Source organism: Pleurodeles waltl, chromosome 2_1, assembly GCF_031143425.1.
Source record: "Pleurodeles waltl isolate 20211129_DDA chromosome 2_1, aPleWal1.hap1.20221129, whole genome shotgun sequence".
NCBI classification, from domain to species: domain Eukaryota; kingdom Metazoa; phylum Chordata; class Amphibia; order Caudata; family Salamandridae; genus Pleurodeles; species Pleurodeles waltl.
Genome location: NC_090438.1, coordinates 423,580,847 through 423,652,935, shown reverse-complemented (window position 1 = coordinate 423,652,935; position 72,089 = coordinate 423,580,847).

Sequence of the window (72,089 nt, the reverse complement as noted above, 5' to 3'; positions counted from 1 at the left end):
TTCCCAATGGGGTTGCAAGTTGTTACCTACCTCATGAATATTGCGGAGGTAGGTACTTTGGGACCACATTGGAAATAGCAGACAGTGTGGTTGACACTGTTCAACATTTGGTTTTGCGACTTTCAATTTGAGATTCACAATTGAATCACAAATTGCGACTCACAAAACATACAGTTGTACATCTGGCCCTAAGTTCCAATGTAAACCCTCTGACCAGGTTGAACCTGCTCAATTGGTGTCAGCCTGAAATTACACCTGGGTCCTTGTCTACCATGACCATTGACTACCTTTGGCGAGTTACACTTTATGGCGCTATTTTTACTCAAAATGTTAATAATACAAATCTCATATTCTCCTTTTTGGATGCATTTAGTTATGGTATTGTTTTGTTCATTAAGTTACTCTCTATGTGTATAAATTGAAATGGGATTTTTATTGTGTTGTGATTTTGAATTTTTAACTGTTTTGGTACTTCTAACTGCCTTGCACATGTTCTTATGATAAGCCTGCATGTTCTGTGCCATAGCTACTAGGAATAAATCTTAGGATAAAATTACTGAAAACCTTACTGGACCTAACAAGATGGTGGGCTACTATTGATCCCAATTAATAATTTACTTTTTCACGTTGTAGAAACAGATGTATAACCAGTTATACCTAAATGAGAGGTAAAGATAAACAAATAAAAATACAAATAGTCACAATACGAATTCACAATGAAGTCATGATGCAAGAATGCCAAGTGTGACAGGAGCAATTGAGTAGCACATTTAGAGTAATATTTAGTGCAAGAACCCAAAACATTATCAAAACAAATTTCAGTCTGTTTGAGTAAAATGATGATGTTTAGCCCCAGAAATGTCCACAAGGTTCTACAGACGCAACACTTAAATTTGGAATTGAAACTTAATTGAACAAAGAAAAAAATATTTATGGATTGTATATTGCTATTTGTAATGTTTTCAGAGCACACGGTGAATAACCCCAAGATGAACATGTAATATATCCAACACACCCACCACTATGAGCAAAGTTGTTTTTGTGAGTCAATAAGGGATCTCCAACTTCGTTTGTTTTTATTCCCATGTATCAAAAAGGCTGATGCTTTATAAAGGCTCCCATTATCTGGGTGTCACTAGGGCAAAAGTTAAACTTGGCAAAGAATATATTTTGAGATTTTCTCAAATTGACTTTGAGTTAATTGGTCAAGTAGTAGACTGCCAAAGGATTACAAGCATGCTTTTTGTGCTGATATCATCAAGTAGGAAAATATTATTTGTTCAGTCTAAAGCTATGATGTATTGATGGCCTTCCTAAGTAGCGATATATACACTACTGTTAAGGGTGCATAGAGGTAATTTATGAGATGTTACACAAATATGGAGAGGAGACCCTTCCCTGATGCACATCTGATTGTCAATACATTGTAGCACATTTCATCTGATTATTTCACTAATGTTTGCATGTTTATAAGTACAATTCTGTTATTAAGTAAACAAGGCTGGTATGCGCACCTATAACCTGCTTGTTCAGCCACAGATGGTATCTATTTATGCCATAGCATGCATTTCTACTTTAGTACAGGTTCCCTACCACTTGTAGTTTGTGGACCCTAGGCCCTCATGCTACTAAAAATGACAACACTGACATATGGTTGTAGTTACTGGAACTGGCTCAGGGCATGTGCGCCCTGCCCCTTTTATTAGCAGTGTCACCTGACTGGTGACACCAGTGATGGATGAGTGTGGGGTGAGTGTGGAAGCCAGCCCTCAAAGAGTGGCTGGTGGAAACAAGTCATTGTAGAAACACAGGAATGAGTACAGTCTGACTTACAAGACCTCAATATTTCTTACATTATGGATAAAAGAATGACTCTTGCTGAAACATGTTTAGGTTCCAGGTATGAGGTCATAGACTTTGTACCTAGTGACCAAAAAACAATAAATAGTAAGATAATGACAAATAGCTCTGCAAGTGTGCTAATTGGTGAAGTATATTGGTAGATGTGAGGATTAGACTCTGATCCAACTACAGGATTGGGAAACATGATTGTCCCTTTCAAGATTAAGAGGAACTGATGTGATCGAGGTTAATAAACCAGTTATTGAAGATAAGTGTTTGAAAATACAATTTGCTAAACCAGCAGCCAATTTCACACCACTTTTGCACAAGTTCACAGTAGATTTAGAAAAGGGCCAACAGGCGAGAACCAGAGACACTGAATATTATCACACTACCTGGTTTCCCAATGGGGCTTGTTTCACACTGCAGGGGCATTGTGATTTTTAAAGAAGAGGAGACTTTTAGTATGGATATTATGTAGACTTGGATTCAAGATGGCCACCAACACTGGCAAGTCATGTAAAAGTCCTATCACTCCATGCAACCAGTAATCCTTCTTGCAAATAGTCAGGTCTTTAACAGAATGCATCCTTTCAAGACTCACAGCTTCTGTTCTGAGGACCCACACTCTCTGTGTATGTCTGGCACTCTTTACTATGACTTACTCTGAGTGGATCTGCAGAATCAATGTGTCCCTTATATGTTGGAGAGGCCCTGAGATTTGCAAGTACTTGTGGAAGGCCCTCACATGTTGCCCGATTAGAAGCTACATCACTCTCCACATTTTGGTCATGAATCCCAGATGTCTGTCTATGGATGAATGCCTATTCTCAAAAACATGTCAACAGTCAGAACAGAAACCTTACCCATTACACATCTGCAGTGCATCTATCCACCTGATGCCACATTAAGGTCATAGAAATCCACACTGTGGCTCTAAGCTTTAGGCCTAGCTGTCATGTCCCTCATTGGTACTGCAGTTGTACATGCCAAATGACATGCTATGATAGGTGAGGGTGTGTCAGCCAATAAATAATGGTGACACACTCCTGTATGTGGCACAACATGAAATGTAGCCCCACTGTAAACAGTTTGCCATGCGCATATGTGTGAGGGAATACAGACATCATCCCATCAACATAGGTAGACCATGCATGAAACTGCAGCTCACAAATGTTTAATACAGAGAAAGGGACACATGCTGACATGTAGACACAAGGAATGTTGGCAGCAGTGATGGCACATAAATCATGTCAACGGACATTCTCCACTAACCAAGGAAATGTAATGGTTTGTAGCTTGATCCAAAGAACAATGCAAGCCCTGTCACATGTATATTGGACATCTACACATTACAGTCTGCAGTGATGCACCAGCACCTACCATACCCTGAAGACAACTAGCCTCTGGGTGGCAGATGCCTACATACACATTTACCCAGACACATGGCAGATGGCAGTTATCCATCACCTAATTACCTTTAGCCTGGAACATTTAGGAGTAGAGGTCTGTTGCATAGAAATTACACCCACTTCAACAACAAACAGTACTTAATTGATTAACGTACATAGCCGTATGTCATCCATGCAGAGAAAGTGGTTTGTGGATTCCACCCAGTTGTGTCATAGGTCTCTGGGGCAATAGGCAAGGCACATCAGTATACAACACATGACATGGCTACACAAACAATCACTCATCTACGGTGTTGCACATGGCTCATCCCTAATTTTCAGGGGGAGCTGTCAGAACCTGGCTCAATCACTTGGCAATGGGACAGGCAGGAACATGCCCTGAACTCACCTCCTTGTGGCTGCTGTGCTGCCCTCAAACTCACATCAAGCTCCAGATAGGCCGCTGCCAGAATATGGGCCATTAGGGGGGGCGCATGGTCTGATGGGCACCCTGCCCACATTGGGAGGACAGCCCAAGCTTGGCCTCAATGATCTTCCAGGCCCAGTGTCTCAGGTCCTCCCACCTTTTTCTGCAGTGGGCGCTCCACCGGCTGTGGACCCCCACGGTCTGCACCTTCTTGGTGATGGCTCTCAACATTCCCTTCTTTTGATGGGCATTGACCTGCAAGGATGCGAAAGACAAATCAATAGATCATGTTCACAAGTCACCCTGCTCAGTCCCTAGAATGATTAAGCAAGCTTACTGACATCATGTGGGCCATGCTTTAGCAACCTGACTGAGATATGAGTTGATATGAGACACATCACACCTCTCTGGCTTCTGAAGGGTAAACTCCTTAGGCGTGAATGGGCCAAAACATCCACACTAAGTGAGAATGACTCTGCATAAGTCCCTACAGGCTACTGGTAGAGTACAAACTCAAACGCCACACATGGTTAACAATGAAGTGATTGGCATGGTGGGTGCCAAAAGTGTCTATCCTGTCTATGTGTGGACAATTGGCAGACTCATGCCCCTGAAGGGGGTGGGGTTCTGTATTATGTACCTGTATCGCAGAACACACTTTTAGACATATGTGTCCATTCTACAGAGATGGCATGCAACAAACAAAGGCATCCCTTGTCCAGTTTCTGCTTTGTGACCAAGCTACTAATCACATATCATGGCTTTCCAGGAATCAACAGACTGTGCTGTGGGAATGTTATTTATGCAATAAGCCACCGATAGGCTATGAGAAGACCTATGTGAAGGTGACATCAGGGTTGTGGAAGTAAAGGACCTGTCATGAGTCAAAGATACACATTGACATTGATGCTAAGTGCACATGTGTACTATATCAGTAACTTACCTTTGGACCCATTCCTCATCTAATCAAAAGAATGAGACATTATGGGCATGGTATTACACCAGAGCCTCATATTGCCCACATGATAGGATTTGCTGTGGTACATGGACTGGCCACATTGCCACACTTGTATAGCCACAGTGACTCCACCCCAGCCTAGACTAGGACTCATACTGAGAGATACACGTGACAGGCCTGGTCTCTGCAGGCTGAGCAGAAAGAACCTACATGGCACTACATTCCCATCACTTCCATGCATGACAGTACATAATGTAGCCAACAACAAATTGACATGTGGTGTGTGTGGCAGCCTGATGGGCAGAGAGAGTCATGAAAAGCCTTCCTAACAATAGTGTAGCAAGGGCAGACCTGTGAAGAAATATCTGTGGCACCGTAAGCATTGCTCACATTGCTCATGCTGCCATGCTGATACATGTTGTCTGACACATACAACATTAATGAGAAAAGAGATGTACGTGGAAGGCAGTAATGTTTCCTCACGTAGGTATGCACCCCTTACCCAAGGAGGATGTAGGAACACAAAAAACCCACACAACACAATGTGAATAAACTCAACGTATGGCACTGGCCACTAAAACCTGCACAATGACCCTCCCATTGATTTTACACAAAATGCACCTACAGGCACATGAGTAGTCAAACTGGCACACATGGCCACAATCTAGCCTGTGAGGAGGGAAAGGATGGTGAAGTACAGAGAAAACTGTGAACATGAGGTACTTACCTGCTCCTCTGGTGCACCACAGAGCTGTCTATACAGGGGTAGGACCTCGTCCAGTAGCCTCTCCAGCTCCTCTGAAGAGAAGGCAGGGGCCCTATCACTTGCTGGATGCAGCATGATTGCTCCCAGATGTGGTACACAGCAGCTCGGTAGTGGAGGTCTTGCTGGCAGTAGGGTCAGGAGTTAAGTGAGTGATTCTGTGGAACATGGCAGTCACATCCGTCATGTACACAGTCGTTACCACCGGAGGACACAGCCATTGACCCACAACTGCTGCTGGCAACAAGGTTAACTTATGGCTGTGTCCACTGTAGTTGCAACTACCTACTGCCATGACGACTTCCACCTGCAGTCGTAGGCAGTTCCTAATGTCCAGTGCAGTAGAACAGGCAGCTGCCATTTTAGAGGCCTGAAATATGGTATTCGTCTACAATAACTGCGTCATACCTCCTAATATGCTTATCCTGTATTGTCATGTAGGTCCTACTACTCAAACAACATTGTAGTATGTAGTATGTTGCAGGGCACAGATTGCATTTTACTGTGGGGCTGAGTTCAAGCCCATTGAAGGTCATTTCTGCGGTTCGGATATCCAGTCACATTTCAAGGGAAATTTGTGATGCACATATTTGAGTTTGGTCCAGAGACATCTTGCGGACACCTGTGGCATACAAAGGGGGTCATAAGTGACCTTTGTTTATTAGCAGCTGTGATGTGTACTGATTGCCATGTCTATTCCTTCTGAAATGATTTATCACATGTTAACATTGACATGCATCATTTATTTAGCTGGGGACACAATGACTAATGTTAGAACTCATTTCTAGTCATATATAAATACCCAGGAAGAGGGAGGATGCATCAACCACCTGTCTATCGTCCACTGCCAGACCTTCAGACCACGAAAGAAAGACACATCATACTCCTCTATTGTCTGAATCGGCAAACAATAGTGGACCTATGTTGTCAGTTGGAGCCAGATCTGATGCCAGCTATTAGTTATCCAACCAGCATACCACCTATTGTACAAGTCATGTCAGTATTGCACTTCCTAGCCACAGGGTCCTTCCAACATACAGTTTCCCTGTCAGCTGGCATTTCCCAAACTATGTTAAGTCTGGGTTTGAAGGATGTCCTCTCAGCAATGTTGAAACACTTGGACAGCTTCATCTAGTTTCCCAGACATGAGGATTTACACCATGTGAAGGCTGACTTTTATGGTTTTGCACACCTGCCACGTGTGGTGGGAGCTATTGATGGCACAAATGTTGGCTTGGTCCTACTGCATGCCAAAGGACAAGAATACCTCAAGAGAAAGAACTTCAGTTCCATCCATGTGCAAGTTGTATGTTTGGCACATCTGTACATTTCGAAGGTTTCTGCCTGTTATCTAGGTTCAGTCCATGATTCCTTCATTATGCAGAACAACACTACCCCTAAGATTATATCTCAACTGTACCCACAGAGGGCCTGGCTCGTTGGTAAGTCACATCTGTACTGTTTGTGTATTAGCAATGTCTTGTCCTACAATTCTGATAAGAGGGACTCATTGGTGCACATATGTCCCATTCCTTTACAGGAGACTGAATATCCAAACTGTCCTTGGTTGTTGATGCCAAAAAGGAATCCAACTACACCAGAGAAAGTCCACTTCAATGAGGCCCATGTAAAAACATGGGTAATAGTGGATCGACAGGTGGAGCCCTCCTCCACTCACTCGGAAAAGTGTGTCAGATCACTGTGGCATGTTGCATGCTCCACAACATTGCCGTGTCAAGAAATATCCCACCAATCACAGAGGAGGGGCAGCTTGTAGTGTCACTGTATGGGACTCCTGAAACACCAACTGAGAGTTTTGATGGTGAAGAGGAAGGAGTTGACTTGCAGGAAGATCTCATCAAATGCTACTTTTCAAGTGTAAATACGTCGTGATGTAATGACTGTGACTGTACGAAGAACAATATTTGTTAGAATGTTTGGAGCAGAGTGTTATGACAAAAACTGGGGAGATAATACTATGCAATAATCAGCCAAAGGGCACGTGAAGTAATAGGAATTCTTTCAAGCCTATACTCCTTGTTTTGTCTTTGTACAATTACCTTCATTATGACATCCTCATGTGGGCATTTCAGAATTGTGATATTGGCAGGTGTCTGATGCTGTTGCAACATAGGAAGTTGACACGGATTGTTACAAGTAATATAGGTCACAGATTTGGGGCATATGAGACCTACTCTAAGGCAGCTTTAACAGTGTATGGTTGGAAGGTCAGAAGTGAATATTGTACTTGTTTATTGTGCTGTGTTGGGCTGATTGCATCATGTGTGTGATAATGTGGGCGTGAAATAGATGTTGTCATCAAGTGCAAGCATGGCATTCACCTTTCACATAGGCAAAACACTATTCTTGTCTGACCTACATGTAGCTGTAGATGTGTTTCATAATTGCAGACTGCAGTGCCTGTGCCACAACAATGAAATATGTTTATGTCATACCACCAGATGCAAATTTATTGAATCATGACGACCCTTTGATCAGGGACTGTTGTACTGCCCTCTGTCTGTACCCTGGTTTATGTGATGTTGGATTATTTTGGTTTGGTATATGATAAGGTTCAAGAAGGTGACACCATTCACTTTTCTGTTAGACATTGTTCTACAGGATTCCTTCCGTGATCCGGGGGGATGTACCTTGGTATATGCACCTTGACACAATATGAGTCAGCCATCCTTAGCTCTGACAGTCTAGACATATGGACAGTCTATGTGCTTTACAATGAAAGAAAATGTTTGGTTTGACCAGACACTTGTAACAATGTGTTTGTATGTTGTTAGTAATCCTTAGCAGGGCACTGTACCTGTAACATATCCCTCCTTGCATTAGTATCTTGTGTCTCCCTCATTTACTTCACATGGTCTTACATCTCTAAATAGCAAAATGTGGAACAGAAACATGCAGACAATGACTGTGTGATAGATCGATAGATTTATTGAAAATATGTGCTTTAAAATTGAATTAAAATTGAATTGGGGCATGGTTGAAAGGAACACTGAAGGGTTCAGACATGGTAGATAAAATTATTGGAATTAGATGCCACACAATTGTAAGTCCAAAGTCCAGTGTATTCCTCATATAAGAAATGGAAGGTGGTTGAAGAACAGTCAAATAGAGTGAATATGTGGCACACGAAGGAGGTTCTTTAGGAAGAGGTCATTAGTTTGTGTGGTGGGGGGGTCTGCTGCTACTGAAGTAGAGGTGTCCACGGTGGGTTCTTCCCCTGACAGAGCCTCCCTTCCAGTGGTTGACACTGATGAAGGTCCTGCTGTTGCTGCACCAAAGGAAGGGGTAGATTGTTGTTGATGTTCCCTGATCAAGGTACTGTTAATGTCCCTCAACTCACCTATTAGGGAGGCCATGTTGGTATTGTGGGCCTCCCACTGTTCACGCATATCCCAATGGATAACCTTCTGCCTGGTCTCCTGGGGTTATTGAAGTACCAAGCCCATCACGCGTGGGACTCCTGATAGACCCCCAAGATGTGACTGATGGGTTCTTGGCCAGGAGTAGCTCCAGTGGCCTCACCCTGCTGGCTCACAGCATCCCTCCCATGCACCCTAACGTACCAGGCCTGTGCCCTTGCTTCTACTAGTTTCATGTGTGGTGCTGTGACTCAGGATCCTGGACACAGGGCACAAGATGGTAGACAGTGTCCTAGGGACACAGGTTAAGGGCCGAATTGCTGCCTGTGATATCGAGGAAACCAGGTTGGGAGGTGATGATGTGGCCACAGTGAAACTCACTGTTGGGGGTCTGACCAGGTAGTCCATATGGGCCTAAGCTATTCTCCACATACAGACATCCAGGGGTATCTTCTTCGCTGATGGCTTCATCCATGGGGGTAGTGGCAGTCTCCAGTGGCCTATGTGTGCACAATGGCAGCTCGACCTGCTGATGTGAAATATTCGTTACTGGTTGTATTGTGACATCTACCTCCCACAGTCTACAGTAACATTTTGCAAAGCCCTTGTACTTAGTTGATTTGCAGGTTATTCTATTGTGACAGATACCCATACTATTAGTTGTATTGACCTGACATTTGTGAAGCATGCCAATTCAATTAAAGTCAAGCAGCTGCTGAACTGTGCAGGTCATTAGCATTTGGGAGGACACTGTACCTGTAACATATCCCACCTTGCATTAGTATCTTGTGTCTCCCTCCTTTGCTTCATGTGGTCTTACATCACTACATAGCAAAATGTGGAACAGAAGCAAGCAGACAATTACTTTGTGATAGATAGATAGATTTTTTGAAAATCTGTGCTTTAAAATTGAATTGGGGCATGGTTGAAAGGAAGGTTTCTGTCATGGTGGATGAAATCATTGGAATTAGATGCCACACAATTGTATGTCCAAAATCCAGTATATTCCTCCCATAGGAAATGGAAGGTGGTTGAAGAACATTCAGCAGGGTGATTAGGTGGCACACAAATGAGGTTATTTTGGAAGAGGTAATTTGCTTGCGTGGTGGTAAGGGGTGCCTGCTGCTACAGAGGTAGGGGTATCTGGGGCAGGTTCTTCCCCTGACAGGGCCTCCTTTCCAGTGGCCCGAACCAATGGAGGGACTGCAGTTGCTGCACCAAAGGAAGGGGAAGATTGTTGATGTTCTCTGATCAGGGTACTGTTAATGTCCCTCAACTCCACTGTCAAGGAGGCCATGTTGCTATTGTGGGCTTCCCACTGTTCACGCATATCTCAGTGGATGACCTTCTGCCTGATCTCCTGGAGTTATGCAAGTACCAGGCCCATCACGCCTTGGGACTCCTGATAGATCCTCAAGATGTGGCTGATGGGGTTCTGGCCAGGAGTATCCCCAGTGGCCTCACCCAGCTGGTCCACAGCATCCCTCCCATGCACCCTACCCTCATGGGACTGTGCTGCTGCTTCTACTGGTTCCAGGACCATCATTGTCCAAGTGTGGTGCTGCAACTCAGGATACTGGACTGGGGGGGCACAAGAAGGTAGACAATGAGGCTCATTATGAACACGGCGGGAAACCCCGCATCCCCCATGAGCCCCCTTGAGACCCTGCTGGCTGAATTACAAACATTCTGCTGGGCCGGGACATTGTCGACGGCTCCAAATCGGGCAGTGACATGCGCAACAGGGCACTGCACAGGTGCCCTGCACTGCCCATGCCAAGTTCATATGTATGTGGGGACCGACCCATTAGGCAAGGGTCGCTTCTTTGGGGGCAAATTTACTTTTAGGCCATTTCTGTCCCCCTTGGGGGCAGATCTGCCTATTTTCATTAGGCCAATCTGCCCCCAAGGTGGACAGAAACCACTAGACACCAGGGAGTTTTTTTATTTTTATTTATGTTTATACATAAGGGGAGTGGCCCCTTGGGCAAGGGCCGCTCCCTGGGGGGGGGGGGGAGGAAATATCTTTAGGCCTTTTCTGCCCCCGGGGGCAGATCGGCCTATTATAATTAGGCCAATCTGCCCCCAGGGGGCAGAAACCCCTAGACACCAGGGATATCTATTTGTTTATGTATACTTTTTTTTAATATATATATATGGGGAGTGACCCCTTAGGCAAGGGTCTCTTCCCTGGGGGCAAATTATATTTAGGCTATTTCAGCCCCCCTTGGGGACAGCTCGGCCTATTTTTATTAGGCCAAGGGGGGCAGAAACCACTAGAAACTAGGGTTTTTCTTTGATCAGTTTCATGTGAGGGGAGCGACCCCTTAAGCAAGGGTTGTTCCCCGGGGGTAGGCAAATTTGTTTTAGGCCATTACTTCCCCTCATGGGGGCAGATTGGCCTATTTTTACTAAACCACTAGGCATGAGGGATTTTTTTTTGCACCAATTTCACGCAAGGGGAGCGACTCCCTATGCAAGGGTTGCTACCCTGGAGGGGTCAAATTCATTTTAGGCCATTTGTCCTTCCCTTGGGGGCAGATCGGCCTATTTCTATTTCTGAGAGACCCTAAATAGCCCTTAGAGGAGGATTGACTACCTAACCTGGTGCCACTGGCCACTCAGAGGTCTCCATTGTGCCCTCACACCTCTGCATTCAAGATGACAGAGGTCAGGGATACACTGGAGGAGCTCTGGGCACCACCCCTGGGGTGGTGATGGACAGGGGAGTGGTCACTCTCCTTTCCTTTGTCCAGTTTCGCGCCAGAGGTGAGGCAGGGGGATCCCTGAACCAGTATAAACTGGCTTATGCAAGGAGGGCACCATCTGTGCCCTTCAGAGCATTTCCAGAGGCTGGGGGAGGTTACTCCTCTCAGGCCCTTCACACCTATTTCCAAAGGGAGAGGGTGTAACACCCTCTCTCAGAGGAAATCCTTTGTTCTGCCTTCCTGGGACTGGGCTGCCCAGACACCAGGAGGGCAGAAACCTGTCTGAGGGTTGGCAGCAGCGGTAGCTGCAGAGAAAACCCCAGAGAGCTAGTTTGGCAGTACCCGGGGATGCATATGATTGCCACCCCAATACCAGATTTTGCTTGGGGGGACAATTCCACGATCTTAGACATGATACATGCCAATTTTCAGAGTTACCATTGTGAAGCTACACATAGGTATTGACCTATATATAGTTCACACATGTAATGGTGTCCCCACACTCACAAAGTCCGGGGAAATTGCCCTGAACAATGTGGGGGCACCTTGGCTAGTGCCAGGGTGCCCTCACACTTAGTAACTTTGCACTGAACCTTCACTAAGTGAGGGTTAGACATATAGGTGAGTTACAAGTTACTTAAGTGCAGTGTAAAATGGCAGTGAAATAACATGGATGTTATTTCACTCAGGCTGCAGTGGCAGTCCTGTGTAAGAATTGTCTAAGCTCCCTATAGGTGGCAAAAGAAATGCTGCAGCCCATAGGGATCTCCTGGAACCCCAATGCCCTGGGTACCTAGGTACCATATACTAGGGAATTATAAGGGTGTTCCAGTGTGCCAATCAGAATTGGTGAACATAGCCTGCAGAGAGAGCATAAACACTGAGGTTCTGGTTAGCAGAGCCTCAGTGATACAGTTAGGCACCACACAGGGAACACATATAGGCCACAAATTATGAGCACTGGGGTCCTGGCTAGCAGGATCCCAGTGACACAGGCAAAAACAAACTGATACACAAGTAAAAATGGGGGTAACATGCCAGGCAAGATGGTACTTTCCTACATTTTGGTTTTACATTTGGGCCATGAGAGCTTGGCTAACTCTCATAATTGTACCACTTGGAATGGTGAGGGCTGCACATTTTGGACTTTGGAAAGCTGCCATGTAGAAAAATCCACAAGACCTAGACACATCTGAAAACTAAACATCTTGGTGATTCCACGGTGATGTGCTTCACATGCACCTGCACCATTTTCTTACCCAAAATGCCCTGCAAACCTCCAACTTTGCTGGAAATTACAAATTTTTCCCACATTTTTGTGATGGAACCTTCTGTAATCTGCCGGAATCCTCAAAATTACTACCACCCAGCATTGTCTCATCTATACCGATAAAAATTCTGCTGCACTTGTCAGCCTAAAAACGTTTTTTTTTCAAACTGCCCTTTTGGACCCAGTTTGCTATACCCTCAATTTCAGCATGTTTTTTACTCTTTCCTGTCGCCGGCACTTGGCCCACCTACACAAGTGAGGTATCATTTTTACCAGGAGACTGAGAGGAACATTGGGTGGTAGGAAATACATCCTGGTGCAGTGATCCCACACAGAAATGTGGGAAAATTTAGATTTTTTAGCTAAATTTGAGGTTTGCTGAGGATTCTGGGTAAGAAAACATTGGGGGATCCACACAAGTCACACCTACCTGGACTCACTCGGGTGTCTAGTATTCAGAAATGTCTGGGGTTTGTAGGTTTTCCTAGATGTCTTCTGAGCCCAGGACCAAAAACACAGGTGCCCCCGGCAAAAACATGTTGTTTTGTATTTGATAATTTTGATGTGCCCAGGTAGTGTTTTGGGGCAGTTCCTTTCACGGGCACTAGGCCTACCCACAGAAGTGAGGTACCATTTTTATGGGGAGACTTGGGAACGCTGGGTGGAGGGAGGTTTGTGGCTCCTCTCAGATTCCAGAACTTTCTGTCACTGAAATGTGAGGAAAAAGTGTTTTTTGACCAGATTTTGAGGTTTGCAAAGGATTAACGGAACCTGGTGAGAGTCCCCCAAGTCACCCCCATCTTGAATTCCCCTAGGTATCTAGTTTAAAAAAATGTGCAGGTTTGGTAGGTTTCCTTAGGTGCCGGCTGAGATAGAGGCCAAAATCCACAGCGAGGCACTTTCTGAAAAACAGCTCTGTTTTCTTTGTGAAAATGTGATGTGTCCATGTTGTGTTTTGGGGCATATCCCGTTGCAGTGCTAAGCCTACCCACACAAGTGAGGTACTATTTTCATCGGGAGACCTGGGGAAATGCTGGGTGGAAGGAAATTTGTGGCTCCTCCAGGAGTCCAGAACTTTATCTCACCAAAATATGAGGATAAAGTGTTTTTTTTTGGCTAAATTTTGAGGTTTGCAAAGGATTCTAGGTAACCGAACCTGGGAAAAGGGAGGTCGTGATTATCTCCTTGATTCCTTGACTTCACAACTTGAGTGTTCTCTGAGTAAGAATCATGCCTCTAAAAAATATTTGTGTGTGTTGTCGCGAGCCTCAAGTGAACACTCTTCCTTCTGAGTGAAGAAACAAAGTCAGTTTGCCTGGGAATGCCCCATGCTAATGAGGTTCACGAGAAGGATGGAGTGGACAAACGAATAACATACGAGAATATTTGCCCTTGCTGCTGCTCTCTAGATATTGGGCAGTAAACTGTAATTTGTTATGTAGTACTGTGACAAACTACACAAAATCGAGTAATCTAGCTCATCATCATCATCATTTTATTTGGCCAAATACTTGTGGCCATAAAAGGACAGAATAAAAATGCAATACAAAGAACTAATAAATAGCAATCTTTCTTATAACACATCATAATAAAGTTTAAAAAAATCACTTCATACAATTAAGAAGCATATTCTTTCTCTATCTTTAAAGTAGAAACAATGTAGCTAAGAGCAGCTATGCAGATGTCAGGTTTAGCCATGCCTTGCAAATAAACCAGCCCTTCCTTATACAATGTAAAGTGCTTGTGTAGAAGGATCAGGTAGAGAAAAGTATTGCTTAAAGTGTGGTTTAGTACACAAAAGAACATAAAGGCCTCATTAGGACCCTGGGGGATGACAGTATTTTGGAGAAAAGTACTGCCAACAGGCTGGCGGTACCCCTCCCCAAAATATGGCATTGGAGGTACCACTCCGTCCGCCAGGGCGGTAACAGCCCACAGGTTAGAGATTTTAAGTCTCCAGCCAGGCTGGTGTCACTGTCCCACCCGTGGGATTATGACACCGCCCACTGCCATGGTTTTTGTGGCTTCCTTATCATCACGAAAACCATGACGGTAGGCACTATCAGTGACAGGGAATCCCTTCCCTAATAGGGGTCTTCCCTGCCCCCCTCCCACTCACACTCGCCTTCCCCCACCCTCCCACTCCAGACCCCCTCCGACAGACATGCACATTCACACACCATCATACACACGCATACACACACTCATACCCACATTCACCCACGCATGCATACATCCATTCCCACACACATCCACACACACTTACATACATACAAGCACCCACACATTCACACAACACAACATGCACACACGCATTCCACATGCAACACACCTGCATGCACGCACACACAAACATACACCCACACCCCCCCACACACACACAACACCTGGGGAAGAACCCAACTTACCTGATTGCAGGGGGTCCTCCAGCAGGAGACGGGACAGGGCACTGCTGCCAGCATCAGCGTCTGCCATCAGAACACCACCAAGCCGTATCATGTGTCATGATACGGTCTGCGGCAGTCTATTAGCGTGACGCTGCTGTTGGAAGCAGCGCCACCTTACCGCTGTCTGCCGCCATGGTCGCAGCTGGAATTCTGCCATCCTTCTGGCGGAATTCCAACTACAGTCATAATATGCCGACAGTAGGTAGCCGCGGAGATGGTATTTTGGCGGCCATTACCGCAGCGCTAGTCGGTCAATACCGCCAATGTCATAATGAGGGCCAAAGTGCACAGTGGATTGGGTTGCAGCAGCATCAGAGAAGCACCATGGGAGCGAGGCACCAAGTGCCTCCTGCAGGAAAGGCCACTAAAAAGTGTACCACGTTTAATCCAAACCTAACCGTTAGACCTGGCACTCTGAGGTGGTGCTTTCCACAAACATTTTTGCTTGTTCTAATAGGTTTTGCTGATTTCCCCCTTAGGGGACTCTTTCCAACTGTAAGTACTGTGTGGAAGTGCGTGCGTGCCTTCCCACCTATGTTGGTCAGTGGTGCTGGCCTAGTTGTGCGCACTGTGCCCTATGGTGCTTTTAACATATATCCCATCTGACTTAGCAGGCCTGTGTGCACACTTGCACCTATGGTGCTTTTAAACATGTGTCCAGCCTACCAATTCAAGATTGTATGTGCACAAGGGCACATATGCTCAGAGAGTGAAGAATACCTATGTGTGTTTTCACTGAAAAGAAGAGTTGCTCTGCCAAAGGTTAACATGAGGGAAATGCAATTACACCTAGATGCAACAGTGGTTTGCAGCAGAGCAGTCTCATATCATTTACTATCATTGGATTTGTCTTGACAAACACTTTTGTTTTGTAAAGGTGGTTTTGTGAATAATCATAGAGAAATGCCAGTTCTAGAAAGGGGACATTTCTCTGCCCTAAAAACGCTTTGTGTGTCTTGTAATTTGACTCAAGTCCACACTGGGCTATGGAAGAGCAGATCTATGCATTCCCCATCGACAGCTATAAAACTTGGGCACACAATTGGAACGAAGACCTCTGCCAAACAATATGAGGCTGCTCTGCTGCAATCCACTGTTGCAGCTAGCAGTAATTGTACCACTTCCCCGGTGCAGTGTGACCCCATGCTCCTGCCCCATATGTACCAATTGAGGGGCACATACTCTTATAAAGCTGTCATTTCCTTGGGATATGGGGGAATCCCCTGCCTACTCCTCAAAGCTGTTCCCATTGTTCAAAGTTAGGCCCAATACATATGTTGGGGTAACAATTAATAGAACCAGGCAGCAGGAAACTCATAGAAAGGCCTCAGAAATTTTAGGCAAAAAAATGCCAATTTTCTAAAAATGGCATTTTCAAAATTATATTCTAAACTCCGACTTTACCATTAAGGAAGATTTTAATTCACAAATCATTTGAGTGTAAACATTATTTCTCTATGTGCTCCCAATGTGAAGTTTGCACTTATTGAGTGCAATAAGTCAACCCAGTGTTAGCCTATGAGAGAGAGAGAGAAGCTATTACAACAGTAAAAAACAAGGATACGAGTTTTTTCAATGACAGGACATGTAAAACTTAAACACATATGTCCTACTTTTCAATTACAATGTACCCTACCCTATGACCCTTAATGTCCTACCTTTGGATTGCTTATAAGTACTTAAAAGGATGGTTTAGGCCTGGCAAAATGCATGTTTGAAAAAAGGTTACTTTAGTAGGTGGCACAGTTGGTGCTGCAGCCCACTAGCACTAGTATTTAACTAACAGGCTTTTAGTACAAGTAGTACCATTTACTAGGGACTTCAAATTTAATGTGCCAATTCGGTGTAGGCCAATTTTACCATTTTTTCAGGAAAGCACAAAAGCATATCATCAATGGTTAAAAGACAAATCTTGCACAGAGTCCAAAAAATTACTCAGTAAAAGAGAAAAGTGAAAGGCAAAAAAATTGGTTTGGCCCAGCATAAAAAGGGCCAGGCCCTTTAATACCAAAGAAAAACGTGGTTTACAAGAGGAAAACAGGTAGCCCAAGAAAGATTAGAGAACATGTCTGATATGTCTCAGGAATTTCAAATCTCACAACTGGGTCTTCTTTTTTAAATGGAAAGAGCCCTTGCTAATGATGGAATATTTTCTTTGTTTACCATGTCTGCTTGCACGTTTTCCCCAAGAGAGAGTAGGGGTTTAAGTTATTCCACATGCCTGTCAGTCGGGAACATACAATGAAACTTGATTTTATAGGTTGTGAACACGACAGCCTGCTTGATATAACCAGTGTACATGCCCTTTCTAAAAGTGAAACCCTGCCAATGCTCACGGTAACACATTGAGCAATTTGTGAATGTTTTACACTACCAGGTTCCAAAGTCTTCTATTTGAAGAAATACATTTCACATCCTGTTTCTCAGAAACAGAAGTGGTTTCCTAGAACCATTGTTAATTGACTTATGTTACTTATTTGGCTTTGAAACTTTTGAGGCAAGGAATAATGGCCCTCATTACAACCCTGGCGGTCGGTGTTAAAGTGGCGGTAATACTGCCAACAGGCTGGTGGTAATTACCGCCAAATTATGACCATGTCGGTGTTATCTCCCACAGACAGCCAATGTACCACACCGACTGCCAGGGCGGAAACAACAGCCACCATGGCGGTAGCCGCCTACAGCCAGTCAATGTTCCGCCCACCATATTAAGACACACGATTCTGCCGTCTTTTCAGGGGGCGGTAGGAACAACATCAAAAGCCTGGCAGGAACACTGCACAGAAGTGAACGGACTCACCATTGGAGACACAGGGAACAACCAAGCCACCATGGAGCCCGAGCTGCATGTCTTCCCCATGATTTTCTACGTGCTGCTCCACCACGAATATCAACACCGGCAAAGATGACGATGGTGAGTACAGCCACCTAGCACAAAAGAGAGGGAGGGAGGCAAAAGAGAGTGAAACACACACACAACACCCCCCCCCCAAACACCATACACACATTCAGCTGCATTACCTAAACATTTGTACCCCGTACCTTGGATGAATAATGCAAGGAACAAACAACTTTGAGAAAGTGAAGGTAATGAGAGAAACACATCAAGATAAATAAGTGAGGCAAGACAAGAGATATATACATACTACACAAAAAGGGGCATAGCCCAGTACACAATGTGCGTAGTCCACATGGGCACAGGCCAAAGTCCAAGGCCAAACATGGCACCTGCCTCAACACGGAGAGAACACTGCAGGGTCATCTGTTGGTAAATAGGCAGGCACCTCAGGGGGCCGGCGGGCTGGGAGGGCACCTCAGCCGGGAGATGGAAAAACACCACTGGCTCTGGAGGAGGCAAAATGCCCTGAGCTTTGTCCTGGGGAGTGCAAGGCCACAGTCTCTCGAGTGGGTGCCTTCCCCACTTTCTGGAGGGGGAAACATGCCCTGTGCTTGGTCCTGGGGAGTGCAAGGCCACAGTCTCTTGAGATGGTGTCTACCCCACTGGTTCTGGAGGGGGCAACATGCCCTGTGCTTGGTCAAGGAGAGTGCAAGGCCAAAGTCTATAGAGTGAGTGTCTTGCCTACTGGTTCTGGAGGGTGCAACTTGTCCTGTGCTTGGTCCTGGGGAGTGCAAGGCCACAGTCTCTCAAGTGGGTGACTTTCCCACTTGCCCAGAGGGGCAACATGCCCTGTGCTTGGTCCTGGGGAGTGCAAGGGCACAGACTCTCGAGTGGGTGACTTGCCCACTCGTTCAGGAGGGGGCATCGTGCCCTGTGCTCTTGATCCTGACTAGTTTGAGGTAGGTGGGTGTCTTACCCACTGGTTCTGGAGGGGGCATTTTGCCCTGTGGTCGTGATCCTGGTGAGTGTGGGGTAGGTGGGTGTCTTACCCACTGGTTCAGGAGGGGGCATCGTGCCCTTTGCTCTTGATCCTGGGGAGTCTGGGGTAGGTGGGTGTCTTACCCACTGGTTCTGGAAGGAGCATCGTGCCCTGTGCTCTTGATCCTGCAGAGTGCAAGGTCACAGTCTCTCAGGTGAGTGTCATAGCCACTGGATTTGCAGGGGGCAGGCTCCACAGCAGCCCATGGAGGTAGGATTACATACCATACCATACCATTCACCGGCAGTTACGGCTGCTCAGTGGTGGTGCTACTTCTGGTCAGGGGAGGCTCCTGTCCTTCCCCTGCAACCTCGGACGGCTGGTCACTAGAGGTGGTGGTGGTGGTGCTGCTGGTGGGGGGAGGCTCCTGCCCATCCCCTGCAACCTCAGACGGCTGCACAGCCATGGTTGGTGGTGGGGGCTCCATCACAGTTCCTGCCCCAGGCTCCTTGCTCTTCCTGCCTGCTGGTGCAGGCTCCTTTCCCTTCTTGGCAGCAGCTTGGGAAGGCTCATTTCCCTTCCTGGCAGCAGATTGAGCAGGCTCCTTTCCCTTCTTGGCAGCAGCTTGGGCAGGCTACTTCACCCTCAGGATATGTGCCCTAAATCTGTTTCCACCACGAGTGGGTTTGGTGACGACTGGGCCCGTGGACTGGGTGGCTGAGGTGTTTGGCTAGGTTCTTCTCCAGATGTGCAGGACGGGGGGACGGGGTAGAGAAGAGGTCAGTGGTGGATAGGAACAGTTTTTTAGGGACAGTCGGGTGGGAAGAGGGAGAAAATTTGGGAGTAGAGGAAGAGGGAGTGGTTGTTGGAGGTGTCAGTCTGCTGATTTTGGGTGCAGGCGCATGGGCTGGATGCTGTTGTGAGATGGATGACTGTTGGGTGTCTGAGTGCTTGCGTTTGTGTACCTTAGGAGGGGAGACAGACACAGTGAGAGAGGACACAGGGGTTGTGTGCATGGCTGTTGTGGAGGTGTTTGCCAGAGAGATGTGGGTTCTGCTTGGTGTGGTGGTGATGCTGGTAGTGGGTGATGATGTAGTGCATGCAGTTGTGAGTGTGGATGGAACTGAGAGGGAGGTGGTGGAGGAGACAATGGAAATAGTGGATATTGGTATGTCTGCATCTGGATGGTGTTTGTGTGAGTGCCTGTGGGATGACGTGTGGTGCTTGGGTTTGCCTGTACCACAGTGTTGTCTTGTGTGCATGCTCATCTGCCTGTGTGCTTGGGAGGGGTTGGTGTTGATGAGAATGGGACTGGGAAGTGGAAGTTGGAGGGGGAGGTAAGAAACAGGGACAATGGCTGCCATCAGAGAGGAGGCCAGAGCCTGGGTTGATCTCTGTTGGGCCGCCAATCCAGTGTGAATGCCCTCCAGGAATGTGTAAGTCTGTTGCATTTCTGCTGCCAGCCCCTGGATGGCATTCACAATGGTTGACTGCCCTACAAAGATGGATCTCAGGTCAATAGCCTCCTCACTCAGGGCAGCACGGCTCACTGTGGCAGGGCCTGAGGTGCCTGGGGCAAAGAAACTGCCCACCCTCCTGGGTGAGCGGGCACGGGCAACTCGATGAGCGGCTGCTGGGAGGGTGGTGCTGGTACGTGGGGTGGCGGCTATACCTGTAGTTCAGGTGGTCACAGAGGTGTCCACCACCAGCAGCGAGCTTCCATCGGAGGAGGTATCTGTGTCTGAACTGTCCCCTCCAGTCTCTGCCATGGTGCTCCTCTCACCCTCCGTCCCACTGGTGCCCTCAGCATCGGTGGAATCTACCTCCAAGGTCCTGTGGGATACAGCTCCCTCCATTGCCAGTGCCTCTGCACCTCCGCCAGATAATGATACTGCATATAAGGACAGGATGGCAAAACATTAAGGGAGGGAAGAGACAAGGCATACACTTGGTCAATGGCTGCACCAACACCACCGTTGGTGTACACAGCACACTCACACACAGGGAACAGGCCTACGCAATATGCCATAGTACTACCAAAGAAAAAGTTAGCATCAAAGGCATGGGGAGGGGCACACACAGCCAAATGTAGCACACCTGGGACCCATGCAGCCCTGACCAGTAGTGGATGCTTACAAGAATTACCCCCTCAGAACCCTAGCAACCAGGGGACCTAAGCTGCAATGTCAGGCCTGGTCTACGGGCACCCACTGACACACATCCCCCACCTGGATTCCACCCTACCATGCAGAAGTTGTAATGATTAGCACTTTACTCACTTTACTTTATGAGCGCTCACCTGCAGAGGAAATACACACAGGAAAATAGTATTAGTCAAACAGTCCTGCCTGTCACACTTATGGCCCACCATACCCCTTCACATTGCCATTTTCACACACATTGCCCAGCTCACAACCAATACACCGTCCAGAGGACATCCACCCACCCCCTCACCTGAGGCCTTCACACACAACTCCATGCATTCATGCCATTTGCATCGTGCCCACAGTGTCTTGGTCTGGAGGCCCATACAGCAGTCCGTACTGGGGTAGGACCCAATCCACCAGTTTCTCCAACTCCGCCGAAAGTGAAGGCAGGGGCCCTTTCCTCAGTCACAAGGGCCATGGTAGGTTCCAGACACAGGTCACATCAGCACATGCAGTGCAGTTCCTATCCTGTGGATGATCAGGTAGCAAGTGAGGAATATGATAGAAAATGGTGGTCAAATCTGTGACGGTACATACCATCACCGCTGGCGTAGATCCCCATTGTCCAATGTACCCCATCATGATCAATGTTACCCAAAGAGGAGTTGCACAGCGGTTCCCGACCGACTCCTGCAACGGCGCACAACGTCAGCTGAATTACCTCAGTTCCACCTGTCCCTCCAACAGGACAGCGGGAAGCCATTTCAGGGTGGGTGGGGGGCAGGCCCTGGATATTTTGCTGAGTCACTGTTGAAAATTGAACATACTATACAAATCACACTTACCCATTACAAGTTAACAGCATGCAAAGTTCTGTTGTAGCCCCATTGTTCAGTTTGTGACCGGTTCTTCACTCTTTTGCACCATAGATTGCTACAGCTGCGGATGAATAGGAGCTGGAGAGATACCCCCGTATACAGACCTCTGGTGGACTTGGCAACAATGGAGGGGAGGCACATCATCCTCACCTATAAACTTGACAGGGCCACAATCACAGAGCTGTGTGCCTAATTGGATCCTGACCTGATATCTGCTATCCGTCACCCTACTGGGATCCTCCCTCTTGTGCAAGTTCTATCAGTGCTCCATTTCCTGGCAACTTGTTCTTTCCAAGTGACAGTGGGCTTGGCAGCAGGAGTGTCACAGCCAATGTTCTCAACAGTGCTGACCAGAGTGTTGTCTGCCCTGATTAAACACGTGTGCAGCTACATTGTTTTCCCCCAGGTTGAAGATCTGGCCACAGTGAAGGCCGAGTTCTATGCAATGGGACATATACCCAACATAATTGGGGCGATTGATGGAACACATATAGCATTTGTCTCCCCCCCATCAGAATGAACAGGTATTCAGAAATTGGAAGAGTTTCCACTCTTTAAATGTACAGATGGTGCACTTGGAGGACCAGTACATCTCCAACGTGGATGCAAAGTATCCTGGGTCGGTGCATGATGCCTTTGTCCTGAGGAATAGTAGCATCCCAAATGTGATAGGCCAACCACAGAGGCACAGGGTGTGGCTAATAGGTGAACCCTGGTCCCCACTCAGTATATGTTGGTATATGGGTATGGTGTGGGCCATATAGGATAGTGTGTGGCTAAATGTTGTCCCTCAGTACTGCAGGTGACTCTGGTTACCCAAACCTCTCATGGCTGTGACCCCTGTGAGGATGTCAGGACAAGGGCAGAAGAACGTTATAATGAGGCACATGGGTGAACCAGAAGGATAATAGAAAGGACCATTGGTCTCCTGGTTCAGGTTCAGGTGCCTCCAGCTATCAGGTGTATCCCTGTGCTACTCACCCAAGAAGGTCTGCCAGATAATAGTGGCATGCTGCGTGTTGCACAAACTTTGCCTGAGATGCCATGTGCCTTTTCTGCAGGAGGAGGAGGCTGGAGATGCCTGTGTGGCAGCAGTGGACCCTGTGGACAGTGAGGATGAGGAAGCAGAGGATGAGGACAACAGAACATCAGTCATCAGACAGTACTTCCAATGACACACATGTAAGACAGTGTTACTTCACATTTCAGTGAAATATTTTTGAATTTCTGTGGCACTGGCATGCTGTTATTTTCCACTTCTATGCCCACTTACTGTACCCTTTGGAAATTCATTTTACAGCTGTTGGTGACCTAACATATGCTCCTGGTGTGATCACTGCAGCCAGCTACAGGTCATACGCCTATGCTCATTGCATGTACAGTTGAATTGCAATGCCTGTACCTGTGGAAATTAATACATACTTTAAAATTTTGACATGATCTAAAAAATACTTTTTCCCAAGTGTGTTTATTGAAGTGCTAAAATATGGAGGGGCAAGTGAAATGGGATGGGGTGATGCTGGAGGAAAGTCCAGTGTATAGTTCCTGTCCATTTGTAGCACAGGTGCATTGTCAAAGGGGACATAGGAAGGGGAGCAATGGCAGTTCAAGGTGGACAGGGTGACAGAGTGGGACACAAGGGTGATAATCACAAGAGTCTCATTTCCTGGTGGGGATCTTGGTAAATGTCTCTGGCTTCTGTCTGGGTCGCAGGGAATGTTTTCGGGGTGGTTCACCTTCTGCAGGGGGAGGGGTGCTGGTGGCCTGTTGGTCCTGTGGTGGGGCCTCCTGGCTACTAGCGGCAGCTGAGGTGGAAGGCTGTTCAGATATCTGGCTAGTGGCTAGGGCCCGCTGGTGTGAGACTGCCTCCCTCATAATGTTGCCCATGTCTGCCAGCACCCCTGCAATGGAGATCAGGGTGTTGTTAATGGCCTGCAAGTCAGCCCTGATCCCCTGGTACTGTCCCTCCTACAGCTGCATGTTCTCCTGCACACTGTCCAGGATCTGGCCCATCGTTTCCTGGTGATGTTGATATGCTCCCAGGATCTCTGGGGCCTGTCCTCCCCCTGGTGCACAGCATTCCTCCGAGTGTCCCTGTTGGCCTGTGCCTCTGTCCCCTAAACCATGTGCCCACCGCCACTGACCCCAGATCCCTGACTGTCTTGGGTATGAGGTGTGGCCTGGGGTCCCTGTAGCGGTGCACACAATGTTGATTGACGTGTCCTGGGACAGAGGTGTGGGTATGCTGGGTGGGTGCTGTGGTGGTGTTTCCTTATGTGGGAGGCTCTGTGGTGGTGTGTGACTGGGCCTGGGTAACCAGCTGTCCAGAGGTCCCTGATGGGCCAGGTTGTTCATCCAGATCCTCAATCCCAGAGTTGCTGTCATTACTGTGGGCCTCTTCTGTAGGGGGACTGGATATTGCTGGCACCTTCTCTCCGCTGACATTGCTGGGGTGCCTGCGGGGATGTAACTGCTGTGTTATTGTGTCTGTGTCTGACATATTGTGCATCCGTGGCTTGCCCTCTTTGGTTGTATTTACCCTGGCAGCTTTCACTTGTGTAAGTTGCTGTATGGTGGGTTAGCTCATTCTCTCTAGTGTGCATGCTTTAGTGACAGGTGTCCATGCAGGTCGGTCTGGGAGTGGTGTCCATGCATTGGTATGGCATGCATGGCTTGGCATTGGGATAAGTGAGATGTGATGGTAGGGTGTGTGGGAAGTGGTGGAGTGATGGGAGTGAGGGTGAGCTATTTGATGGCATGCAGGTAGGGGGGTGATAGTAGTAGAGAGTTGACTTACCAGAGTCCAGTCCTCCTCCTACTCTGGCCAGGCCCTCAGGATGCATGAATGCCAAGACTTGCTCCTCCCATGCTGTTAGTTGTAGGTGAGATGGTGAGGGGTCCACCACCAGTCCTCTGTACAGTGAGTTGGTGTCTTGATGCAATGGAATGTACCTTCCCCGTAGGTTGTTCCACCTCTCCCTGATGTCATCCCTAGTTCTTGGGTGCTGTCCCATGGCATTGACCCTTTCCACGATTCTCCGCCTTAGCACCATCTTCCTAGCTATCGATATCTGCTACACCTGTGCTCCAAATAGCTGTGGCTCTACCCTGATGATTTCCTCCACCATGACCCTTAGCTCCTCCTCTGTGAATCAGGGGTGCCTTTGTGGTGCTATGGTTGTTGTGTGAGGTGTGTAGGTGAGGGTATGTAGGGTGATGTGTTGGGGTGTGTGATGTGGGGTGCGTGAGTGGTGTATAGGTGTAAGTAGTGTGTGGCTCTGGTTTTGTCTGTGGTCTTGGTGTCTGTCTCGTGCCAATGGTTTGTAGTCGTAAAGGGTTGTGGGTAATGCGAGTGTGTGTTTTATAGTGGTGTGGGTGTGTGGGTGTGGTGTGTGTATGGGTGTCAGGTGTGTGTTGTTTGAATTGTCTAATGTGGTGTTGTTTTGTATGTGTGTGTGTATCTTGAGATCAGTGGTAAGTACCGTTAATGGTTTACCACCACTGAATGTCCGCCATAGTGATTTGTGGGTCATAATTTGGTTGGCATTGCTATGTTGGTGTAATGGTGTGGGTTTAGATACAGCCACTTTATCACTGACCTTTGGTGTGGTGGATTTGTGTCTGTGGCTGAATATTGATGGATTGGTGTATGTGTGTCATAATATGATGAACGGATATCCACAGCGGCGGCAGTAAATTGACGGCAGTCAGCATGGCGGTAAGTGGGATTTACTGTCAATGTCATAATGAGGGCCATTGTGTGCTAATCCAAGGGTCTAAATTAGGTGTACACTTCAGATACACTTCCTCACACCCGTTTTACACTCCTAACTGACTAGTCTATCTCACTTCACATTTTGCTTGGAAGTGGGTTGGAGTGTGCTTTCTGGGAGTTTGTTTTGTGAAGAATAGTTTGGAAATGGTGATTAAGATATTAGCCTGAGAATAGCTATGCAAGCATAGAACAGTTGAATGGACAAGTGTGCCTCCGATCCAGATGAAGTGTTGACAAGCATAGTTTGCTAATGAGAGAACAAACAAAAAGGGAGTGATTGTGGGTGGTGACGAGATCAAAATCTTACACCAATATTTTAAGACACCTCAAAATTCTGAAACCTTGAAAGGTACCTCCTTTGGTTCTCCCACTAGAAATAATTGTGGAAAAAGGCATCCTCCCCAACAACATTTTAGCAGAGTAGTGAAACAGAACAAGTAACTGGGAGAACTCAATAATTGAGTTCTTGATCAGGAGAAAAACTGTTTTATCAAATAAATCTCTAAATCAAGCGAGATAGAGTAATGCTGTAAATGCTCGAATACAGAGGTATACAAAATAGTCAAATTCAGAAATCATTCTCAGTCCCAAATGAAAAGCAACTCTAGAAAAATTCAGACAGTGCCCCTATTAGGCTCAAGGAAAGCTCAAACGTTTCTGGCTCACTGTCAAAATCTGGGGGTTCTGCTATACAATTCTTGCCACATGTAGGAAATTGGGTTACTGGTTGAAGGGGGTGGAACCCTACTCAAGCAGAATCCACAATTTCTGTCAGGATGAAGTCACAAACCCCTGGTTAATCTGTGATCAACCCTCTGGTACCCTGGAACAAAAGCAGCCAGGCTTAATCCCTTTGCTGCCAGGCCTTTTCCCCTCATGTTCCAGGCCTTTTTTTTACTATTTGGGGCAGTTCGCACTTAGGCCCTCATAACCTTTTGTCTACATAAACTACCCACGCCAAATTTGCGTAATTTTTTTCCAACATCCTAGGGATTCTAGAGGTACCCAGACTTTGTGGGTTCCCTTGAAGGAGACTAAGAAATTAGCCAAAATACAGTGAAAATTTAGTTTTTTCAAAGAAATGTGAAAAAGGGCACCTGAAGGCTTGTGGTTTTTCCCCTGAAAATGGCATCAACAAAGGGTTTGCGGTGCTAAAATCACCACCTTCCAGCTTTCAGGAAAATGCAAGCTTTAATCAGAAAACCCAAATTTTCAACACAATTTTGGCATTTACTGGGACATACCCCATTTTCACTCTTGTTTGTGCTTTCATCCTCCTTCCAGTTAGTGACAGAAATGGATGTGAAACCAGTGCTGGATCCCAGAAAGCTAAACATTTCTGTAAAAGTAGAGAACATTCTGAATTTAGCAAGGGGTAATTTGTGTTGATCCTACTAGGTTTTCCTACAGAAAATAACAGCTGAAATAAAAAAAAATTGAAATTGAGGTGAAAAAAAACAACCTTTTGCTCAACATTTTACTCTGTAACTTTTTCCTGCAATGTTAGATTTTTTAAAGCAATATATCATTACATCTGCTGGTTGTGGGGACATATAGGGCTTGTAGGTTCATCAAGAACCCTAGCTACCCGGAGCCAATAAACGAGCTTCCCCTTGCAATGGGTTTTCATTCAATACCGGGTATACAGCAATTCATTTGCTGAAATATAAAGATTGAAAAATAGGTATCTAGAAGAAAAACTTTGTATTTCCAAAATAGGCACAACATAAGGTGTTGAGAAGCAGTGGTTATTTGCACATCTCTTAATTCTGTGGTAACCATACTAGCATGTGAATTACAGGGCATTTCTCAAATAGACGTCTTTTTTACACAATGTCTTACATTTGGATGGAAAAAATGTAGAGAAAGACAAGGGGCAATAACACTTGTTTTGCTGTTCTGTGTTCCCCCAAGTCTCCCGATAAAAATGGTACCTCACTAACGTGGGTAGGCCTAATGCTCGCGTAGAGGAAACACAACATGGACACATCACATTTTTACATTGAAATCTGGCCTGTTTTTTACAAAGTGCCTAGCTGTAGATTTTGGCTTTTAACTTAGCCGGCACCTAGGAAAAACTACCAAACCTTCACATCTTTGAAAACTAGCACCTAGGGGAATCCAAGATGATGTGACTTGTGGGGCTCTCACCAGGTTCTGTTACCCAGAATCCTTTGCAAACCTCAAGATTGTACCAAAAAAACACTTTTTCCTAACATTTTGGTGACAGAAAGTTCTGGATTCTGAGAGGAGCCACAAATTTCCTTCCACCCAGCATTCCATCAAGTCTCCCGATAAAAATGGTACCTCACTTGTGTGGGTAGGCCATACGGCCCACAACAGGAAATGCCCCAAAACACCACATGGACACATCACATTTTCCCAAAGAACACAGATCTGTTTTTTGGCAAGTGCCTAACTGTGGATTGTGGCCTCTAGCTCAGCTGGCACCTAAGGAAACCTACCAAACCTGCACATTTTGGAAAACTAGACACCTAGGGGAATCCAAGATGGGTTGACCTGTGGGACTCTCACCAGGTTCTGTCACCCAAAATCCTTTGCAAACCTCAAAATTTGGCAACAAATGTTTTTCCTCACATTTTGGTGACAGAAAGTTCTGGAATCTGAGAGGAGCTACAAATGTCCTTCCACCCAGTGTTCCCCAAGTCTCCTGATAAAATTGGTACCTCACTTGTGTGGATGGGCCTAGCGCCCGCAAAAGAAAATGCCCCTAAACACAACATGGATACATCACATTTTGCCTAAGAAAACAGAGCTGTTTTTTGGAAAGTGCCTAGCTGTGGATTTTGGCCTCTAGCTCAGCAAGCATCAAAGGAAACCTACAAAACCTCAACAGTTTTAAAAACTAGACACCTAGTGGAATCCAGGATGGGGTGACTTGTAGGGTTCTGACTAGGTTCTGTTACCCAGAATCCTTTGCAAACCTCAAAATGTGGCTAAAAACACCTTTTTCTCACATTTCGGTGATACAAAGTTCTGGAATCTGAAAGGAGTCACAAATGTCTTTCCAAACAGCATTCCCCCAAGTCTTACGATAAAAATGGGACCCCACCTGTGTGGGTAAGCCTAGTGCCCCCGAAAGGAAATGCCTAAAAACACTATCTGGACACATCAAAATTATCAAATAAAAAACTACCTGTTTTTGTGGAGGTGCCACCTGCGTTATTGATCCTGTGCTCAGCAGCCATCTAGGGAAACCTGCTAAACCCAGGCATTTCTTAAAAGTAGACACTGGAGTGAGTCCAGGGAGGTGTGACTTGCATGGATCCCCCAATGTTTTCTTACCCAGAATCCTCAGCAAACCTCCGATTTAGCTAAAAAATCATATTTTCCTACATTTTTGCATGGGATCACAGCACCGGGACAAATTTCCTACCACCCAATGTTCCCCTCATTCTCCTGGTAAAAATGATACCTCACTTGTGTAGGTGGGCCAAGTGCCTGTGACAGGGAAGAGCCAAACATGTTGAAATTGAGGGGGAACCAAAGAGGCAGTTTGAAAAAAAAATTTTTTAGGCTGATAGGTGCAGCAGAATTTGTATCGCTACAGATGAGACAATGCTGGGTGGTAGGAATTTTGTGGATTCCTGCAGATTCCGGAAGGTTCCATTACAAAAATGTGGGGAAAATGTGTGATTTCTAGCAAAGTTGGAGGTTTGCAGGTCATTGCGGGTAAGAAAATGGTGTGGGGTGATCCACTCACACCACCCTGGAATCACCCAGATATTTAGTTTTCAGATGTGTCTAGGTCTTGTGGATCTTTCTACCTGGCAGCGTCCCAAAGTTCAAAAAGTGCAGCTCTCACCATTCCAAGTGGGATGATTTTGAGAGTTAGCCAAGCTGTCATGGCCCAAATGTAAAACCAAAACTCCAAATAATCAAATGTCCTCTTGGTTGCCATGGGATAAGATGTTTTAGTGTGCGTCAGAGAGCTGAAAGACTGTTACCCCCTTCAGTTGGGGTCGGACATAACCAGGCCCATACTGGTTGGGAGCCACCACTCCACTATTTTATATATTTTTTTTAATTCCCTGGCATCTAGTATGCTTTTTGCCCACCGGGGGGGCAGATATGGCTAACAGTAATGTGCCCCCCATGGGGAGTGGCCCTTATCCAAGGGGCTGCCCTCCAAAACAAAACACACACATACACACACACCAATTCCTGGTGCCTAAGTGGTTTCTGCTCCCCCGGGGGCAGATCGGCCTAATAGAAATAGGGGAGCAGAATTGGCCTAAAATAAATTTGCCACCCCAGGGGAGCAACCCTTGCCTAAGGGGTCGCTCCACTTGTGTGAAATTGGCGCAAAAATAAATCCCTGGTGCCTAGTGGTTTAAATGGCCTAAAATAAATTTGCCCCCCAGGGGACCAACTTTTGCCTAAGGGGGTCGCCCACCTTGTGTGAAGCTGACACAAAAAAACAAAATCCCTGGTGTCTAGTGGTTTCTGCCCACCTTGGTGACAGATTGGCCTACCAAAAATAAGCAGATATGCCCCCAAGGGGGGCAGAAATGGCCTAAAGACAATTGGTCCCCCCCCCTGGGGAGTGACCCTTGCCTATGGGGTTGCTCCCCACATAAAAAAAAAAAAAATTTAACAAAACAAATTCCCTAGTGTCTAGGGTTTTCTGCCCCCAAGTGGGGAAGAAAAGGCCTACAATAAATTTGTTCCACCCCAGGGTAGCAACCCTTGCCTAAGGGGTCGCTCCCCCCTTGTAAAACGGACAGAAAAATGCCTGGTGTCTACTGGTTTCTGCCCCCCTTGGAGGCAGATCGGCCTAATTATAATAGGCTGATCTGCCCCGAGGGGAGGCAGAAAAGGCCTAAAAATATTTTGCCCCCCTGAGGAGCAGCCCTTGCCCAAGGGGCCACTCCCCTCATGTATAAACAATAAAAAACAAAACTCCCTGCCGTCTAGTGGTTTCTGCCCCCCTTGGGGCAGATTGGCCTAAAAGAAGGGGGGCAGAAATGGCCTAAAAGTAAATTTGACCCAATTGAAGTCCTTGCCTAAGGGGTCGCTCCCCACATATATAAAACAAAAAAATGAAAAATAATATCCCTGGTGTCTAGCGGTTTCTGCCCCCCTGGGTGCAGAAATGGCCTAAAAGTAAATTGCCCCCCCTGGGGAGCGGGCTTTGCCCAAGGGGCAGTTCCCCTTATGACATACACAAAAACAAATTACCTGGGGTCTAGTGGTTTCTGCCCCCTTGGGGCAGATTGGCCTAATAAAAAAGGCTGATGGGGACAAAAACTGCCTAAAAGTAAATTTGCCCCCCAGGGAGCGACCATTGCCTAAGGGGTCGCTCCCCACATATATAAAACAAAAAAAATTATCCCTGGTGTCTAGCGGTTTCTGCCCCCCCTGGGGGCAGATCAGCCTAATTATAATAGGCTGATCTGTCCCTGGGGGGGCAGAAATGGCCTAAAAATAAATTTCCCCCCTGGGGAGCAGCCCTTACCCAAGGGACCGTTCCCCTTATGACATACACACAAAAACAATTCCCTAGTGACTTGTGGTATTTCTGCTGCCAGATCGCACCGCGAAAGGTCATCAGAAATGCAGAGAGAAACATGCAAGGAGAGGAATGGTCTTTTTTCTCCTTTGATGCCTCTCTTGCCGCCTCCAGGTGATAAGAGGAGAAATGCTTTTACATTTCTCCTCCGTGGGGGCAGCCTCTGATGAGGTCATCGCGCGATTGTGTGCTGATGGCATCAGACGCCACGGGGCAATTCCCCTTCCATCCCTGCCCAGGGGAGGGGGGTGCCAGGCCCCTGGGGGAGTGCTAGCGCTTCCCCCATGGGCACCTGTCTGGACATAACGGTTACGTCCTGGGCACCCGAGCGGTGCTGCCCAGGATCTAACCATTCCGTCCAGGGCACCCGGGTGTTAACTTAGAGGCAGGATGCAAAGTGTTTATTCAGCAGACAAACAGTATTAAAGTAAAAACACAACACAAGAAAAATTCCAAACCAATTTAGATACATAGAGTAAAATGTAAGAAATGATTTGAGAACAAAATGAAGAAAATCCAATCAGTAAAACTAGAGATATGACATTTCAAGGGTTTGTATGAAAATAGTGGGGGGCAGAAATGGCCTAAATACAATTACAGGACATGTAAAACTAAAAAGTACATGTTCACTTTTTAAATACACTGCCCACTGGGCTGTTTAGGGACTCCCCTAAGAGCGACTTAGATGTACTGAAAAGAATAAGGTTAAAGTCTTGCAAAAAGGTTTAGTTTGCCAGGTCAAAATAGCAGTTTAAAACAACTGCTTACACAGGCCTCAATGGGACATGTTTGACTCGCTACTTAAGTGGGTGGTATAATTAGCACTACAGGCACTTAGGGGCAGATTTCTGAAAAGTGGAGCTGCACATAGTGCAGCACCACTTTTTCTGCACCACTTAGCACCCCCTTAATGCCACTATGGTAGCGCCATATTTAAAATGTAGCGCACCATGGCAGTAGTTAGGGTGACTAGCATCATAATTTTTTACTCTAGTCCGGCGCTTTGCAGGATTAGCATAAAGAATTATGATGTTAATCCTACAAAGCACCCAGAGGCCCACTGTTTTCAATGGGAGCCTCTCATTAACACCTGCACATAGCAGGCATTAAAAAATGCTGATAAAAATGGCGCAAAGGAATCTCACAGATTCTGCCTGGTGCAGGCATAATGTGGCGTGGAAAGTGTTACAAAATGGTGCAACGTTTTTCCCCTTCCAATGCCACATTACCGTAAACAAATGACACTAATGTGGTGTTGGAAAGGCCCAAAACCAGCATAAGTCTGTCCCTTATTACATGTAGTAGCAATTTACTAGGGACTAAAAAGCAAATTAAATGTGTCAATTGGGTACAAGCCAGGAGAGAGCACAGTGGTAAAGTGCACAGATCCTAAAAGCCAACAAAAAACAGTTCAGAAAACAGGAGGGTGAAGGCAAAACGTTTGGGAATGTCCCTGCAGAAAGGGAAAAGTCCAACACATAGCAAATTAGCTAAACCAGCAGTGGTAGAAATTAGGTATTTAGTTGGCAGAGGTATACACCCTGTCCAAGTAGGGACCAGAATCCTAGTCAGGGTAAGTCATATACAAAGCCTAAAATAACCTGTGCTCACCCTCTGGTAGCTTGCCACAGAATAGTTTGGCTTAACTTTAGAGGCAATGTGTAAAGTGTTTGTGCAATACTTAATTACCGTAACACAGTGAAAGACATCACAAATTGACTCCTCACAAGTTAAGAAAAAGAGATTATTATTCTGAGTAAATCAAGGCCAAAATGGCAAAAATGCAATCAGTAGAATTCAAGATATGATTTTTTTAAAGATTAGACTAAAAATAGTGCTTTACAATCACTGGCGGTCAAAAGGTTACTTGAGGTCATAAGGGACTGTGTAAATCCATAGAGCAGGCCAACCACAAGAGGTGTAGGCCAGCTACAAAACCCATGCAAGGTCCGCTGAAACAGTACCTTGATTGAAGCAAGCATCGACATCGAGGAGCAAATTCAAAGGCGATGCATTGATATTTTTCACTTAGTCGGGTCGCTGTGTCGGGCTCTGCTGAGTTGAATGCACGGCGTCATCATCGAGCTGCACAGTGTCATCGTCGGGCCACTCAGGCTGTTAATCCACTGTTGTTAAGCAGAGTTTGCGTTGGCGTTGAAAGGCAATGCATCAGTTCTGACCAGCACAGGGGTGACAGTGAGTCCAGAGACACCAAAGTCCAAATATCTATCTTTCAACAATTGGAAGTTAAACTAAAGGATGCTTCAAGGTAACCCCAATAATAACCAATGGGAGAGATAGGCCATGCAGTAGCGAACACCAAATTTAGCAGTTTTTCACTACGAAGACATATTAAACTTAAAAGTAGATGTCCAACTTTTCAAATACACTGCACCCTGCCTTTGGGGCTAACCAGGGCCTACCTTAGTGGTGACTTATATGTAATAAAAAGGAAGGCTTGGGTCTGGCAAATGGGTGCACTTGCCAGGTAAAAATGACAGTTTAACACTGCACACACAGGCTCTGCAGTGACAGGCCTGAGACATGTTTAAAAGACTACTGTAGTGGGTGGCAAATCAATGCTGTAGGCCTACTAGTAGCATTTAATTTAAAGGCCCTGGGTACATATAGCACACTTTACTGGGGACTTATAGGTAAATCAAATAAGGCAATTGTGGATAAAATAATCTCACCATGTTTATAGTAAGGAGCACCTGCACTTTAGCAAAGGTCAGCAGTGGTAAAGTGCACAAAATCTTAAAGCCAACAAAAAAATAAAATCAGAAAAACAGGAGGTCGGAATTCAAAACGCCAAGGATGCAAGGAATAACAAGCAGATTCATTATGGCATGATCGTAACACCTCTTTAGCAAATCAGAAGTGTAAACATCATTACCTTAACACATAATCACTATTCCGTTTTAAGAAAGCACCCTGCATCTTCTGTGCTTCTGTCATTGTGGGAAGTTGCAAAAAAATACAAAAAATGTCAACAATATCATGTCACAGAAAAGGACACATCTACGCAGTGGAACTATAGTAGAAAGACCTTGGATGTTGCAACATGTGAGGTACGCTAGAAAATTAATTGAAAGCTTTATATATGTAACTGTAGGAATAAACATTACATCAGCTAGCTTTGCTCTGTGGAGCATGCAAGCAGAGAAGCTGTACAGGTGGGCATGAGGGGAGAGGGTGAACACAGGAGTGAATAACTGATTCAGCATTATTTGTATCCAAGTTGGAGTTTTTAAATAAATGTGGCACAACTAAATTATGTTAATAAGCGCACTTTTATTTCTTATATTAAACTTGTTTCAACTATAATAATGTTAATTTATTGATTGTGTATTTAATCCAACATAAAATGTATTCTTATTAACTATTATTTATTGCACAGAATGTGTAAACCCTTCGATGCTCATGACGGAAAAGTTCCGTCATGAGCAATGGTGGTTTTGTGCTGAGGACAGAACCTCTGCTGTTTACAGAAGAGGGATTTCTGTTTTGCTAAAAAAAAGCATCAGGAGCTGGGAAAGAGCTATCTCCGCTCCCAATGCTGTTTTTAGTTTTCAGTGAAATGACGATCAGCATGCACAGTGCTTTGTTGTCATTTTACTGAAAGCGAAAGAGAAATGAGTTGAATTGCTTATTTAACTTTCACTGCCTAAGTGCTCAATGGGCTATCTCAGCCCCCTGATCACCTAGGCAGACTGGATCCCTGCTTAGCATTAATTCAGCAGGATCCTCTTCACTAAGCAACATGGAGGTTGGAAAAGGCCCCTTGGGCAAGGTCTTTTGCTCCTCCATATTATTTTGGCCAGTTCAGTCTTTTTGCCCCCCTCCTCCCGGGGGTAGAAATCCCACTAGGCATCAGGATTTTTTTTTCAAACTTTGGGATACGGGCTGACCAAAATGGGCTTGCCAATGCACCCACCCATCCCAAACATGTAAACAGTCTTTCTTCGAACCAGAGATTTTCTTTTTTCAAACCTATGGATGGGGGCTGTCCAAAATGGGCATGCCAGTGCCTCTATGTACCCCAAACAAATGTAAATATTTTTTCTGCTCCCACTGGGGGGGCAGATGTGGGCAATAGCCCTGACCTGCAACCCTGGGGGACAGAAAGCCCACTATGCACCAGAGATTCTTTTTTTTCAAACTTTGGGGTAGAGGCTGCCCAAAATGGGCTTGCCAATGCCCCCACCCACCCCAAACATGTAAACAGACTTGCTTAGCACCAGATTTCTTTTTTCAAATCTACGGATGGGGGCTGCCCAAAATGGGCATTTCAATGTCCCCAGTCACCCCAAATAAATATAAATAATCTTTCTGACCCCACTGGGGGGCAGATGGGGCAATAACCCCCAATTTGCCCCCGGGAGGGACAGAAAGCCCACTAGGCACCAAGGATTTGTTTTTCATATGTAGGGATGGGAACTGCCTGAAATGGGCATGCCAGTGCCCCACCTGCCCCCAAACACAAATGTAAAGTCTTTGGGGGCAGATGGGGCAAAAGCCCTTGATCTGCCCTCCTCCCCCAGGGAGGCAGAAAGCCAATATGCACCAGGGATTTTTCATACCTAGGGGGCGGGGGCTGACAGAAATGGGCAGTGCCCCACCCACCCCCAAACACAAATGTAAAACTTTGGGGACAAATGGGAGCACAAACCCTTGATTTGCCCCCAAGGATTTGTTTTCATACCTATGAGTGGGGGCTACCCAAAATGGGCATGCCAATGCCCCACCCAAAACATAAATAGACACAGTCTTTCTGTCACCCCCTGGGGGTCAGATAGGTATTATTACCCCTTGGGGCAGAAAACCCATCAGAAACCATGGAAGTTTTTTTTTTTTTAAGAGAGGTGGGGGCATGGCCATGCCCCCACCCCAAACAGATTGAGACAAAGTATTTCTATTCCCTGGGGGCAAATGGGGATAATTACTCCTGATCTACCTCCAGGAAGTCAAGACAGCCCACTAGACACCAAGGATTTTTTTTTTTTTTTTAAACAGAGGTGGTGGGGACTCCCCTCCACCATGGGCATGGTTGTGCCCCCACCCCAACTGAAGCAGGCAACATTCTTTCTGCTTCCCCTGCAGATTAAAGCATTTCAGCCCAATGTCAATCAAAAGAGCATGTGTCCTTTTTGTGTGCTGATTTTACATATGGGCCAGGAAAGCTTGGCTAGCTCCCAAATTCATCCACATTACAAAAGTGAATGGCTGCACTTTTTGGGCTTGTGCAGGATGCCATCATATAACATGTACCAGATCTAGACACTTCTGAAAACTAGACATCTGGGGCAATCCAGGGTGGTGTGCTTCACATACACCCTACACCATTTTCTTAACCACAATGCCCTGCAGACCTTCATCTTTGCCTGAAGTCACACATTTTCCTGCCATCTCTGTGATCGAAACTTCCAGAGTACACAGAAATCCATAAAATTCATACAACCCAGCATTGCCTCACCTGTCCTGCTAAAATCTCTGCCCTACTTGTGTGGTGGGCCTAGCACCAGTAACAGGAATGGATGCAACCTCAGTCAACAGGAGTCTCCAAGCAAGGGCCCCCATTGTCCTTGGTTTGATCCATTCCTGCCACATTAGGAGGCCCAGCCACACTAGTGGGCAGCAGGTTAGGCAATATTGGATAGTATGAAAGTTGTGGATTCCTACTGCTTCTGTAAGTTTCCATGTCAGAAATGTAAGGAAAATATGTGATGTCATGCAAAGTTTGAGGTTTGCAGGGCATTGTGAGTAAAAAAAAACCTAATGGGATCAACACGTCATGCCATCCTGGATTTTCCTCTGTGTCTGTTTTTCAAAAGTATACAGATTGGCTAGGTTTACCAAGGTGCTGGCTGAGGTAGGGCACAAAATCTAGAGCTACCCACATCTGAAAAAGAGGGTCAATTTTCGGTTAAAAAATGTGCTGCATCCATACTGCTTTTTGGGGCATTTCCTGTCACCGGCACTAGGTCTACTCACACAAGTGAGGTACCATTTTTATCAGAAGACTTGGGGAAATGCAGGATGGAAGGATGTTTCCCAGAGCTTCCAGAACTTTCCATCACAGGAATATGAGGAAACAGTGTTTTTAGTCAATGTTTAAGGTTTGCAGGGGATTCTCGTAAAGACATGGTGATAGCCACGTAAGTCAGCTTACCCTGGATACACCTAGGTGTCTAGTTTAAAAAAATGTACAGGTTGGCTAGGTTTCTTGAGGTGCCAGCTGAGCTACGGTCCAAAATCTAGAGCTACTCACATCAGAAAAAAGGGTCAGTTTTGTTTGTAAAATGTGCTTTGTCCATGTTGCATTTTTGGCCATTTCCTACTGCAGGCACTAGGTCTACCCACACAAGTGAGGTACCATTTTTATCAAGAGACTTTTGGGAGGATAGAATGGTGAAACATTTGTTATCACCAATTGGGTTATGCTGCATTTGTGCCTTTCAAATGTAAGTCAGTGCATAAATTCAGAGATGTAGAAATGACCACTGCTCCTAAACTTTGGGGCAGACTTAAGGCACTCAGAGCAGCGCCAATTTCCATGTGTTCCTTAGCGCCGCCCACCATGTGTGTTCTGTATTTAAAATACAGTGCACCATGGCACAGGGTAGGGAGCAATAGCATCCTTCTTTATGCTATTGATGTACTCTGCAGGGGTAGCGCCAACATTTTGGCACTACTCATGCAGAGTACATAGGGGCCCATTATCAATAATGGTATGCCCCCTTTTAACGCCTGCTCTGAGTAGGCATTAAAAGTGCTGAAAAAAATGGTGTAAGGAAATCTCTTAGATATCTTTGCGCCATTTTTCAGCTCCCCTAACAGGTGAACGCCCCCTCTTGCATTCATTGTGCCTGGCACAGGCATGATGTTGTGTAAGGCTTTACAAAGTGGCACAATGCATGCATTGCGCCACTTTGTAAATATGGTGTGAGGAAAATGGCAATTTAGCTTCACCTTAGCACCATAAAATGACGCTATGGCGGCACTGAAGTGGCATTAGGGGCTATGAAATACGCCTTTTTATATCTTGTGCCCATTTCAGAAATACACAAGTTTCCTTGATACCGATTCTTCACTCTGCCTACTTCACTATAAGAATTTGTCTATACTCAGTACTAAATAAAACCCTTTGTGTTGTCGAACTCAGTTGCTTGCTCTGGGTACCTGGGGTTCTTGAAGAACTTACAAACCCTATATATACCCACAACTGGAAGGGGCTGGTGGACATAAGGGTATATTGCTTTTGTACATTGTGACAAAAAGTTACAGATGAAAATGTTGTCACAAATCCCCATTATATCCTACTCATTTGCAGGTTTTCTGTACTTCAGCAATTGTTTTTCTTGGGGAAACCTGTAGGGATCTACACAAATGACCCATTGCTAAGTTTGGATTTTTTTCCTACTTTTCAGAAATGTACAACTTTTTTGGATCATCCATCAGTTTCGGACTGACTTTCGCCACAAACTGGAAGTAGGTTGCGAGCACAAAAAATAGAGCAAATAGGCTACTTCTTAGAAAAATGCTAAAACTGTGGTACAAAATTAGATTTTTTGATTCATATCTGCATGTTCCCGAAAGCTGTGACTTTAGTAAAGCAAACTATTTGTAGATACCACTTTTTGGGAACACACTAGACACTTTTATCTGGAGCACTTTTTCCCCATTTTTCTCACAAAACTCAAACAATTTGCTATATTTTGCCTTTTTTCTCGGTCCTCTCTAGGGGAATCCACAAACCCTAGACGCCTTTAGAATCCTCAGGATGTTGGAAAAAAGGGACGCACATTTGGCATGGATAGCTTATGTGTGCAAAATGTTTTGGAGGTCTAAGTGTGAACTACCCCAAATAGTCAAAAAATAGCTCACCAATGGATGAGAAAATTCCTAGCAGAGAAAGGGACACTATAGCAACGTTCAATTTACCAATCTCGCAGGTGATGGAAGACTGAGGTTGGCTTATCAAGATTGTTATTATATGGTGTTATTACAAAATTGCAGGAGAGTTTTGCTTTTTTCATTTATTTTGGAAGGGGTACAATTTACCTTTCATTGGTCCACTAAGTGCTTTTACATTAGAAAGCTACATTTCTACAAGTTATTTGGGTGCAGACTGCACCCGACTGCTGGGTTTGTTCATTCTAATGACAACAAAGTTTTGGCGATTACCAAATTTTAACATGGGCCACTCTGATATCAAAAAGGTTACGTTGACTGTAATTTGAAGGATAGAATGGAACATTTCATCATTTCATAAATGTTTTTTCATTTGCTGTATTGAAAGTAGCCACAAAGCTGGTGATTGAAGGTATTCTTACTGCTGAATGTCGTGGGGATGTCCTACCTCTTTATTCACAGACTTTTTGCAGTATCTGATAGTAACATTTTCCAGATAAAAGCTTCCAGTTTTATTAACTGTCGTCTTTTTGGTGCCGGCTAGAATTGTGACTTTCTCTTCTGTAGTAATATTCATCACTGATTAATTTGCTTGTTTCAGTGCTTAAAGCTAACACCAGGCATGTCAGTACCATGAACAACAGACGAAAAATTACATGAATTAAATAGAAGAGCACACATGAATCTGTATATTAAATCTTGCCATAGTTAGAATGACGTGCTTATATCAATAATAATTATGCCTACGGAGAAAATATAATTAGAACAGAAAAACTCAAAGCTCTTAACAAGCTCTGAAAAACTATACTGTTTTGATGTTTGTCTTTCTTTGTCATAATCAGTTGCTCCTCAGAAACATCATAAACGGTAGTTTAATGAAGATTCTTCATAAAACGCCGTTGTTTTAATCACAAACAATTATGTTGCTATCCAATTGACGCAGTAACCTGTTTGGGATTTAAATAATTGAAGAGTGTTGCCAATTCCCCTATTTATGCATATATGTATTGTCATTGATAAGGCCCCTACCAGGAAGGTGTGTGGATGATGATTTCGGGCACTGCACGTATAAAAACTTCATAGCGTACATTTTAACCCACGACTGAGATTTACAAACATTTAGCGTCCGGATTGTGACACTTTATAAATGCAGGCCCAATGCAAAATGTATTTCTCGACTAAGCCACACAAAGCTTAATTTATGTGACTTTGTGTGGCTTAGGAAAAAATAAATAAAAAAGTAATGCATCATAGCTCAGTTCTATCTTGCGCTACCTACCTTGCGGGAGGCGGCATTAAATGGGTGGAGTCTGTGCATCCCCATGCATCCTGCCATGAATTTAGAAGCAAACTCAGACTTACTAAAGTCAGTTAACCTGAGTTTGGACCAAAATGGTGTGCCTACCTGAGAGAGGGGTTACAAGAAGAAATATCTTTGTCTGGTTCCTCTTTTTTATGTGTGCTTCATTCTGTTAGGATTATGAATCAAATGATTGTTTTTGTGCAGGAAGGTCCCCCTTCTGGCACAAAAATAATCTTGCCTGTAACAAAGTCCCCCTTATTTCATGACACAAAGGTGCCTGTGTTGAAGCTAGGCAGCCACAAGTGCGCCAGAGCTAGAAGAGAGCTGAACTGCACCATATCTTTGAAAATATGATGCTGCTCAGCTTTTTCCTGCAATATAGTGCAGCAACTTGCCTTGGAGCCTTGTGTTGCATGAAATGTTAGTAACTGCACCCCCAAATTTACAAGATCTGTGCTACTAAAATGCAAATAATGCACTTTGGGCATTGGAGGCATATCATGCACCTTGCAGTTAGCTACAACTTTATAAGAATGGATCTGTATCGTAAATAAGGCAACATCAGGAGGTTGGACTAATTACAATAATGGCAATATTCCTATTTATCTTATCTTATTTTTTCTTTATCATGTTATTTATGACTATTAAAGACAATCTTTATATTGTGATCATGATCTCATAGACTGACAGGGACTGCTAGTGACATCGACCACAAATGTCGGATTAGTTAGCCAATGGAAAGGGTCAAGAGCTGTTTGGATATCTTTGATCTGGATTTCTAGTCTGGGAAAGGGTCCACCCTTGAACATGGTAAAAAGTTTAACCTTCTTTACTGACAAAGGCCTTAGTCTTACAAAAAAGTTTAATGTTTTAGTTTAATTCCTCTTCGTTTTAGAGACTTAGACCATCTTTATCAGTGGCTGGTAAACTGCAATATGTCCGGCAACCAAAGTTACTGGGACAACTGGACTTAAAATTATTTTTTACAAGTCTTAAAAGTCGCAAACTTTCGTGAAAATAATGCAGAAACACCAATTTTCTGTGTGTTAATCTGCAAAAACTTGTAATTCCAGTTATTTCAATGCCCCTAAAATTATCCAACTCTGGTTAACCATAATTCCAAGGTGGGAAAGCAACGAAATATTGGCTTCTAGTTAGCCAGTGTACTCACTTAAAGACTCTATGTGTCACCCATAAAGTCTTTTTTGAGTCTGAAATTTTTTGACTGCTGCTGAGCTGACCTGTGACCTGCTGGGTCACTAGGAGGAACTACCACTGACTGCATCTACCTTGTGCCGGCCTGTTGTGGGGTCTTTCCGTCCTGTGCTCCACTTGTGTCCCAAGGGGATGGGTTCGGTGGCCCCTGCCTCCTGCAGCTATTTGCTTGCCAGTGTAAGGACAGCGCTGTGTTTTGCAGCTCCTGTGCTGGAGCCTAAGCACTTTTCTTCATTCACCTAGCGCCTTGAGAGCGCTCCTCCTTTTATTTTCTCAGTGCCTTGAGAGCACTCTTCCTTTTATTAGTTTAGCGCCTTGTGAGCGCTTTTCTAATATTGCCGAATAAGATCACTGACGCAGCCCGGGCAGACTGCCAGGATCAAGTGCACTGGGATAACAGAAGCGAACGCGCTCCTAGAAGTGCCCCTGGTGAAGTGCACTGAGAAGAGCGCCCCCGGGGCACAGGCGGGCATCCACTTTGGTGCTTTCACCTCTGTGGACCAGGAGGGGCTGGAAGGAGGCTTGCACATCGCATTGGGTGCGGGTGCATCGTCAGGGCGGGGTGGAACCCTCATCAAAAGCCATTCCTGTTGTTAGGCTCGTGGGTGGGCGGAAACCCTCGTCGGACGTCCCCCAATCAAGCTGGGCCCCCTTATCATGCTTTGTGGATGGCGGGATGGGTGGAAGTCTCATCGGAGGCCCACCACTCCACCGGGTCCCCTACCTCAGTGAAGAACACAGAGTGCCCATTGAGGCACTCGTGCCTTTGCTGGCGGGCAGGGGAGCTTCCCTCTCGCCCATCTGAGGGTCAAAGAGAAGAGGTGGCTCTGGAGTGAGCAGTGGAGACACCCATTTCCCACATACTGGTAATCCCTAGATGAGAGCAACGGAACCCCTGGTAAATAGAGTGGAATGTACATCCCATAGTTCTGTTTCTGCCATGCCAGGGACAGAGGTCTTCATGGAGCTGGATTTTACTGCCTATGGTGTGGGTGAGAGCACATCCATAATGATGTTCTGGCATTTTATTGTGAGGTATCTACTAGGATATGTGTATTACTGGTAATGTGCTATCCTATGATCTGCGCAGCTAGGGTGATGTGTTTTTTATGACTGCCATGTATTCTCTGATGTTCTTGTTATGGGCATTTATGACTATATGTTTTTCAGGACATGCGCATTCATGCTGCTTAGGTTGCAGATTAACCAGTAACCTATGTGTTGTTTGTGACTACTGTTGGCTTTCGCAGAGTAATAGTACTGTGCAATGTTCTGACAACTGCTTGGACAGCAGGGTATTACTGAAATGTTGTGTTTGTTCTAATAGTGTTGCGTACAAAACAGTTTATTTTAATATAACTTGGTGTTGTGTTTCCTTTGTGGTGGGGATAGTGCATCACATGTGTTGTGTGTGTTGTTCAAATGTTTTACACATTGCCTGTGACAGAGGCCTGACTGTTTGTGCCAGGCTACCAAGGGGGTCAGCAGGGGTTCTTTTGGGTATTTAACTCCCTCACCCTGACTAGAGTGGACGGGTTCTGCCTGGCTTAGGTGCATACCCTAGCCAGCCAGAAACCCCATTTCTAACGTTGGTTGTCAGCGGTGAGGATAGGACTTTTGGACCATCACATGTTTTGTTTCTCCTAACCTTCTCTCATAGATTATTTTTCCTGTTTTCAGTTCTTACGTTTGGGTATTTTGGTTGTCAGACTTCTCTTTGTGTACCATATCAAAATAGGGCCAACCTTTAACCTACAGGACCTGCTATTTTACATGCATGAGGAATTAAAGGGGTTCTGTAGAGAGAGAGGGAACTGCCAGAGAGCGGGGACCTCAGAAGATCTCCGAATTTCTTTGAATGGTTTGTGACACCTGCCCAAGGGATAAGTGTTCTTAGGGGGTACTCAGAGGATCCTCAGTGTAGTGAGGGTCCCCAATGGGAGGGCTCCCAGACTTCATCCCCAGTGAGTGGTGAAGGGACTGACCAAGAGGGTGAGAATTGTATTTCTATATATTTATAAAGCGCATTCCGGTTGTAGCATTGAAGGACTGAACAGAGAGAGAGAGAGAGAGACGCAAGTTGTTAGACTTGACAGCCTTAGGGTGGTCACCCCTAACGTTGTGCCTGCCTCCCTCCACTTTTTAGATACTGTTTTTGCTGGTTTTAAGACTCTGCGCACTTTACCACTGACAACCAGTGCTAAAGTGCATATGCTCTCTCCCTTTAAACATGGTAACATTGGATCCTACCAAATAGGATTATTTAATTTATTTATAAGTCCCTAGTAAAGTGCACTATGTGTGCCAGGGCCTATAGATTAAATGCTACTAGTGGGCCTGCAGCACTGGTTGTGCCACTCACCTAAGTAGCTCCTTAACCTTGTCTCAGGCCTGCCATTGCAACACCTGCGTGTGCTGTTTCACTGCCAATTCGACTTGGCATTTAAAAGTACTTGCTAAGCCTAAAACTCCCCTTTTTCTACATATACGTCACCCCTAAGGTGTGCCCTAGGTAAACCATAGGGCAGGGTGCTGTAGAGGCAAAAGACAGGACATGTACCTTTGTGGTTTACATGTCCTGGTAGTGTAAAACTCCTAAATTGGTTTTTACACTGCTGGGAGGCCTGCTCCCTTCATAGGCTAACATTGGGGCTACCCTCATATATTGTTTGAGTGGTAGCTGCTGATCTGAAGGGAGTAGAAAGGTCATATTTAGTATGGCCAGAATGGTGATACAAAATCCTGCTAACTGGTGAAGTTGGATTTAATATTACTATTTTAGAAATGCCACTTTTAGAAAGTGAGCATTTCTGTGCACTTAAAACCTTCTGTGGCTTACAATCCAAGTCTGGCTGGGTTTGGTTGACAGCTCCCTTCTGCATTCACTCAGACACACCCCAAACATAGAATACTCAGCCTCACTTGCATACATCTGTATTTTGAATGGGTCTTCCTGGGCTGGGAGGGTGGAGGGCCTGACGCTTGCATGTCAAAAGACAGTAGCCTTCCCACACATAAAGGACTGCCACGCCCCCTACCGCGACCCTGGCAGAGAGGATTGAACTGAAAGGAGACCTTGTGCACTTCTCAGCCACTCTTTGAGGTCTCCCCCACTGCAAAGGCACATTTGGGTATTTGAACAGGGCATCTGCCTCTCCCAACTCAGACACTTCCTGGAGAAGAGAACCTGAACCAGAACTTGAATCCTGCCAAGAAGAACTGCTTGGCTGCCCAAAGGACTCACCTGTCTGCTTTCTGTGAAGGACTGCTGCCTTGCTGCTCTCTGGCTGTGGTGAGAAGTGCTCTCTAAGGGCTTGGATAGAGCTTGCCTCCTGTTCTCTGAAGTCTCAGGACCAAATCCAAAAAGACTTAGGGGGTCATTCCAACCCTGGCGGTCGGTGTTAAAGCGGCGGCCAACCAGCCAACAGGCAGGCGGTCAAAAAAATGGAATTCTGACCCTGGCGGAAACCGCCAACACAGACCGCCACTTTAACACTCCGACCGCCACGGCGGGACAAACAAACAGCGCGGCGGTCACCGCCAACAGACAGGCGGGAGACAATGTACTGCCCACCCTATCACAACTCACCAATCCGCCACCTTTTCTGGGGTGGGAGCCCCGCCGATAAAAACACGGCGGAAACAGACTACGAACGGGAAAACGCTCACCTCTACACACTCCACGAGGAATCTGGACAGCATGGAACCAGAACTACACATCCTACCAGCTATTGTCTACCTGCTCCTCTACCAGGAGCACGAACGCCGGCGCAGAAGACAACGGTGAGTACTGCACCTACGACACAGGGGAGGGGGGAGGAGAAAAGATTACGGGGCCACACATACGCGACACACCCACCCTCACCCACAACTACCTACACATCAATGCAGAGCAACAACTCAGAGTGACACCCCCCCAAACCCCCCAGAAGAATGCCAAGACAAAATAAAATGATCATGAAATTCAAATATATTGTAAGGCTAAGTAAAAAATTATTTCCAACATCTATAACTATATACACATATGTAAATTGTCCTGTCCAAATTGGGTTTCAGTCATTGTACGTGGGCCAATGGGCCTCAACACATGGGCAAAGCCCACACAGGAGACCCGAATCCATTGGAGAGAACACTGCAGGGGCATCAGATAGAAAAACTACAGGCACCTCAGGGGGAAGGGGAGGCACCTCAGCCACATGAGTCCACGACGCCAGATCCACGAGGGGCCTCCATGGCCACTGTCCCATCCTGGGGAGTGCAAAGCCACAGTCTCACAAGTCTCTACAGTGGGTGGCTTGCCCACTGTTACATCCTGGGGAGTGCAAAGCCACAGTCTCACAAGTCTCTACAGTGGGTGGGTTGCCCACTGTGCAATCCTGGGGAGTGCAAAGCCACAGTCTCTCAAGTCTCTACAGTGGGTGGCTTGCCCACTGTACCATCCTGGGGAGTGCAAAGCCACAGTCTCTCAAGTGGATTACAGACTCCACTGGTACTGGAGGAGGCATGGTGCCCAGAGTGCATCGTGCAGCCCTGCCCGACACAGATCCGGGCCTGCCCCTTCTGCCAATGGGCCAGCGGTGCTTGACTTGAAGGGCCCAGCGGAGCGGTGCAGAGATGAAGGGCCCAGCGGAGCGGTGCTTGAGACGGCGGTGCCCAGCGGAGCGGTGCTTGAGACGGCGGTGCCCAGCGGAGCGGTGCTTGAGATGAAGGGCCCAGCGGAGCGGTGCTTGAGATGGCGGTGCCCAGCGGAGCGGTGCTTGAGATGAAGGGCCCAGCGGAGCGGTGCTTGAGATGAAGGGCCCAGCGGAGCGGTGCTTGAGATGAAGGGCCCAGCGGAGCGGTGCTTGAGATGGCGGTGCCCAGCGAAGCGGTGCTTGAGATGAAGGGCCCAGCGGAGCGGTGCTTGGGATGAAGGGCCCCGCGGAGCGGTGCTTGGGATGAAGGGCCCAGCGGAGCGGTGCTTGAGACGGCGGTGCCCAGCGAAGCGGTGCTTGAGATGAAGGGCCCAGCGGAGCGGTGCTTGAGACGGCGGTGCCCAGCGGAGCGGTGCAGAGATGAAGGGCCCAGCGGAGCGGTGTTTGAGACGGCGGTGCCCAGCGGACCGGTGCTTGAGACGGCGGTGCCCAGCGGAGCGGTGCTTGAGATGAAGGGCTCAGCGGAGCGGTGCTTGAGATGAAGGGCCCAGCGGAACGGTGCTTGAGACGGCGGTGCCCAGCGAAGCGGTGTTTGAGATGAAGGGCACAGCGGAGCGGTGCTTGAGACGGCGGTGCCCAGCGGTGCGGTGCAGAGATGAAGGGCCCAGCGGAGCGGTGCTTGAGACGGCGGTGCTCAGCGGAGCGGTGCTTGAGACGGCGGTGCTCAGCGGAGCGGTGCTTGAGACGGCGGTGCCCAGCGGAGCGGTGCTTGAGATGAAGGGCCCAGCGGAGCGGTGCTTGAGACGGCGGTGCCTAGCGGAGCGGTGCTTGAGATGAAGGGCCCAGCGGGGCGGTGCTTGAGATAAAGGGCCCAGCGGAGCGGTGCTTGAGACGGCGGTGCCCAGCGAAGCGGTGCATGAAATGCAGGGCCCAGCGGAGCAGTGCTTGAGATGAAGGGCCCAGCGGAGCGGTGCTTGAGATGAAGGGCCCAGCGGAGCGGTGCTTGAGATGAAGGGCCCAGCGGAGCGGTGCTTGAGACGGTGGTGCCCAGCTGAGCGGTGCTTGAGATGAAGGGACCAGCGGAGCGGTGCTTTAGATGAAGGGCCCAGCGGAGCGGTGCTTGAGACGGCGGTGCCCAGCGAAGCGGTGCTTGAGATGAAGGGCCCAGCGGAGTGGTGCTTGAGATGAAGGGCCCAGCGGAGCGGTGCTTGAGACGGCGGTGCCCAGCGAAGCGGTGCTTGAGATGAAGGGCTCAGCGGAGCGGTGCTTGAGATGAAGGGACCAGCGGAGTGGTGCTTGAGATGAAGGGCCCAGCGGAGCGGTGCTTGAGATGAAGGGCCCAGCGGAGCGGTGCTTGAGATGAAGGTGAAGGGCCCAGCGGAGCGGTGCTTGAGACGGCGGTGCCCAGCGAAGCGGTGCTTGAGATGAAGGGCTCAGCGGAGCGGTGCTTGAGATGAAGGGACCAGCGGAGCGGTGCTTGAGATGAAGGGCCCAGCGGAGCGGTGCTTGAGATGAAGGGCCCAGCGGAGTGGTGCTTGAGATGAAGGGCCCAGCGGAGCGTTGCTTGAGACGGCGGTGCCCTGTTCAGCGGTGCTTGTCTTGAAGGGCCCTGTTCACTGGTGCTTGAGACGGCGGTGCCCTGTTCAGCGGTGCTTGTCTTGAAGGGCCCTGTTCAGCTGTGCTTGTCTTGAAGGGCCCTGTTCAGCGGTTCGTGAGACGGCGGTGCCCTGTTCAGCGGTGCTTGTCTTGAAGGGCCCTGTTCAGCGGTGCTTGTCTTGAAGGGCCCTGTTCAGCGGTGCTTGTCTTGAAGGGCCCTGTTCAGCGGTTCTTGACATGTGTCTCCAGGGCACCATATCCGGCCAATATATGGAGTTCACTCGCCATCCGACTTCTCGCTTGCGGGGCCCTCCTGTGCTGAAGTCCCGGGCCCGTGGGTGTCCTCCTTCACACCCGGAATGGAACTGGTGGGGCCCTCCTGGGCAGCTCGCCTGCTGCCGGACTTGTCGGCCGTGCTGCCCTTGCCATCCTTCCGTGATTCTCTGTGGCCCTTGCCTCCCTTTGTAGATGTGCCAGGTGGCACCCCACTTCCTGACGGTGCCAGGGTAGTGCCTTTGGAGGCTGCCGTCTCTGGCCTCTCGCGCCGGGCCTTGCCTTTCTTGGTTTTTTTCCCAGGGGGTGGGCTGGCTGTCCCTTTACTGCTGGCCGATGTAGCTGCCCTTGAAGGTGGTGGACTCCAATATCCTTGTACTATGGTCCTTGTAGGTCATGGGGTTGTGGTGGCTGAGGTGCTGATTGGACTCTTACGAGATGGAGGGGGTGGGTCAGGTGATGGAAAGAGGTTAATTTTGGACAGGAAAAACTTTTTAGGAGCAGTGGGAAGGGTAGGTGCAGTGGTATGGGAGTGGAGGAAGAGGATGTGGTTGTAGGAGCATCAAGTGTGGTGTCTTTGGGTGCAGGTGCTTGTGACGGAGGCTGTCGTGAGGTGGATGGCTGTTGGGTGGGTGGCTGCCTGCGTTTGTGTGGTTTGGAAGAGGGGGTGACAGACACACTGGGAGAGGACACAGGGGACGTGTAAATGGCAGTGGGGGTGGTGACTGCACGTGTGCGGAGTGTTCTGGTGGGTGTGCTGGTGATGGACGTAGTGGCTGATGATGTTGTGCATGCAAGTGTGAGTGTAGACATCACAGGGAGGGAGGAGGGAGATGAGGAGGAGCGGGACACAGAGGAGGCAGTGGCTGTTGGTATGTCTGCATGTGGCTGTTGCTTGTGTGAATGCTTGTGTGATGTGTGGTGCTTATGTCTGGATGAGCTGCCCTTGGGTGTTGAGGTGTGTGCAGGCTGGTCTGTAGGTGTGTCTGGGATAGGCAGAGGAACAGGGGAGTGGGACTGGGTGGAGGAAGTTGGAGGAGGGAGGCAGGAGACAGGTACAATGGCTGCCGTCAGTGCTGAGGCCAGAGCGTTGAACGATCGCTGATGGGCAGCCTGACCCGAATGAATGCCCTCCAGGTATGCATTGCTCCGGTGCACCTCCCTTTCTACCCCCTGGATGGCATTCAAAAGGGTAGACTGCCCAATAATGAGCGTCCTGAGGAGGTCAATGACCTCCTCACTGAGGGCAGCAGGGGTAACTGGGGCAGGGCCTGAGGTGCCTGGGGCGAAGGAGATGCCCGCCTTCGTGTGTGAGCGGGCACGGGGCGAACGCTGAGGGGCTGCTTGGAGGGCGGAGCTGCTGCGCTGGGTGGCGGCTGTACCTGTTGTTGCGGTGGGCACGGATGTTGCCGCCACCACAAGGGAGCTCCCTTCCGAGGACGTGGCTGTGTTGCTGATGTCTCCACGTGTCCCCGTTGTGGAGCTCCCCTCGCCCTCCGTCTCACTGGTGAACTCCAAGTCGGTTGCATGGCCCTCCAGGGCCATGTGAGATGCAGCTCCCTCGTGCTCTGATGCCACTTCTCCTCCACCTGATGATGCTAATGCACACATGAACAGGAAGAGCAGCAAAAAAAGGGGGGGGGGAAATAAAGACATGTTGAGTGCATGCATTGGCAACACAGTTGGCGGAGAGGACAGACACAGAAGCCCCCTGCACTACGCCGCGCACTTGGGGGTACACTACTCAATCATTGGGACTTGGCCTACAAGCCTATGGACGACAACTGCACACATAGGTGACACAGGGCCATGGATAGCTGTACTTGGCACCCTACAGAGGTGGGGGGCGGGGGCACAGGGCCATGCCTTACGGAGGGGCCTAGCCTACAGAAATCGCCCTGGCCTAGGGATACCCACAGCCCTACTCCCCCTCCCAGACACCTCCACTGCGCGCTAAGATAGCAGAATGTGCTGGTACTCACCCCCTTGTGTCTGCTGTGATGTCCTCACGCGCCCATCCAAATCTGGGTAGGCCACCGCCAGGATCCGTGACATCAGGGGGGTCAATTGACGAGTGGCACCCCTCCTACGTTGGGAGGCCATCCCCAGCAGAGCCTCTGCGGTCTTCCTGCTCCCGGGGCGGATGTCCTCCCACCTCTTGCGGCAGTGGGTGCCCCGTCTGTTGTGGACCCCCAGGGTCCGGACGTCCTTGGTGATGGCATGCCAAATGTCGATTTTCTGATGGGCGCTGACCTATGTGACATGTACAGGGGGAGAAAATAAAATATCATCACCTTCTGCATGCTCGATGTGAGTGGCCTCCCATCCCCACCCTTGCCATGTGGCACATGCTCTCATCCGTCGTTTGATGCATGCCTCAATCGCTCCCCTCCCCACCATCTTTGATCCACCCGACTCAACACAGGCATTGCCCCCAAAGCATGCTCCCAGTGTACTTACCTGTTGGTCTGGAGGACCGTAGAGTAGCGCATACTGGGGGAGGACCCCATCCACGAGTTTCTACAATTCTTCAGAAGTGAAGGCAGGGGCCCTTTCCCCAGTCGCAGCAGCCATTGTATCTTCCAGACCGAGGTCACAGCAGCACTTGCAGTATAGGTCCTCTCCTGTGGATGATCAGGTCTCGAGTGATTAAGCAGATAGAAAATGGCGGTCACGTCCGTGGCGGTGCGTACCGCGGCAGTGCGTACCGTGACCGCCGGCGCACTTTGTAATTGGCTCCTGAAACCCATAGGGTTCAATGTTAACCAATGCGGCTTTGCGCCGCGGTCTTCGACCGCCTACCGCCACGGTGTGCCACGCCAGCGCATTGACCTCACATCCCATTGTCGCACTTCACAGGTCAGGCAGCCGCTATTTCAAGGGCCCACATGGCTTAATTTCTACTGCGTCACACATGCCTAGGCCTTGCATCGCCACTCATACAAGCCATTCAATGCATAGAGAATCGTGTACCGTGCAAGCTGTGGGAACGTACCTGTGGGTTGATTGACTCTGTGCTCGCTGTTGTCCTTCCTAGGCACCGTCCGCTGGGACTTGCGAGGAGATGGAGGAATGTTCCCGTGTACAGACCGCTGGTGGACCTGTCGAAAATGGAGGAACGACATGTCATTCTGACATACAGGCTTGACCGAGCCACTATACAGGAACTGTGTGCCCAGCTGGAGCCAGACCTGATGTCACCCATCCGCCAACCCACAGGGATCCCCCCTCTAGTGCAGGTGCTGTCAGTACTCCATTTTTTGGCAAGTGGGTCATTTCAAACAACAGTGGCCATTTCATCAGGGATGTCTCAGCCTATGTTTTCAAAGGTGTTGTCCAGAGTGTTGTCTGCCCTGCTCAAACACATGCGGAGATACATCGTTTTCCCTGAGGTGGGGGATTTGCCTACAGTGAAGGGTGATTTCTATGCCCTTGGACATATTCCCAACATCATTGGTGCCATTGATGGCACACATGTGGCTTTGGTACCCCCCAGCACGAGTGAACAGGTGTACAGGAACAGAAAAAGTTATCATTCCATGAATGTCCAGGTGGTCTGTTTGGCTGACCAGTACATCTCCCATGTAAATGCCAAGTTCCCTGGGTCAGTGCATGACGCGTACATCATGCGAAATAGCAGCATCCCTTATGTGATGGAACAACTACAGAGACACCGTGTATGGCTAATTGGTGACTCAGGTTACCCCAACCTGTCGTGGTTACTGACCCCAGTGAGGAATCCCAGGACAAGGGCAGAGGAACGGTACAATGAGGCCCATGGGCTTACTAGGAGGGTGATCGAGCGGACCTTCGGCCTCCTGAAGGCCAGGTTTAGGTGCCTGCATATGACAGGTGGATCCCTAATGTACTCACCAAAGAAGGTGTGCCAGATCATCGTGGCCTGCTGTATGCTTCACAACCTGGCTTTGCGACGCCAGGTGCCTTTTCTGCAGGAGGATGGTCCAGATGGTGGTGTTGTAGCAGCTGTGGAGCCTGCAGAGAGTGAAGAGGAGGAAGACGAAGAGGACGACACAGACAACAGGGACACAGTGATACAGCAGTATTTTCAATAACACACAGGTAAGAATCAACACCAGCATTTTACATTTACTTACAGTCTCCTGCCTCTCTACTGTCTGTCCTTTTCACCCACTGTATGCTAACAGAGTTGTGACTTTCCCTTCCAATTTCAGAGATGTGGGCCCCACTGCGTGACCTCTGCTTTGTTTGCCCATGGACTACAGCTGTGTGACAGTGGTATGTTGTCATCACAATGTAACTGGTCATTTTGGCACGTTTATGTCTAATACATATTTTCAAAAATACAGGCAGACTCCAGATTATTTTTGTGCAATAAGTGTGTTTATTAAAGTTCTCAATTTTGGGACATGGTTGAAAATCGGTGATGGGTGATGGTGGAGGAATGTCCATGGCAGAGTCCAGATTCTCAGTCTCACAGGTGCATTGTCCATATGCCTGTGGAAGGTGGAGGAGGGGCAATTTAAGGTTGGACAGGGTGACAATGTGGGACAGTGGGATGACATCAGGGGGTATCCTTTCCTGGCGGGGGTCTTGGCATCCTACTCTGTCTTCTTCCTAGATCTCAGGCCCCGCTTGCGGGGTGGTTCTTCTTCTGCAGGAGGTGGGGTTCTGGTGGCCGGTCATTCTTGTGTTGGGGCCTCCTGTCCACTAGCGCCGGCGGAGGTGGTAGCCTGTTCCTGGTCCATGCTAGTGACAGGGGCCCTTTGTGGTGCCACATGGTCCCGCAATGTGGTGACAATCTGGTTGAGAGCCACAACGATGGTGCCCATTGCGGAACTAATGTTTCTTCAGTTCTTCCCTGAACCCCATAAACTGTTCCTCCTGCAGTACCTGGATCTCCTGGAACCTGGCCAGGACCGTCGCCATCGTCTCCTGGGAGTGGTGGTATGCTCCCATGATGGAGATGAGGGCCTCGTGGAGAGTGGGTTCCCTGGGCCTGTCCCCCCCCCCCCGTCGCACAGCAGCCCTCCCAGTTCCCCTGTTTCCCTAGGCCTCTGTCCCCTGGACCGTGTGCCCACTACCACTGCCCCCAGGTCCCTGTTGTTGTTGGGGTGGTGGGTTAACCTGGGTACCCTGTAGTGGTGGACACACCGCTGATTGACGTGTCCTGGAGACAGAGGCATGGGCCCGCTGGGTGGGTGCTGTGCTGGTGTTCCCAAAGGGGGGTAGGTCTGCTGTGGCCTGTGGCTGTCTGAGGGGAACTGACTGTCCCGAGGTCCCCGATGGGCCGGGCTGGCCATCTGGGTCCAGGGAGACAGAGCTGCTGTCATCACTGGGGGCCTCTTCTGGGGGTGGGATGGACATTTCTGGACCCTCCTGGGCGGTGTGGTGACGTTCGGGTCCTGCAGGGGTATAAGAGTATGGTTATTGCTTCTGTGTGTGCCATAGCGTGCAATGCGTGGGTGCCCGTGTACCCCAGTGCTGGCATTCCTTTTTGGGGGCTGTTTTGACGGCGGTTTGTGGGGGAGATGGGTATGTGCAGTGGGCATGCTTAGGTGATGGGTGTCGATGGTTTGTGGTGGCATGCAGGGTTTGGTGTTGGGATGGGTGGGTTGTGATGGTGAGGCATTAGCAGGAAGGATGTGTGATGGGGTGGGGGGAGGGTGGGGGTATGAGTTGGCATGCTGGTGGGTGGGGGGGATGAAGTAGTTGGGATTAGACTTACCAGAGTCCATTCCTCCAGATACTCCTGCGAGGCCCTCAGGATGCAGGATGTTCAAGACCTGTTCCTCCCATGTTGTAAATTCTGGGGGTTGAGGTGGGGGTCCGCCGCCAGTCTTCTGCACCGCAATGTTGTGCCTGGATACCATGGAACGCACCTTCCCCCGTAGGTCGTTCCACCGCTTCCTGATGTCGTCCCGATTTCGTGGATGCTGTCCCACAGCGTTGACCCTGTCCACTATTCTTTGCCATAGCTCCATCTTCCTGGCAATGGTGGTGTGCTGCACCTGTGTCCCGAAGAGCTGGGGCTTTACCCGAACTATTTCCTTCACCATGACCCTGAGTTCTGCGTCTGAGAACCTGGGGTGCCATGGGGTGGTGTGGATGAGGTGTGGGGTGGTGTTTGCGGTGATGAGTGTGGTGAGTGTAGTGGTGTGTGGTGTTTTGTGCGTGGTTGTTGTGTGGGTGATGGTGTAGTGTGCCTCTGTGTGATGGTGTTCTCTATTCTGTGCTGTCTCTCTCTGGGCTTCGTCTCTGATTTGTGGTCATAGGGGTTTGTGGGTGATGTGGGTGTGTGTTTTATAGTTAATTGGGTGTGTGGGAGTGTTGTGTGTATGTGTCTCAGGTGTGTGTATTTCAAATTGTCCAATGTGGCTGTGTTTTGGAGCTGTATGTGTATTTTGAGCGCAGCGGTGTGTACCGCCAATGGAATACCGCGGTTGAAAGACCGCCACGTGGATTCGTGGGTCGTAATGGCATGGGTGTATTTCTGTCAGCATGACGGTGGAGGTTTGGTCTTCGCCAGTTTAACGCTGGCCGTTGGTGTGGCGGACTTTTGTGGATGTCGGGTTTTTGGCGGTTTGCCTCTTGAGGGTCAGAATGACCGTGGCGGTTTACCGCGACCGCGGCGGTGTTGTGGCGGCCTTCTCACCGGCGGTAAGCGCCTTTTACTGCCGAGGTCAGAATGACCCCCTTAATCTCTACAAGAAGGACTACTTGTGTTGCGAAAATCAATGCACAACCTGCCAGAAACGATGCACAGCCTGCATTCTGGTGAAAAATTCACTGAATGTCGAATCGGAATAACGCAGCCCGACTTCGCAATGAGAAGATCGATGCTGTGCCAGTGTAGCGACCGGAAATTTTATGCAATGCCCACTGGATCGACACACAGCCGAGCTGGAATGACGCAGCCCGACTTCAAGAGAGGAATCGACGCAGCGCCAGCTGTGCGGTAGAAATTTCCATGCAACGCCCACCGGATTGAAGCAGCCCCTGTGACTTCATCCTGTCGGTGCCGGAAGTCCACGCAATGTTCCTGGCGCATTCGAAAACCCAGCAACCCGAATAGGATCCATGACCAAGTACCGGAAATCGACGCACAGCCGTCCCTGTGTGAAAACTAAATGACGCATCGCCATGTGCAGCCCGAGAAATCGACGCACACCCCCTTTGATCCACGCATCTCCTCCTCTATGGTTCTTTGCGGAGATTTTGCACATGAACTAGGTACTTTGTGCTTGAAAGAGACATTTATTGCTTTTTAAAGACTAAAGACACTTTATATCACTTTTACAGTGATATCTCAACATGTACTTATTGCATTTTAATTGTTTTGACCTGCATTTTATCAGATAAATATTATATATTTTTCTAAGCACTGTGTGGTGTATTTTTGTGGTGCTTTACTGTATTATTGCGTAATTTATTGCACAAATACTTTACACATTGCCTTGTAAGTTAATCCTGACTACTCAGCGCCAAGCTACCAGAGAGTGGGCAGAGGGTAATTTGGATTCTGTGTGACTTACCCTGACTAGAGTGACGGTCCTTGCTTGGACAGGGGATAACCTGACTGCCAACCAAAGATCCCATTTCTAACACAAGTGAATGCAGTGAGAGAACAAGAAACAGCAGAGCAGCCACACAGGGGCATGATCTAGCACAAAGAGCCACGTTTTAAGCTGTTTCTGGAATTAAGGTTTCCAATTTCCTCTTGCACAGCGGGAGAGTATTCCACAACTTGGCAGCCACAACCGAAAAAGCTCTATTGCCCCATTTGGATTTTCTGCAGCAGGGGACCGATGCCAGGTAGATACTGGCTGATCTTAAGTGCTGGTTAGGCGTATACCAACTTAAAGTGGAACAAAGGTATTTGGAGCCCTGGGAATGTAAAGCCTTATGAGTCATACAGAAACTTTAAAGAACATTTGCTTCCCTATGGGCAGCCAGTGTAGCTGCCCATGGCGTTCACTGGCAGATGCCACCTGTGGGAGATCCAGCACTGGGGGAGCTGAAGTGTTCTGTATAAGTTGCAGCTTATGAAGAGAGCCTTGCGTAATATTCAGCAGTAAGGCATTACAGTAATCAAGTTTGGACGTAACCAGAGCCAGTATCACATAAGTCCTGAGATCCTTCTGAAGGAAAGGTAACATTTTCGGAAGGGTTTTGATCAACAAGAAACAGATTTTAATGGTTTGGCTAACCTGTAAATCAAAATTGTGTCCACCAGTGCATTCTCCATAATAAGCTGTTAGAGCTGAAGAAAATAATCTCAGTTTTCTCTCTATTTATTTTCAGCCAGCTATGGCTCATCAAATTGTGGACATCATTCATACAGTCGTAGAACCTATCTCCTACCTCTTCCCAGTTCCTTTTGACCAGGATGATAAGCTGAGTTTCATCTGCATGTGAGGAGACCTGGAAACCAAACGAGCGGACTAGTTTTACCAGCGGTGCGTCATACAAGTTAAACAGGGTAAGGCTGAGCAAAGATCCCTAAGAGCCACCAGAAGGAAGTTGGGAGGGGGCAGCTCTGACCGGGTGGGGACACCAGTTGACAGGGCAGGCCTCAATGATAGGGAGTCAATTGCTGGGTCCAGTGTAAGAAGCAGTGTTACCTCTCATTCCTTGTTGACTTATGAGCTTACAGATAGGCGGGAAGAGAGGGACCTGAAGTTGAAGCTAGCGTGACTGGCTGTGTAGGAGAGAAGGGCTGAGGAGGAAAAGACTTTAGTGCAGGAGAGGATGGCAGAAGCAGAGAGGGCCTTTGCCAAAGAGAGATTTGCTGCTGTGCGCAGTCTGAAGGATCTGGACTCACCAGTGCTGCAGGTGGAGTCCAGTGGTGGCAACAATGCAAAGTGCAGTGGCACAAATGATCCTCACATACCCACAGATCTGGTACCTAGGTTCCAAGAGTGGAGTGACATATGTCAGTGGTTGAAGGAATATGTGGTGGCTCTGGTAGAGCACAAGATCCCTGAGAAGGATTGGGGGACTGGCCTAGGGTATTATTGGATTACACTAAATTGGCACATTTAATTTACCTGTAAATCCCCTGTACCATGGTATTCGAATAGCCAGGACCTGTAAATTAAGTGCTACTAGAGGGCCTGCAGCGCTGCTTGCATCACCCAGAAAAGTAGCCTCTCAAACCTGTTTCAGGCCTACTAGCACAGGGCCTGCATGTGCAGTTTACTGCATCAGGGACCTGGCATCTAAATTTACTTGCCAGGCCTGGAACTCCCCTTTTACTACATGTAAGCCATCTCTACGGTAGGCCCTAGCTAGCCCTGTGGGCAGCGTGCTATGTATATAGAGGCAAGACATGTGTCTGGTTGTGTGGCCTGTTCTGGTAGTGACAAACAGCCTATTTGATTACTCACTGCTGTGAGTGCTGCCCTGCTCATATTGCATTGGAAGTGCCATGTCTTATGTCTCGGGGTATTGTCTGATTTATGAGGTGTGGAGTAGGCATGTTTGGTATGGTTGTAATGATAGTGAGACATGCTGCTTACTGATGTAGGTCGATTGTTTATTACCATTGTTGAAATCCCACTTCTAGAAAGTGAGCATTTCTCTATGCTTATGACTCTGGTGTTTTGCAGCTTGACTCCAATCCACATCTGGGTCAGAGTGAGAGCTGGGCTCTGTGCATACTTTTCAGACAGCCTGTACACAGGGAGGGCGGAGATGTCACAGCGGTGCATCTGCATATTGAAAGGTCTTCCTGAGCTGAGAGAATTATAATACTGTGTAATGTTCTGAGAACTGCTTGGGTAGCAGAGTAATTACTGACATGTTGTGTTTGGTCTAATAATGTTGTGTACAGTACAGTTTATTGTTATAGATTATGGTGCTGTGTTTCCTTTGTGGTGGGGATAGTGCATCACATGTGTTGTGTGTGTTGTGCAAATGTTTTACACATTGTCTCTGGGATAGGCCAGACTGCTCTGCTCATTGTAAGAACATTACTGCTCGTGCCAAGCTTCCAAGGGGGTGAGCAGGTGTTATCTTGGGTGTGTTACTTCCTCACCCTGACTAGAGTGGGTGGGTTCTGCCTGGCTAAGGTGCATACCCTAGCCAACCAGAAATCCCATTTCTAACAACAGCATTAACTTGAAGTAAGTTGCACAATCTAAATAAGCAGGGACATCTACCTCCCTCGGTTCTGGATCTGCTATATCCCTCTTGATAAGCTGTACATATTTTCTCTAAATGTGCCTCTACTCCACACATCAATACCAAGCAAGCAGCTTCACATTCTTGTCTCCCAGTCAGTCACCCTCATAGTGGCATTTCCCTTATTTACTAAAAAGTACCAGACAAGATTTTTTCGAAGTGTAGCCCGAAAGTCAGCATCCTGTAGGACCTGAGCCCTGAGATGTGTACATCTTTGGTGTATCTCTAACTCTAAAGAAGGTGAGGCACATCGTGAGTGAAGGGAAAGGGTTTGACTCACATACGTAACATTTGTAGATCTTACACTAAAACTCATACATATAAAATAATCTAGCCTGCTAGGCGATCTGTAGGTGGGAGTAGAAGGAATATGCTCAGTCTTTGAGGTGTTGCACATGCCAGAATTCGAGCAGATTGAAATGACAAGGCAGGTCCGTGAGCTAAAATGAAAGGCTAGTATGTTGACCCTTTCTAGGACGGTGTGCATCTAGTAGTCCAGATGAAGCTAACTTACCGTCATATACCTGTATCATTGGTGTCCCCAGCTAGCGGTTCATCACTTGGAGTATCTTGGGAAAGAATGCCACACCTGCAACAGCTATACACATCCATCAGGCATAATTCACTCCTATCCAACTTTCAATAAATCACTACATCATTTTTGTCCGGGTCCTTGATATCAGTTGTTACCCTAAATGTAAACCCAGTGGTGATCTGTTTAGTCACCTAACAGAGTATGAGGTGTTAAATTAAGTATAGCACGCCTCCCCACCAAGACACAGGAAATAGACATGAGAACTATCCACCATTTCCAGTGTCGACAAAAATAGCAAGTACATACTTGCAGACCCCAACAACATACAAAGCAAAAAAAATAGCATTAAATACAAATCTGTAGCAAGGCATATTAAACAAAATCACTTATGGTCCCTTCAGCTGAGAGAATCACCAAGCACTGGGTAATCCTAATAAAATCCCAACTCAAAAAGTACAAGAGGGCATGGCACTGACTCCACATTCCGTTATGGGGTTGCACGTCCATGAACCCTTGCTCGCTATACATATGATTGCCACATCAGTGGCATTGTTTTCTCACTTACCTTCCTAAAGTCTGCTTTCAGTACTGTTATTTCCAGAGAAATGCTATATATATTATATTCGAGCGTCGGGTGTGAGTAACGTTGATGCCAAGTCTGGTCTACTAAGAAAATCAGGTCGTGTTTTGTGTCAAACGGTAACGCCTCCTTGACACAGGCACAATGCTGGGGTTAAGTTTTCATTTCTCAAAACATTGCACACATTACCTGTGTGTTGCACTGTATAGCACTCAGTCAATGTCTTTTGTGTTATAGAAAGCGTATAGGTATAGGAACTTTGCATATTTAAAGTTCAAAACCTATGCTAATTTTCATGAACACACCTTTGCACCATGGTGCAAAAGTTGTGCTTTTTGCTAGGCACCTATTTGTGCTCCAGTCCAGGATTACAGCAGCAGACCAGTATTAATAACCATGGCTCTGTGCCTCTTCCTTCCCGTTGCACAATGCATCGAAATAATTTTGATTGCTCCACTGCACCAAAAACAACTGCTCGTCGGGATTCTATTGTCACCTTCTCTACGCAGTACATTGTCAGACGTCTAGAGCAATTATATACGAGGGAGTCAGAGATTACTATTGCATATCAATAAAACAAACAACGTTCTATGCAATCAGGAGAAGCAGGAGGGCCATAGAATCCAAGGTCTAGCGTGGAGTAGATGCAGTACACATCAGGGCAACTGCCAAAGTGCTACCGTAGCTGTAGAGATTCCCAGTGAAACAAACCCTGTTTCACTCTACAAGGCAATCACAGTTTGTTCACAGGAGACGTTCTCAGGTCTCCACGTTCCTGTTGCTTGCAACCCCAGATAGATTATGTGGAATATTCACTGCAGCAGCGAGTCTAAAGCCCCAATGTGCTTTAATTGCTGATCTGCTGGTGTGTTTTAACAGTGACAGTCAGGATCTAATGAGCACATACTGGAATGTAGAATCTCTGCACTCATGCAAGAGGCTGTGTCCACAGTACTATCAGCCAGTTCACTTACATTTGTTGGGATACTTCTCTGTGTTTGAGCCTCCCGCTTCCAACCAAGCAGAAAAGTATGTGCCAATTGGAAGAAATTAAGTTACTGGTTGATGGGAGTAAAACCCTTCTCATGCAGCAACCATAATCATTGTCAGGGTCAAGTTACAAGCGAACCCCAAATTAACCTGTGCTCTACCCTTTGGTAGCTTGGTTCAGAACATTCAGGCTTAACTTAGAGGCAATGTGTAAAGTATTTGTGAAACACTTCAAACAGTAATAGTATGAAAACAACACAAAAATCAACACCAATTTTGAAAAATAGAGTACATTTTAATAAATAACACAAGACTAAAGCAACAAAAATGCAAGCATTAGAACCAGGGATATGCAAGTTTAAAGATGTAAGAGAAAATAGAGCCAAAAAGCACAAGCCACCAACTGTGGGTAACTGGTTGCACCAGACTCTGACAAAGTCAATATTTCATGCTGACCGAGATGAAGCGTGGGCTGGCTACAGGGACCCAGTTAGGCCCACTGAACAAGAGTACCTTAAATCCTGGATGTGGAGTACCAGGGGGCGTTCGTAATGTTGTGAGTGGTGATGTTTTTTCTGAGGGGGGTGAGTGAGTCTGCGTAGTTAGAGATCCATTTTGCAAGGTTGAGAGCAGCAGTGTTGGGGTCGTTGGTGTGAGGGGGCGGTTCTGCGCAAGTTGGGAGTTCAGGTGTCCTGTGGGGATCTTGTCCCACATGCGGTAGGGTGTGGTGCGTTGGTGGTGATGTGTGGGGGGTTTGGAGAAGGAGAAGTGGACGCAGTGGTGGTCAGTCCAGTGGAGTTCGGTGGTGTGAGTGTAGGTTATGTGTTGGCTCGAAGTGAAGATTGCGTCTAGTGTGTGTCCTGCTGAGTGGGTGGGTGCTGTGAACAGTTGTTTGAGTCTGAGGTTGGTGAGGTTGTCTAGGAGGGATGAGGAGTTGTGGTCTTGTGGGTTCTCCAGATGAAAGTTGAAATCACCAAGGAGGATGTAGTCTGTTGAGGTGAGAGCGTGAGGGCTGATGGTGTCAGCGATGGTGTGACAGAAAGGGGGCGTGGCCCTGGGGGTCTGTATATGAGTGTACCTCTGAGGGTGGTGTTGTTGTTTATGTGGATTAGGAAGTGCATGTGTTCTGCACTGTCTAGGGTGTCTTGTGTTTTGGTGGTGACCTTAATGGTGTCTTTGTGCAGGATGGCGATGCCACCTCCTGGTTTGTTAATGCAGTCTCTGAGTTGGAGTTTGTACCCGACAGGGGTGGTGTGGCTATGTCAGGCTCAGATGAGTGGTTTGTCCAGGTTTCCATGAGGAAGACGATGTCAGGTGAGTGTGATGTGATGAGGTCCCAGAGTTCTATGGCATGCTTGTGTAAGGAGTGGGTGTTTAGGAGTAAGCAGTTGAGATGGTTGTGGGGGGTGTTGTTGTGGTGTGCGATGGTGTTGGTGTGGGGGGTTGTGGTGTTGCTGTGGGTTGTGGTGGTATTGTCGTGGAGTGTGTTCGGGTTGTGGGTTTTTTTGTGGTGAGGTCTGTTGGGGTGGGCGGGGGCTGTGCGGGAGTCTGCTGCGTTGAGATTGTGGTGTTTGATGTGGGGAGTGTTGGGGTTGGTGTGGGGCGTGTGGGTGTCAGTGGTGTAAAAGGTGGAGCAGCATAATTGGCAGGGGTAGCAGGTGAAAGATCCCTGTGTGTGTGGGGTTGGTTTGGGTGCAGGCGGGGCGTGGTCCTGGGTTGAGGGAGTGGAGTGTGTTTGTTGAGTAATGTTGTCTGGGGGCTCTGGATTAGGGGGACCAGGGAGACTGGCGCTGGGCGCGGTCCAGACGCGGATGGCTGCAGATGGGCTTACATAAGGTGCGCCTCCGGCGTCCCAGTGGCGCGCCCGTTGGGCGCGGCTACCGTTAAGAGGGTGGGGTGGGAGGGTGGAGCAGCTGGGAGGAGGGAGGAAGGGCCAATGAGTGTGCGTGGGGGCGTGGCCAAAGGGGAGGAAGCGGCAGGGAAAACAGAGACCGGCCGGAGCCAGTGCTGAGAAAACGGGCGGCGGAGAGAGAGAGCAAAACGAGAGCTAAAAACAGGAGGGGAAGGGGGGCAGAGACGTGCTGAGCAAACAAGGCAAAAACAAAGCTAACGGCAAGAACTAAGGCAATAAACGAATGGCAATGCAGAAACACAGAAGCACAATGTAAAAGCACTGAACAGGGCAAAAAAATGACTAGCGGCAATAAGAAAAACACAGAGCAGATTTGGGCAGACACAAAAGGAATTACTTACGCGAGGGCAGCAGGAAAGCCTACCACTAGGCAACAGGGATGAGGTGCAGGTGGGGTGCCTGCTGGTGGAGGAGGGCCTCGAACTGCTGTCCGGGCGGCAGTTGACAGAGTCAGGGGCATGGGGGCAGGCTGGTGGAGCCAAGTGAGACTCCTGGCCAAAGACGGTCAGGGAGTTTACACAGGGCTCCGCACTGCTGCCATTAAGAGAGTGGGGTGGGAGGGTGGAGCAGCTGGGAGGAGGGAAGGAGGGCCAATGGGTGTGCGCGGGGCAGGGCCTTAGGGGAGGCAGCGGCAGGGGAAACAGAGACCGGACGGAGCCGGTTCTGAGAAAACGGGCAGCGGAGAGAGAGAGAGCAAAACGAGAGCTAAAACGAGGGGGCAGGGAGGTAGATATGTGCTGAGCAAACAAGGCAAAAACAAAGCTACTGGCAAGAACTAAGGCAAGAAATTAATGGCAATACAGAAACACAGAAGCACAGTGTAAAAGCACTGAACAGGGCAAAAAAAGACTAGAAGCAATAAGAAAAACACAGAGCAGATTAAGGCAGACACAAAAGGAATTACTTACGCGAGGGCAGCAGGAAAGCCTACCACTAGGCACCAGGGATGAGGTGCAGGTGAGTGCCTGCCGGAGGAGGAGGGCCTCGAACTGCTGTCCGGGCAGCAGTCGACAGTCTCAGGGGCACGGTGGGAGGTTGGTGGAGCCAAGTGAGACTCCTGGCCAAAGACGGTCAGGGAGTTTACAAGGGGCTCCACGCAGCGTCCGCCACTAAGAGGGTGGAAGGGTGGAGCAGTTGGGAGGAGGGAGGGAAGGCCAATGGGTGTGCGCGGGGAAAGGTCCGCAGGGGAGGCAGTGGCAGGGGAAACAGAGACCGGCCGGAGCCGGTGCTGAGACAACGGGCGGCGGAGAGAGCGAAACAAAAGCTAAAAACGGGAGGGGCAGAGACGCGCTGAGCAAAGAAGGCAAAAAGAAAGCTAACTGCAAGAACTAAGGCAATAAATGAACGACAACACAGAAGCACAATGTAAAAGCACTGAACAGGGCAAAAAAAGACTAGCGGCAATAAGAAAAACACAGAGCAGAATAAGGCAGACACAAAAGGAATTACTTACGCGAGGGCAGCAGGAAAGACTACCACTAGGCACCAGGGATGAGGCGCAGGCGTGTGCCTGCGGGTGGAGGAGGGCCTTGAATTGCTGTCCGGGCGGCAGTCAACAGTGTCAGGGGCACGGGGGCAGGCTGGTGTAGCCAAGTGAGACTCCTGGCCAAAGACGGTCAGGGAGTTTACAATGGGCTCCGTGCAGCGTCCGCCATTAAGAGGGTGGGAGGGTGGAGCACTTGGGAGGAGGGAGGGAAGGCCAATCGGTGTGCGCGGGGCAGGGCCGCAGGGGAGGCAGTGGCAGGGGAAACAGAGACCGGCCGGAGCCGGTGCTGAGAAAAAAGGCAGCGGAGAGAGAGAGCAAAACAATAGCTAAAAACAGGGGGGGGGCAGAGACGCGCTGAGCAAAGAAGGCAAAAAGAAAGCTAACGGCAAGAACTAAGGCAATAAACGAACGACAATACAGAAGCACAATGTAAAAGCACTGAACAGTGCAAAAAAAGACTAGCAGCAATAAGAAAAACACAGAGCAGATTAAGGCAGACACGAAAGGAATTACTTACGCGAGGGCAGCAGGATAAACTACCACTAGGCACCAGGGATGAGGCGCAGGCGTGTGCCTGCGGGTGGAGGAGGGCCTTGAACTGCTGTCCGGGCAGCACTCAACAGTGTCAGGGGCACGGGGCAGGCTGGTGGAGCCAAGTGAGACTCCTGGCCAAAGATGGTCAGGGAGTTTTAGGGTGATGTGTCAGAGCTGTGAAGTGCTGCAGGGCTCTGGGCCAATTGTTGATGTTGAGATGAGTCATACTGGGTCAAGCTTGCTGTGTTGTTGAGACGATGTTCAGTCCTGAATCAAAGATGCATGGGCTAAGAAACCTATTGTATTGCTGTGGCTTAAAAGCAGGAGGCCAACTGACTGACCCTTGGAGATCTTGGCGTCCTTGGACACACAAACTGACTGGTTCCAGCAAGTAGCTCACATCATTGGTCCAGTTACATCAGTCAATGGACAGCAGAGTAGTCAGCAGGACAGACTTCACAGCTGGGCAGACCTTCTTCCTGGCAGAGTCCACAGGCCCAGAAGTGAATTGAAGAGTTGACGTCTGCGTTATCATATTTATACCTGGTTCCTACTTTGAAGTAGGAGAAACTTCAAGAGGCTTGCACCCCACAGATGAGCGTGGAATTTCCAGCCTCCCTGGTCCCAGAGTGTATGAGATTACTATAGACTTGTGTCAAACCACTTTGTAAGTGTGCTCACTCAGAGCCTTTGTGATGTGCAAGTATGGTAGTTGACAGCTTCTCCCCCTTGCTAACTTGGAGTGGCCCATCCTGCCAACACGTAGCTCCCTTTTGTCTCACAGTCTGGGAGGACTACACAAAGACCAACTACCAGCTCCACCTAGCCACGCGACCCAGGAACAGGCTGCAGGCATCAAATGGCTGAAATAGAAAATGCCAACTTTCGAAAAGTGTCATTTTCAGAAATGTGATAAAAAATCCAACTTGCCCATTAAAGATGGCTTTTAATTACAATTCTATAGATACCAAACTCCACTTGTCCACAAGCTCCCAATTGGAAGTTATCACTTATTAAATGCTATAAAGCATCCCAATGTTATCCTGTGAAAGAGGTAGGCCCTGCAGTAGGAAGAAATGAATTTACGTTTTTCACTACCAGGACATGTAAAACTTAAAAGTGCATAAATCACTTTTTAAATGCAATACACCCTACCCTCTAGGCTGGCCGGGGCATAGCCTAGGATTTACTTATATGTATTAAAAATGAAGGTTTGAGCCTGGCAAATGGTTTTACCGTGCCAGGTTGAAATAGCTGTTTAAAACTGCATATATAGGCTGTATTTGTTAGCCTGAAACGTGTTTAAAGGGTTAGTTAAGTGGGTGGCACAATCAGTGCTGCAGGCGCACTAGTAGCATTTAATAGGTAGGCCATGGGCATATGCAGTACCACTTTACTAGGAACTTACAAGTAAATGAAATATGCCAGTTGGGTGTAAGCCAATTTTACCATGTTTAGAGGAGAGAGAACACACACTTTAGCACTGGTTAGCCTTGTTAAAGTGCACAGAGTCCTAAAAGCTAGCACAAACTTGGTCAGAAAACAGGAAGGTGGAGGCAAACTGTTTGGGGATGACACTGCAGCACGGGCCATGTCCAAATCCAATTGTGGGAGCAGCTGGCTTCTACTATGCTACAAAGGACAAAATTTGAACCAGATTTCCTTTGTCACTTGTGAATTCTTCTATTGATCTTAATCGCCACCCAGGTGGAAGAGGTACACAGGGCTGGTTTGTCTCCATCATCAGCTTATCTGTGGACCTAGCTCAGTCACCCCCATTCACTCCAGGCATTCTGTGTTTTTCTGCAGACCCCTGTGTCAAGGCTAACAGGGCTGTGCTAAACTCAGTTGGTGCATTCTTTATTTCTGGGCACAGTTGGTTGAATACTCATCATGATCACTCCTGAGTCTGACAGGCCGAGGTAGGAGTTCATCCCAGCAGAGAGCAATCTGTCTCCACCGCTATAAAAGCACTAATGTTAAAGTGCTAGAAAGTGCCAGAAAGAGGCAAACGTGCAGTAAAAGAAGGAATAATTCAGGATCTTCTCAAAGTCTGCTGAGTTGATAAATTCACGTCGCTTCAGACATTCCCTGACCTCCGACCTCCTATTACTATTTGCAGCAACATCCTTGCATATAACTTCCGTATAACAAGCATTACACTCTAGTAATCACAAAAAAGAAGAAAAACTACAATACTGATATTCTAAAACATGAAATCTGTTTATAATTTTATCAGTTGACTAGGGATTTCAAGCATCCCCGCTTTACAGCCTTAAACAGAGCATCGCAGGATGCAACAAATTGCAAAACACAAAACAGGGATTGTGAACCACGCACCAAAAACATTAATAATCGTACTGGTGGATAATTAGTGCAATTCTGAATGATCATACTTGTTTTCACGTGGTTTCCTCTTCACCGAAACTGACAGGTTCAAGAGGCACACGTTCTGAGTAATGTTGAAAGCCCATGTATCGATGTCGGTTACTTATCAGAATAGACTCTGAGCCGTGTTCAACAAATGCATTTTGGCAGTGGAGCGAGCCCAGCACGTGGTCCATGACGTTTGATGTCAGTTTTAGGAGAACCACTTTAATGCCCTAGTAAGACACACCTTGTCAAGCTTTTCAGGTTACTTGGGTTTTAGATATTTTCATATGTGACGTTCACTCTTGACTATTTTACATTATCACTCGACCTGTAAGTAAAATGAGGATTGTATATGGAAACAAATCCTGTTACAAACATCAAGGAATGTCACTGGAATCATTAAGAGGAGAATCAGTAAATGTCTGGCCTTAGTCAACACTTGAACGATCAACACAATAGCTGTTTGCGTAGTATTGTAAGGGCTTCTAAAGAGGGATAACATACAAAGAAGAATACTTCAGACTGTGCAAATATTGATTGGCACTATGCAAATAACATGTGAATACAGCCATTTGTCCAATATTTCAATATATTTCAATGGGAGGCTTTCAAGGTGGTCTCACCCACAAGCGCTGGTGGCGATTGCGCAATTGGAAGCCTTTGAGGCTAGCAGCGATTTTAACCCACAGAGGATGCTAGAACAAAAGCAAAACCACTGAACATGTTTCTACATTAAAGCCGGTGTCATACACATGAGGGCAAATCATCAAAATAATTGCAGGCACATGATCATCCATTAAATACCATCCCCTGTGGTGGACCTCTAGTCAGTTCACAGCCAGTGCATGTTGGTAAAAGTAGTCCTGCACATTTCGTTTTTCCCAAGTAGGTTTTATTTTGCCAAATATTATTTTTGAAAAACAGTTAATCACCTTCCAGTGGGCAGAATTCAGAGTCAAGTTATCAGGTTTGCTTTTATATTTGCCAACCTGTAGTTCAAACTACGACATAGGATTACACCCTATGGAACTTGTAACATGGCGGAGGGGATATCTGTTGCATTTGGGATGGAGTAATCCCCTCCACCAAGGTCGTAATCAGGCCCAGTCTGTTGTTGCCTTCCACCTTTGTGACTGTGGAGGTCCAAGCACCATGTTCCAGCAGGCAGGAATGGAGAGTATAGAGGAAGGAACTCACCTGCAAGCAGTGTCACATGCCCAATGCCACCATGGGGCCTTTCACGTACGTCTTGCCACTGCTGATGCTTATAGATGGAGCACAAAATCCACGCTGCCGTGGTCGCAACCAACTGTAAGAACACACACCTAACTGTGGGGTTCAGACTGCCATGCCGGAGGCGGAAAAGGGCGCCACCGGTATGGTGATCTGTACCGCTATAGAATAAACACAGGGATGGCCGCCTGTGGTGGCCATCCGCCACCGCCAGGCTACCGCTGACAGGCAGCCTAATGATGGCAGTTTGCATTATTCAAAAGGGCTTCGCTGCAAGCAGTGCTTCCCTCTGAATAATGTACCCTGTTTCCCCCAGCCTTTCTCTGGCAGGTTCCATGCACTTGGCATGGGCAGTGCAGGGGCCCCCATGCAGTGCCTCGTCATGCAGGTCATTGCTCGATTTACGGGCAGTGATCTGCGTGATGGGTGTTGCTGCACCTGCCAAACTGAGGCACTGAGCCATCGGCAATGTCCTGGCCCTGCATTCTGCTGGGCTGGCAGGCAGCAACAATGTTTCCTCCCGCCGGCTGAGCAGAATGTTTGTATTGCGGCCGGCGGGGTCTCAAATGGGCTGGCGGTCTATGGAAAGACTGCCAACATGAACACAGCGATGTTTACTGCCGTGTTCATAATGACCCCCTATGTCTTTAAGCTCAAAAACAGATAGTTGTGCCATCATCCAAATGAAGTACAGTTGTCATTGTGTCCCGGGTCAGAGTCATTCACAATGAATGACTCATTCAGAGTCAGAAAACACCCGCTTTGAGCAGGTTACTCACACTGCGCCGCCACATTCTACAACAACACACATCTGCTCACCTCAATCACATGGACAGTTAAGTGTACAGAACATTGTGTCACACAACAGAAACACTACATCAACATCACACATAATTCAACTGACACCCTCACATTGCTCACATGCCATGTACTGTCATCATATTAAAGACACATATGTATGTATGTGTCATTTAACACAAATACCCCTCCCCTGAAACCTACCTGTTACTGACCCACACATATCACCACATCTCAACACAATGAAATGCCAATGGAATGCACAATATTTTCTGAGACAAATATCCAAAGCTCACAATGCAAACAATACCTGCACATGAGGGATGGGGGCATCAGGAGCACTCCTAGAAGGATGCGGCCCTGGGGCACATTTCACTCCATTGTTCATTATAGTTACCATTCAGGTTACACTTATGGTGACTGCTGTGGATGCTGTATTCAGCATTTCCCCATTCCCAGTATGATGCGTGTTCACCCAACCTTTGATGTACCTGAGTAATTCTTGTATTTTGATTCAACCCACCATTATACTCTGTATTAGCCAACACTAATCATGTATATGCACACTCCATTATTTAATGTTCACCTTAAGTTTCTTTCAGCACTTTTTGGTTCATGGACACAGTTTGTATGAGGGTATTGTTTTGTATACATGAGCACTTTCATAGTTATTTTGTTCTTAGACGCATGTGCGTTTTTTTGTTTGTCGCAAACACGTTTACCTTGGCTTACGTTCATTGCACAGTGGCAGTTTTATTTGTTGGTCACTGTCAGTAAGAGCACTCGTTCCCCTCTAGCTGGTGAGGGGGTAGGAGGGGCATGAGCATGCTGGAGCCAGAGCCGGAGCTGGAGCTGGCACTGGAGGAGGTCAATGAGATCATTGGGACCAAGCAAGGTCACCAGGTCAGAGTTGAGCCAAGGGTCCCAGTTCGATTTCGGCAGCCTGTGTGAGACCAGTAAATAGGCTGGAAAAAAGCTGGGTAAAGGTTGTGCCGGTCTGATGTAGTTGGGATTAATTTTGAGGGAGGGAGGACTGTGAGTGTTGGGACAGCTGAGGGGTCGACAGGGACTGCAGGTGTGTTCTGTGTGTGAGCAGGCACCAAGCACGGCACACCCGTGGGGTTAGGAGCAGTCAGGCAGATGGTGTGACTGGGGACTTTCCCCGCTCCCCTGCTCACTAAAAATGTGAATCTAGGCAGACTGCAGTGGGAGGCAAGCTGCCTCAACCCCCCCTCCACGACACCCCTAACTCACCTCACCTCCGGCATCTGCTCACTGTGCCATGTGCCAAATCCTGTGCACTTCCTGTGCATGACCCACCTGCAGGAGACAGGAAAGCAGACAGGGCTATGATGCTGGGGCTGGGACGCTGGGGCCAAGCAGGGGACCTGCTGGGGGCTGCCGAAGCTCAAACTCCGTTCACCCCTGCTGCTCTGGCTGCTCTGCTCCCAGCCGCTCCGGCGATCAGCAATGGCTCAGCGATGGCTCCTCCCCCTCCTGTCAACATGCGGCATGCAGCATGTGCGCTGAGCATCCTCTCGTCCTAACACAACCTGAACTTGTTGGATTGGCTGAAAGTCATTGGCAGTAGACCAACACGCATGTGATGGTGGCTGTGGGTTGGTGGAGGTGGTGGGGGGGGGTGTGGGAATGGTGGTTGTTGTGGTGTCTGTGGGTGACTGTTGTGTGCTTGCATGTTGGTGTGTCTTGTGGTACTTGTGTCTTAGTGTGCTGCTTGTGTGTGTTGAGGTGGGTTGTGCAGATGTGTCTGTGGGTTTGGGACGGGTAGAGGAATTGGGAATTTGGATTAGGAAGAGGGAGAAGGTGGGGGAGGATTATAGGGGCAGGATGGCTGCCAACAGTGAGGAGGTAGAGACTGAAAAGATCTCTGTAGGCCAGACCTGTCACTATGAATGCCTTCCAGGTATGCATTTGTCTGCTGAAGTTGGTTGGCCATACCCTGGATGGCCTTCATAATGGCAGTCTGCCCCACAGAGATGCTCCTGAGGAGGTCAATAGCCTGCTCACTCAGGGGAGCTAGGGTTGGGGGGTTAGGTGCATGGGGCCAAAGAGATGCCCACCCTCTTGGGTGAGCAGGAACTGTCAACTGGGGCGGGCAGCATGGAAGGTGGTGATAGAACTGGGGTGGTGGACAAGGATGGTACAGGAGTGTTAGAAATTGGGTTTTTGGTTGGCAGTCAGGTTACCCTCTGTCCAAGCAAGAACCCTCACTCTAGTCAGGGTAAGTCACACACAATCCAAAAGTATCCTGTGCCCACCCTCTGGTAGCTTGGCACGAGCAGTCAGGCTTAACTTAGAAGGCAATGTGTAAAGTATTTGTTCAATAAATCATACAATAATACCATATAGCACCACACAAATACACCACACAGTGTTTAGAAAAATATATAATATTTATCTGGATAATTGCAGGTCAAAAACGAATAAAGATGCAATGTGAAATTGTAGAGATATCACTGAAAAGTGATATAAAGTGTCTTAACTCTTTAAAAAGCAAACAAAGTCTCTTTCAAGCACAAAGTACCTGGTTTAAAGTGGAAAATCTCCGCAAAGGGCTGCAGAAGAAGAGATACGTGGAAAAATGGTGTGTGCGTTAATTTCTCCCCTGCACACACAGACTTGTGTCGTTATTTTTCATGCAGGGAAGTCGTGCGTCGTTTTCCGGCGCGCGGACAGTCTCTTTCTGTGGGTCGCGGGATTACCAGATGTCCCGGGGTCTGTGCGTGGATTCTTCGGCTTGATTTCCGGCTGCGCGTCGTTCCGCGAGGCTGTGAGTTGAAGTTTTGATCTCACGGCAGGCGTCGCGTCGATTTCCCCTCTGGAAGTTGGGCGGCATTGTCCTTGCGAGGCCATGCGTCGAAGTTCCGGTCGCCCCGAAGGCGTCGCGTCGATCAGAGTCGGTGTGCGGTATTTTTCTCGCCGCGGAGCAAGCTGTGCGTCAAAATTTTAGCTGCACGAAGAGTCCAAATGCAAAAGAGAAGTATTTTTGGTCCTGAGACTTCAGGGAACAGGAGGCGAGCTCTATCCAAGCCCTTGGAGAGCACTTTTACAGCCAGACAAGAGTTCAGCAAGGCAGCAGACCAACAGCAAGGCAGCAGTCCTTTGTAGAAAGCAGACAGCTGAGTCCTTTGAGCAGTCAGGCAGTTCTTCTTGACAGGATGTAGTTTCTGGTTCAGGTTTCTTCTCCAGCA